The following is a 72,089-nucleotide window of genomic DNA, read 5'->3' as shown; positions in this document are numbered from 1 at the left end:
GTGCAAAAAAATTTATAGTGCTAAATACCAAAAAATAATGAAAAATTACCATTTTTCATAGTATATCAATTTATACCAGAAAAATATTTCATTTTACGGATGAAAATCCAACTGATTTGGAAAGCCTTATGTCTCTCGAACGTGCCAATACCAGATATGTATAGTTTTAGGGAGATTTAGGACTTCTGTACAGCAAAAACTCCCTGCAGTATATTACCGAATTTTGAAAGCACTAAGGCAGAAAATGGCATGCTTTAGATTCCAAGGCAAAAAATCCTGAAACCGTAGGTTTACCCCAGAAAACCATACATTTTTGAAAAGTACACATTCTGCTGATTCCAAAATGGGTAACTATGTCTCTCTACTCCCAACTACCAAACATAAAAGCTTGTCTGAACATAGCGGTTTTTCTAGAAAAATTTCAAAATTCTGAAAAATTACTTCAAAGGTTTTATTTTGCTGCTCCGCATATCCCAAACTATATTAGGTACCAAGAAAAAGCACCTGAAATATGATTGCCAGGGGTCCACTGAACAGTTTGATGCCCATTATGCATAGGTTTACCAGAGTATTTGGCATTTAGAGACACCAATATGAAGTTAGCGCATCCAAATTGTTCAGGACTTTACTTCAGCTACTGAAAAATAAACACATTGACTGCAATTTTTGTGGGGTAAAAACACAGAAATATATGTTTACCCCCCAAAACCCATATATTTTTGGAAAGTACACATTCTACAGAATCTAAAATGGGTACCCATGCCTTTCTGCTCCAAACTACTGAGTCGCAAGGCTTTCCCAAAATTGCCGGTTTTGGTGAAATATCTGAAAATTGCCTCAAAGCTTCAACTTCCCAGCACCATATCACCCATGTATCATTACGCACCAAGAAAAAGCACCCTAAATATGATTGCCAGGGTTCCTCCAAACAGTTTGGTGGCCATTGTTTATAGGTTTACCAAAGTATCTGGCATTTAGGGGCCCCAAAATGAAGTTAGCGCATACAAATAGTCCTGTGGGTAACTTCAGCTAATGAAAAATCAACATACTGACTGCATTTTTGTGGGGTAAAAATACAGAAATATATGTTTACCCCCCAAACCCATATATTTTTGGAAAGTACACATTCTACTGAATCTAAAATGGGTACCCATGCCTTTCTGCTCCAAACTACTGAGTCGCAAGGCTTTCCCAAAATTGTCGGTTTTGGTGAAATATCTGAAAATTGCCTCAAAGCTTCAACTTCCCAGCACCATATCACCCATGTATCATTACGCACCAAGAAAAGCACCCTAAATATAATTGCCAGGGTTCCTCCAAACAGTTTGGTGGCCATTGTTCATAGGTTTACCAAAGTATCTGGCATTTAGAGGCCTCAAAATGAAGTTAGCGCATACAAATAGTCCTGTGGGTAACTTCAGCAAATGAAAAATCAACACATTGACTGCATTTTTGTGGGGTAAAAACACAGAAATATATTTTTACCCCCCAAACCCATATATTTTTGGAAAGTACACATTCTACTGAATCTAAAATGGGTACCCATGCCTTTCTGCTCCAAACTACTGAGTCGCCAGGCTTTCCCAAAACTGTCGGTTTTGGTGAAATATCTGAAAATTGCCTCAAAGCTTCAACTTCCCAGCACCATATCACCCATGTATCATTACGCACCAAGAAAAAGCACCCTAAATATGATTGCCAGGGTTCCTCCAAACAGTTTGGTGGCCATTGTTCATAGGTTTACCAAAGTATCTGGCATTTAGGGGCCCCAAAATGAAGTTAGCGCATACAAATAGTCCTGTGGGTAACTTCAGCTAATGAAAAATCAACATACTGACTGCAATTTTGTGGGGTAAAAATACAGAAATATATGTTTACCCCCCCAAACCCATATATTTTTGGAAAGTACACATTCTACTGAATCTAAAATGGGTACCCATGCCTTTCTGCTCCAAACTACTGAGTCGCAAGGCTTTCCCAAAATTGTCGGTTTTGGTGAAATATCTGAAAATTGCCTCAAAGCTTCAACTTCCCAGCACCATATCACCCATGTATCATTACGCACCAAGAAAAAGCACCCTAAATATGATTGCCAGGGGTCCTCCAAACAGTTTGGTGGCCATTGTTCATAGGTTCACCAAAGTATCTGGCATTTAGAGGCCCCAAAATGAAGTTAGCGCATACAAATAGTCCTGTGGGTAACTTCAGCTAATGAAAAATCAACACATTGACTGCATTTTTGTGGGGTAAAAACACAGAAATATATGTTTACCCCCCAAACCCATATATTTTTGGAAAGTACACATTCTACAGAATCTAAAATGGGTACCCATGCATTTCTGCTCCAAACTACTAAGTCGCGAGGCTTTGCCAAATTTGGCGGTTTTGGTGAAATATCTGAAAATTGCTTCAAAGCTTCAACTTTCCAGCATCGTATTGTCCATGTATCATTACCAGCATAAAACATCCTAAATATGAATGCCAGGGGTCTACTGAACACTTTGATGCCCAATATGCATAGATATACCAAACTATGTGGCGCAGAGACCCCCCAAATGACAATAGTGTATATACATTTTCACAGCTGACGTGCTGGCTGCTGCAATATAAGCACCTGGTGTGTGTATTATGCGACATTAGACCCCCCTAACAGTACAGAGACCCCAGAAAACCATATATTTTCAGAAAGTACACATTCTGACGAATCCAATATGAGTAAATATGTGTTTCTACTGCAAACTGCCAAACTGCAAAGTACTGCTGAACGTAACGGTTTTTATCAAATTTCTGAAAATCGTCACAAAGCTTGAATTTTACCCCATTATATGCCCCACAGTTTGTAACGTATGAGCATAAAACATCCTAAATATGAAGGCCAGGGGTCTACTGAACACTTTGATGCCCAATATGCATAGATATACCAAACTATGTGGCGCAGAGACCCCCCAAATGACAATAGTGTATATACATTTTCACAGCTGACGTGCTGGCTGCTGCAATATAAGCACCTGGTGTGTGTATTATGCGACATTAAACCCCCCTAACAGTACAGAGACCCCAGAAAACCATATATTTTCAGAAAGTACACATTCTGACGAATCCAATATGAGTAAATATGTGTTTCTACTGCAAACTGCAAAGTACTGCTGAACGTAACGGTTTTTATCAAATTTCTGAAAATCGTCACGAAGCTTGAATTTTACCCCATTATATGCCCCACATTTCGTAGTGTATCAGCATAAAACATCCGAAATATGAACGCCAGGGGTCTACTGAACACTTTGATGCCCAATATGTATAGATATACCAAACTATGTGGCGCACAGAGACCCCCAAATGACAATAGTGTATATACATTTTCACAGCCGACGCGCTGGCTGCTGCAATATAAGCACCTGGTGTGTGTATTATGTGACATTAGACCCTCCTAACAGTACAGGGACCCCAGAAAACCACGTATTTTCATAAAGTACACATTCTGATGAATCCAATATGGGAAAATATGTGTTTCTACTGCAAACTGCCAAACTGCAAAGCAATGTTGAACGTAACGGTTTTTAGCAAATTTCTGAAAATCGTCACAAAGCTTGAATTTTACCCCATTATATGCCCCACAGTTTGTAACGTATGAGCATAAAACATCCTAAATATGAAGGCCAGGGGTCTACTGAACACTTTGATGCCCAATATGCATAGATATACCAAACTATGTGGCGCACAGAGAACCCCAAGTGACAATAGTGTATATACATTTTTCACAGCTGACACGCTAGCCGCTGCAATATAAGCACCTGGTGTGTGTATTATGCGACATTAGACCCCCCTAACAGTACAGAGTCACCAGAAAACCATATATTTTCAGAAAGCACACATTCTGAAGAATCCAATATTGGTAAATATGTGTTTCTACTGCAAACTGCCAAACTGCAAAGTACTGCTGAACGTAACGGTTTTTATCAAATTTCTGAAAATCGTCACAAAGCTTGAATTTTACCCCATTATATGCCCCACATTTCGTAGTGTATCAGTATAAAACATCCGAAATATGAACGCCAGGGGTCTACTGAACACTTTGATGCCCAATATGTATAGATATACCAAACTATGTGGCCCACAGAGACCCCCAAATGACAATAGTGTATATAAATTTTCACGGCTGACGCGCTGGCTGCTGCAATATAAGCACCTGCTGTGTGTATTATGCGACATTAGACCCCCCCAACAGTACAGAGACCCCAGAAAACCATATATTTTTAGAAAGTACACATTCTGATAAATCCAATATGGGTAAATATGTGTTTCTACTGCAAACTGCCAAACTGCAAAGCAATGCTGAACGTAACGGTTTTTATCAAATTTCTGAAAATCGTCACAAAGCTTGAATTTTACCCCATTATATGCCCCACATTTCGTAAAGTATCCGCATAAACCATCCTAAATATGAACGACAGGTGTCTACTGAACACTTTCATGCCAAATATTCACAGATTTACCAAACTATGTGGCGCACAGAGACGCCCAATTGGATATATAGTAGATAAAATTTACAAGACATAACAAAATAATACAGAAAGTGTGAAATTCAAATAAATTACTAAAATCCAATAAAACCACAAAAATCTATGCTTTTTTTTTTTCAGACTAGTGTAATCAGACATCAGAATTACAGTTTGAATATTTTAGCTTGGCAAAATAGGTTTTACGGACAGAATAAAGCAAGCAACAGTTATGCAGCGCTGAAAATGCAATAAAATGGCTAACAATGCACCAAAATCCCAAAAATTTCAAAATAATCACCAAAATAACATACAAAAAGGTATTGCACAGTACGGTTAGCGAATACGCTATTCGCAAAGGCAATAAAACATTTTTTTCAGCCAAAAACACAACGATGCAATATGGGAAAAAAAAAGCTACACAACAGTGTATGTGTGTGTGCATGTGTACAATTGGTAAATTGCATGTTATGTGCAAGTGTATGTACCCCCCCAAGTGTGTGTGACCCCCCTTATCCCCCAAAAAATGTATGTGAGTGTGTGTAAGTGTAAATCTAAGCATGTATTAGTGTATAAAGTGTGTGTAAGTGTATTTTGTGTGTGTGTTACACTAACCTGGGGTGTGTAGCTGCAGATCTGTGTCCATGATGGCAGGAGGAGTGGAGAAGCAGGAGGGAGTCGCCAGATCCGTTGATCCGATGCGTGGGCGTCGCTGAAGGGACCCGGAAGTGCAGGCAGCAGCAGCGCGCAGACACGTGCGTCTGTTGCGTTTATGGGGCCCCTGGACGATCGCGCCCCAGGAGCCCCTTTCCCACCAGCTCCGCTCGTTGCCTAGGGGGTTCTGAGCGAGCGGGGAAGGAGCGAGCAGCATTTAAAGCCGCTCCTGAGCTCCCCCGCACGCATATGCTGCAGAACGTAGAATCTACGTTCTGTGGCATTTCAAGATACTTTTCCACAGAACGTAGATTCTACGTTTTGTGGCACTTAAAGGGTTAAACATGGCACAGCATACTGCAGCCAAGCAATGGTATCTAATCATACAATAATAATTAATAAAGATACAGGTTTGGACACCGCACTTCATGACCAAAAGTATTTGGACACATTTCACATTTAAAGAGTTCCAGACCATCATTGCTGAATTTTAAACTGTCTCTGGGACAACTATTTGTAGGCAGCATGCTTTTATTTTTCTAATGGACGCAAGCCTAAAAATACCCTTCACTACTGCACCTGACCAAGACAAGTCTGGGTTTTGGTAAAGGGAGAGTGTAACTTGGTTGAATGTGTGATGAACTTGGTTTCAGTGAAGAATAATAAAGATCTAGTGGTAGCACCCTGGTTCCCTTACTGCTACACTGCACAATAACATTATTGACAATTTAGTGCTTCTTAATTTGCTGCATGAGTTTGGGGAAGTCCCTTTCCTGTGTGGGCACTTTAATTGTCCCCATGCACAAGGAGATTCGTACAAGACTGATTTACTGACATATGAGTGGAAGTGTCATTGTATGTGACAATACAGAACAATGAATTTCCACTAGTGTTCATTATATATTAATGACGCCAGTACGGTGTCTTACCAACAAAACAAAGTACAACTAATAACCACTCTTTGTTCATATTCTATAGCAATTTGCTGCTAACAGCACAAAATGGCTTAGGTTTCTTAATCTATTATTTAAAAACATTTAACTGTATTTTATGTCTTCGTAGAGTGGCAATTCAGGAATCTTTTGCCCCAATGATAAAAAAATCTCTTTATAATTGAGTATAACAAATCGGCTATACACTCCTTCAACACCTACAAAATAAATAATGCATCTTGTGAAATCCCCACTACAACATGGTCAGGTGTCCTAAATTCTAGTATTCTGTAGTGGCAATGCTTAAATACATTGTATAATGTAGTACAATTAGGCATTCTGTTACTGCACTCTGCTTTGGAGAAAAAAAGTCACCCAAGACCAGCTGGGCCTTATCAGACTTGAATTCAAGATCATCTACAAGTTCATTTTTTATAGATCCCAACTAAGATATAATTAATCCTTATTGGAAGCAAAACCAGCCTTTTAGGTTAATTAAATGTTTAAAGTATTTTCTAGTATACTTAAGGTATGAAGAAAACTTCAGGAGAAAATGCTTTTATAGGGGACAGATAGGGTCACTATAACTAAAAACAGTGTGTTATTATAAGCAGCCTGTACTGTTAAAAGGCTGTTAATATCTGAGGATTAAAGAAAATAACTAATGTATATGGCATAAGTGCTTATAATAGCGCACTGAGCAATTTTACATTACATTATTACGCAACGTATATGTCTTCTTTAGGTCACAATCAGTAGACCAAACTAGATGGGGTGTATGCTACAAGTCAAGTTTTCATTTACTCTCTACAAGGACAGTTGGATTAGAGGGCACAAGCCAAGACGGTCTATCTGATTCTCACTAAGCTAGGTTTACATGTTGATACCACAGATGACCATGTCCTACTGTAAAGAAAGCATTTATACTTCTGCAGAATACTTGTGCACTAAAATCATGGTAATGGCTAAAGTTACTTACATATGTGGTAAATTGCACCAAGGCTTCTACACATAGCAATCAGCGTCTAAAGCTGACCAGACAAACAAACGATTTGGCCCCTTCAAAACCGAGTTGGCAGCTTATCTGCCCATATATGGGCCCTCTCGGACTACCACACTGATAGATACCTGAAAAGCGGGCAGATATCTATTGAGCAGGTTTAAATGTCCTGTGGAGCTAGGAACGCATTGGTGCACTAAAGGGGTTGTTCACCTTTAAATTAATTTAAATATGATGTATAGAGTAATATTATGAGGCAATTTGCAGTTTTGTTTTCTAATTTGTGGTTTTTGCATTATGTATCTTTTTATATTAGCAATCTGGTTGCTAGGGTCCAAATGTATTGATTTGAATAAGATACTGCTATATGAATAGGAGAGGGCCTGAATAGAAAAAAAGAGTAATAAAAAGGAGTTATAACCAAAAAGTTGTAGCCTTACAGAACATTTGTTTTTAGATGGGGCAAATAGTCAGAAGAAGAAAAAAAAAATAATGGCAAGTGAAAATTTGCTTAGACTTGGCCATTCCATAACTAATTAAAAGTTAACTTAACAGTGAACCACTTCTTTAATGCAGTCTCCTAACGGGCCTGCATAGGCACCCATAATGATAGTACTTGTTTGCTGTGAACTTTGACTAACAGGAGAATTTATCTGCTGGTCCGTGCTGATAAATCACAATTTGAGCAATAGGAAAATTCCTAGCAAAAAGGCACAGAAAGCACACTCTGGAGTTCATTTTTGAACATTGAGGGCAAATTTGCTTCAGTGTCTCTGTGTAAGATCTGTACTTACCGGTAGTCTGTTTCAGTTTATGTTTAAATTACTGCTGAATTTACAGAAAGACTGTAAATCACAGTGTGTTTTCATCTTACTGTACTGCACTAGAGAACACCAAGCTACAATTTAATCCAACAAGAATAAATTATGATAATGTGATAATGATTCTAGCATTTTATTTTATTATCCAAATCATAATTTGGCAAGGTTTATGAATAATCTGAAGAGGATAAATAAATATATATATATATATATATATATATATATATATATATATATATATATATATATATATATATATATATATATATATCTATCTCAAAAAGGGATTGCGGCATTCACAGGAAAAAAAAACAAAATTTATTGGATTCTTAACGTTTCGATCCCCCATAGGGATCTTTGTCAGGCGTGTACAAAACAAACAAACAGACCCCCCCCCTCGCTACCACCAGTGAGAATCCAATAAATTTTGTTTTTTGATACTCAAATCATGTGAGTGTCATAATCGCTTTTTTATACACCCCTTGCTGGCACCCAGGTATCATCGCTGTTAACGGTGGTCAAGTTTGTGAGTTGCACACACACATATATATATATATATATATATATATATATATATATATATATATATATATATATATATATATATATATATATATATATATATATATATATATATAATATATATATATAGTGAATAAAGTACCCCCTCTTGTAAAATATAAGGATATTATTAGTTACCGAGGAGTTTCATGACCATATAAAAACACGAGGCCGAAGGCCGAGTGTTTTTATACAGGTCATGGAACTCCGAGGTAACTTCTAATATCCTCATATTTTACAACTGGGGGTACTTTATTTATTATAATACACAAATTTTAGTGAGTCATGTGACAGAAATTACATCACTACTCACCGTTTATAACTGATGACATCACTACTCACCGTTTATAAGGATATAATTTACAGGATATTCACGGCTTTTGTGTATTATATATATATATATTTATGTTTCTGTTCAATAGCAATAATCTGCATTAAAGGGTTTCCATATTGTGGTTCCCTGTATCAACTTGCACATAACCTCCAAGGACTTCAAGAAAAAGTAACACCAAAGAATGCTTGGGACTTGGGGTCTCCCGGATAACAGATCTTTCCGTAATTTGGATCTTCATACCTTAAGTCTACTAGAAAATACTTTAAACATTAAATAAACCCAAAAGGCTGGTTTTGCTTCCAATAAGGATTAATTATATCTTAGTTGGGATCAAGTACAAGCTACTGTTTTATTATTACAGTGAAAAAGGAAATCATTCTTTTAAATTTGGATTATTTGGATTAACTGGAGTCTATGGGATACAGCCAATCCGTAATTCGGAGCTTTCTGGATAATGGGTTTCCAGATAACAGTTCCCATACCTGTACCACTATGTCCATCATACACAAAACAGAAATTTATTTTTCTTTATTGTTTCAGGGCAGGAATCGCAGAAAAGCCTGAATGTTTTATCATTATGGAGCCAGGAGTTACAGTTTACAGGTTTTCCCTGACCCAGTCACATGGTTAACTTTGATGGAACAGTTTTTCCAACAACAGGTTAATACTTTTCTTGCGTTGTAGTTATCAGAGTTCTTTTATTGAAAATGCAGCTCTTTTTGTAGAAAACATTCAGTTCTGAAGGTATTACGTGACATTGTCTGTCTTCATTGCTTTGCACATTTATAGCCATTTCTGTTGCCATTGGTTATGAATAAGAAACACTAAAAAAGAGAAATAAAGAAAAGGCCTATTGAAGCAACGCGCTCATACTCTGCCAGACATTACAGGATAGTCTGATGCTTGAGCCAGTTCTTCCTGTTTATGCTCTGGGAAAGGAGGCCACTAACAGAGTCTTAATTCATACAACTGGCCCTGCTGATTAAAGCCTGTTACAATGCGTTCTACACATACTCACATGGATATAATGAATGAATAGGTGGGAATATACAGCAACCCATATAAGAATTGACAAGGAATTCTCACATACCCCAAAAGAAATGTTTCCTTATAATATGCAATGAGCTGGAATACATTATTTACATACACTATAAAAAATATATAGTGACTACGTGTTCTCTGGTTAGGTGGGAACACCATATTTATACAACTTTATTTGTACAGCACTATTGGGAAATGGAGAGCTGTTGTAGAAAAGTACACACAAGGAGAAGCAGCAGTACAGGTATAGGATCTGTTATCCAGAAAGCTACAAATTACAAAAAGGCCATCTCCCATAGACTCTGTTTTATCCAGATAATCCAAATTTTTAAAAACGATTTCCCTTTTTTTGTGTATTAATAAAACTGATATAATTAAAAGGGTTGTTCACCTTCAAACACTTTTTTCAGTCCAGTTGGTTTCCAGATAGTTCACCAAAAATAAAGGCTGCATCCAATTACTTTCTATTTGTGACTATTTTTCTAAAATTGAAGTGTAAAGTTTCATTTTTCATCTCCTAAAGCAGCTCTGAAAGGGGGGGTTTCATTTAATTAATCAACTATATGCAGCAAATTGTAACAGTTCAGAATGCACCTGGATCACTGAGCTGCCACACTGAAACACTAGCGACATTAAATTACATTTTAAACTTAAAGGGGAACTCCGGCTTCCAGACCAAAATCTGATAAAGAGGCCCACATAACACCCAAACTCCTAATATACAGTTACCCATTTCTTCAAAAAGTATGAATAAATGCAATTTTCTATGCTGCAATCAAGCTGGTTAACAGTTCTTCTCTTATTGCATCATTTGAAATCCTGGCAGGGAAGAAGGGACTAAACACGGATGTAACAAATTGTAACAACTTCTCCAAAGCTTACAGACAGCATGCACGAACTATATAACCCACAGCCTGCAGGATGGAGGATGCAGGCTGAGGACAGATGGCTGCTTATACAAAGTAACAGTAGTCAGCCAGCTCAGCAAAGTAGTCAGACTGCTACGCAGGAGAGCAGGGGGCAAAGCTTAGGGAACTGTTCCAAATCATTAAATATCATGAAAAGTCTGCATATTTTAATTGATGTATATTGCAAAGTTGTTTGAAATTATGTTTACTTTTCAAAAAGCTTACGTTATCTTTGTGTGGAGTTCCCCTTTAAATTTTGAAATTGAATTGAAAAAAAGTCTTTGTTTATGGTGAACTATCTACAAACAACTGAACTGAAAAAAGTTTGTAGAAGAACATCCCCTTTAATACTTATTGGAAACAAAAGCAGCCTATTTATTTAATGTTTACATGATTTTCTAGTAGATTTAAGATAGCTTATGGAAAGATCCGATATTTAGAAAACCCCAGGTCTCATACCTGTATATTTCGCAGATTTTCTCTGCGAAAACTCTACTTTTTGGGGATTATTGGATGAAAACCCTGATTTTTTCAGATTATCAGTGAAGATCACAGTGTCAAGTTTAGGGACATCTGCCAGTTACCTTGACAGGTTTGAGATGACAGTGCCACATGGTGGTAACAGACACTGTAGGAAGGAGGCCCCTGCCCTGTAAAGCTTACAATCTATGTTTATCTATTTATTCACTACATAGACCTTTCTGTCAGCAGATGGGTTTGATCAACAATGCACAAGAGTGCAACATAGACTGAGGTGTAAATATATATATATATATATGTGTATATATATATATATATTTATTTATTTATTTATTTTTTTCCCCCAAAAACTATTGCTATTCCAATCTTTGAAGGAACACAACAAACCACTGCTGCATTTCAATGCATTTGGTAACCATAAGCAAACAAGACAAGGAGAAATGCTGCCTATGAACAAAGAGAAAGCATTGCTCCGCTAGGCCTTTGGATTGATGCCAACCACTCTATTCATCTCCTGAAACCACACATTTTTCAAGTGTGGCTCTGCTAGTAAATTACTGGAGTACATGCTAGAACAAGCCCAGAGCTAAGTTAAAGGTTCCTTAAATGGATTGGAGTTTGTCTTTTTTTTTTTTAGATAACAGAAGGGTTCATGAGTCAAACTGTGTTCATATTTTTCAAAACATTGAATTTCCAGGACAAAGGGAATTATTATACCAATATCAATAGCAAAAATGAATGATAAGTATAAAGGCGCAGTGATACTGCATTTACATCCTGACCTTGAGTTGTTAAGTGGCCATTGAGTCAATGATGGTTCAGTGTCAGGCAGCTGCAAGCAATTCTTACAAATGTATAGTGAGACCTGACGAATAATATAGAGAAAGCCTCTCTCAGACATATGCCTGTTTTGTGGAAGTTGGTTATTTTTATAATTTTTTTTTTCCTTCACAGTAAATATATGTACCTGTTCCTCCCATTACAAGAGACATCAAATGTTAAGGTGGCCATACACGGGCCGATAAAAGCTGCCGACAGACCGTGTCAGCAGTTTATTGGCCCGTGTATGGGGCCCCCCGACGGGCTTCACCGATCGAGATCTGGCTGAAAGTTGGCCAGATCTCGATCGGATGGGATGAAAAATCCCGTCGGATCGCGGCCGCATCTGTTCGTTGATGTGGTCCCGCGATTCGACCCCCGTTTCCCATGCGTTAGGATCCGATCGTTGGGCCCTAGGGCCCAGGATCGGATCAGCCCGATATTGCCCACCTCAAGGTGGGCATATCGGGGAGAGATCCGCTCGTTTGGCGACATCGCCAAACGAGTGGATCTCTCAGTGTATGGCCACCAGTCAGTTTCTAGTTTCAGTTTCCAATTGGCCAGCTGGTAGTACACAGTAAAATTTTAACATGCAACATAGCTAAATTGCACCACTGCCATGAAAGCAAAGGTGAGGTGACATCTGTGTCAACTATTCCTAGTGTGCAACAGGAGGCACTGGAAGATGCCAAGACAAATCAATTCTGACAAATTGTGCAAGCATTTTCCATATTCCCTAAAAAACACAATATGTTTAACTTTCCTCAGTAGCTCCTAAATGCCTGTGTGCACATAGTCTTGAGAAGACATGTTGCTACCTGACTGAAATGTTACTCTTGTTCTGTACTTCAGCTCTAAACCCCAACAATGAATTCTTTCTAAAGGGCATTTTCTTCCTGCTGGGTTGGAAAAAAAACTAGGGATGCACCGAATCCAGGATTCGGTTTCGGGATTCGACCTTTTTCAGCAGGATTTGGCCGAATCCTTCTGCCCAGACGAACCAAATCCGAATTTGCATATGCAAATTAGGGGCAGGGAGGGAAATCAGTGACTTTTTGTCACAAAACAAGGAAGTAAAAAATGTTTCCCCTTCCCATCCTCAATTTGCATATGCAAATTAGGATTCGGTTCAGTATTCGGCTGAATCTTTCACAAAGCATTTGGGGTTCTGTAGATTTGGTGCATCCCTTAAAAAAACCCACATGAAATAATATTTCATAAGGACAGAAATAATCAGAAACCACATCTTTCTAAAATAAAAGCACCAAGCAGTAAAATAAGTAAAATAAGTTAAAGAGGTTGTTCACCTTTAAATTAACTTCTAGTATGATGTAGAGAGAGAGAGAGAGATACTCTAAGACCATTTGCAATTGGTTTTCATTATTTATTGTGGGCGATTTTTTATTTATTTAGCTTTTTATTCAGCAACTCTATAGTTTGCAATTTAAGCCATCTGGTTGCTAGGGTCTAAATTACCCTAGCAACCATGCAATGATTTGAATAAGAGATTGAAATATTAATATGAGAGGCCTGCATAGAAAGATGAGTCATAAAAATTAGCAATAACAATACCTTTGTAGCCTAACAGAGCATTTGTTTTTTAGATGGGGTCAGTGCCCCCCATTTGAAAGCTGGAAAGAGTCAGAAGAAGAAGGCAAATAATTTACAAACTTTAAAAATTAAATAATAAAGACCAATTGAAAAGTTTCTTAGAACGGACCATTCTATAACATACTAAAAGTTAACTTAAAGGGCACCTATCACAGCCAAAATCAAACACATATTAACAATCTGACCAGTACAACATAAACAAGTTTAATCAAACTACATATATAGTTTTTTGAAAAAATCCCTTACTTTGTCAAATGGGTTCTTTCACTGAGGGAGGCCATACTGAGACTATAACAGAGACTATGATATGCAAATTTCAGGAGCATGCTCAGATTGTAACACTGCTTGAGTATTCTACCCAGAATGCCTTGTTTTAGTAAACTCCTCCACTAGAAGTATCACGAGATTTCCCCATCTTGTCCCCTGCTGGTGATGTTATTATGCAAATGAAGGGCACACACTAACTTCCAGCGTGTGGCAGCACAGGTTTGGCTGATTTCAAAATAGCTTAGAAGGGTTGATAAGCAACAAGGAATTTCAACTGAGCATGTGCGAGATTTCAGAGCTGCAGTTGGCTGGGAAGAGCCAGTGAAATCCAACATGCCTGCCTCAGCTAGAACTGCAGCGGAGATAGGGGAGATCTTGCAGAAGGTATAGTGAGCTGATGATTTACATTATACAAACAATTCTAACTGTTTTAAAAATTGGATTTCTTGAACTATCACATAGTGTATTAACTTAGGAAATGATTTTAGTTATGATTGGTGCCCTTTAAAGGTGAACCACCCCTTTAAATAGTGTTCACTAGACAGCTCTAATTACTAGTATTTATGGTATAAAGTCAATACAGGTATGGAATTCGTTATCTGGAAAGCGCTGAATTATGGAAAGGCCTTCCCCAATGAATCCATTTTATCCAAAGTATCCAAATTTTAAAAAATGATTTCCTTTTTATTTGTAATAATAAAACAATACCTTGTATTTGATCCAAACTAAGATATAATTAATCCTTATGGAAGCAATACCAGATTATTGTGTTTATTTAATATTTAAATGATTATCTAGTAGACTTCAAGGGGACCAGTCACCCAAAAAAATTGTTCAAAATCCTATTTTATTACATTAGTCAAGCAAAATGAACTTTAATTACACTATATAAATTATTTGAATCTTGCTTCCTTCAGTCTGGGATTTCTAAATTATAGCAAGCAGGCAGGGGCCATTTTGTGGACACTGTTATTAAGACAAGCCTTGTATCATCTCAGAATCTTGTTTGTGCACCAGAATAGGGGACCCGATGTCCATCCCCATGCCCTGGTCACACAATTAAATGGTAAAGAGAATTGTGTGGAGAGCAGTGACATCTAGGAAGTGCTGAATGGAAAGTGAAAGTAATTGTCTGCCCCGCCTCTATACCACTGGCATAGAGGAGTGGCAGACAATATTTGATTGACAGCTGATATTTTTAAATGAGTTTACAACAGCTATGAATGCTTTAATAAAAAATAGAAATTGGATTTCTTGTTTAGTTTGAAAAGGACTTTAATTATACAGATTTTTGTGTCTGGGTGACAGGTCCACTTTAAGGTATGAAGATCTAAATTAAGGAAAGATCCATTATCTGGAAAACCCCAAATTCCGAGCATTCTGGATAACGGGCTCCACATGTGTATTACATTTGGCATTTGCAGAACCATGGTGGTTTCAGAATACACAAATAATGCATGATTGATCAAAACATTACAGAAAGTTTATCTTGAAAGAAAGGAAGATAAAATAGGCAGGTGAATTCTGCAATTGCACATTATTATTTTTAGATGTACAGGTATAGGATCCATTATCCAGAAACCCATTATCCAGAAAGCTCAGAATTACAGAAACAATCTCCCATAGGCTCCATTTTAGCCAAATAATCCAAATTTTTAAAAATGACACTTTTTCTCTTTATAATGAAACAGTACCTTGTACTTGATCCAAACTAAGATATAATTAATCCTTATTGGAAGCAAAATGTTATATGATTTTCTAGAAGACGTACGGCACGAAGATCCAAATTATAGAAAGTTCTGTTATCCAGAAAACCCCAGGTGCATTCTGGATAAAAGGTCCCATAACTGTACTATTTTCTGCACTATAAATGCATAAGGACCAGGTACTGTATATACACCCCTGCTTGACAGTTTCAGTCTACAAAGCCATAATTAAAAAGCAGAGAAACAATCAGTATGCACAGAGCACATCATAGATTATTAATTTGACTGCACTACAGAGAGGTATGTGATAGCTGCAAAATGAAAAGAAACAGTACCTTGCCCAACAAAAGTAAAAAAATAACTTTATTTGCATTTAATTAAAAATCCGTCCTGATAGAAAAACATGTTTTTTTTGGCTTTTTTTTAACTTGAAAACTTCATTGAAATCTAAAATGTTAACTAGCAATATTGTCTTACCGATCTTTGAATATTTAAGAACAGTTAAGTTTTAAGTTTTCAAAGTTGAACTGCATATCAGATGACTGCAAAGCTGTTTTTCATACCAGATACTCTGCTGCCATGAGGTGTTGAAGAGCACCTTCTGAGACAGGTTTAGGCACGAAAAGTCCTGTTTGTATCCCCTCTGGCAACAAGTATTTAATGCTGTAAAACTATTTTGGGGCAATTCAAACTTCTTAAATTAGATTTTTTTTCCCAAATAAATGTTTAACAATTTCGCGTGGTTTTTGTACAAAAATATAAATTGTATGAGTAGAAATTTTTTACTTCTGTCTGCAAAGGTTTTTAGAGTTTACTGATCATATAAAATATAGATATGTTCTACTCTATCCTGCCCAAAATACCAAGAATAGACATGCTTATTGTAGCATACAACAGTGTGAATTTTGAATAGGCTTTGAATGTTTTATAGACTGATTAAATTCAGGGATATACAGATAAGGAAAACCCCATCATCCAGAAAGCTCCAAATTATGGAAAGGCTGTCTCCCATAGACTCCATTTTTAAAAATGTATTTATAAATTTATGTACAGGCAGTGTCGGACTGGCCCACCGGGATACCAGGAAAACTCCTGGTGGGCTCAGGTGTCAGTGGGCCCTCATGCTGCTAAACTTTTGGCCTATTTCAGGGCCATTCCCTATTTCTATGAGAACAAAGAGGCTAAATAGATGGAATAATTGATTACAGTATAAAGAGAACAGAGGTTGATTGAGGAGATGAAGAATATTAGTACTGAAAGTGGGCCCTGGTCTAAGTTTATCTGGTGGGCCCATGGTCTAAGGTTTTTGGGTGAGCCCCTGGTGTCTCAGTCCGACACAGTGTACAGGTATGGGATTGGTTATCCGGAAACCCGTTATCCAGAATGTTCTGAATTACGGAAAGGCCGTATCCTATAGACTCCATTTTATGCAATTAATTCAAATTTTTAAAAATTATTTCATTTTTCTTTGTAATAAAACAGTAGCTTGTGCTTGATCCAAACTAAGATAGTATTAATCCTTATTGGAAGCAAAACAGCCTATTGGTTTTTTTTTAATGTTTAAAGGATTTTCTAGTAGACTCAAGGTATAAAGATCCAAATAACGGAAAGATCTGTTAGCCGGAAAACCCCAGGTCCAGAGCATTCTGGATAATAGGTCTAATACCTATACTTAAAAACAGTGTCTTGTGCTTAATCCAAACTTAGATTTAATGAATCCTTATTGGAAGCAAAACAATCCTACTGGGTTTAATTAATGTTTAAATCTTATTTTAGTAGACTTTAAGGTACGAAGATCCAAATTATAGAAAGATCCGTTATCCAGAAAGATCCAGGTCCCAAGCATTCTGGATAACAGGTCCCATACCTGTACTAAAATGTCATGGAAGCCAGGAAAGAATATTTCCAACTACTGCAAGCCTATTAAGTGATTGTAAATAGGGCATTTAAAGTTTGCCCTTCTTTAGAGAAAAGCTATGTTATTGTCTGAACAGGAAGAACATAACAGCAACTCGCGTTAAATGTGAAGCTCTGGTCATGAGAAGAGAGTATTCCAGGAATCCGTTATATAGAGGATAGGGAAGGGCTTTGTGATTGTATGCAGCTGCACACATTATATGGAGAGACAGTACATTATGAAGAATCCCAACTTGTCATATGGTGGGGAAATAAAAGGAGTGAATTCTGTAGGAAAATTGAACAAATTTACAGAGTGAAATTGTTGTGTACCAGAAAATTACACTACAGATATTGGAATTCTTATGCAGAAACCAGGTATCCAGAAAGCTCCAAATTACAGGAAGGCTATCTCTAATAGACTCCATTTTAAACATATTATTCAAATTGTATAAATGATTTTACTTTTCTCTAGAATAAAAATAGTACAAAGTACTTTATTACAAGAATCCAAAAACCTTGTGCAGCAGTAATCTCCAGACTTTCAGTTTCAAATTCCTCTTATGGTGCAACTTTATCTCCAAACCTTGTGACAAGGCTACAGATAAAAAAATATTCTATCAGCCATTGTAGCATAATTCCAAGAGTATACAGGACAGCAAATACTAAGCATTATATAAAACAACTTCCTCTTCACAAATGGAATATGTGGGAAAGTAAATAAGACTTTTTTTTTCTCAAGTTATTCCTAACTCAAGACTTTTTTTTTCTCAAGTTATACCTAACTCAAAAAAGCATTAAAGTCAAAGGGCATTTTTTCTTGCAGTGACTTCTTTGTCTCGGATACTTTTATGTGGCTGCAATCTGCTGCTGTTTCGTGAAAAAATTTGCAGATGGTGAAATGCAGAAATTCTCTGTGAATCCATGCCTGCTGAAAAAAATCACTCATGACTATTGGCAAGTTTTTCTCTTTTCTTTTCATCAAAAGGTGTTCCTTTTTTTTCTCCAAACAAACGTTTTGTGATTCTGGCCAAAAACTTTAATTTTGACTTTATCACTCCATATCAGTTACAAAAGGCCTCAAGTCTGTCTTAGATCAGTGATCCCCAACCAGTAGCTTGTGAGCAACATATTGCTCCCCAACCCCTTGAATGTTGCTCCCAGTGGCTTCAAAGCAGGTGCTTATTTTTGAATTCTGGGCTTAGAGGAAACTTTTAGTTGCATAAAAACCAGTTGTATTGTCAAATAGAGCTTTCTGTAGGTTGCCAGTCCAGGCATGCTACCAAATAGCCAATCACAGCCCTTAATTGGCATCCTCTGGAACAATTTCCATGCTTATGTTGCTCCCTGACCCTTCTTACATTTGAATGTGGCTCACGGGTAAAAAAAAGTTGGGGATCCCTGTCTTAGATATTGGCGTTGGTGACAAGGTGCAGGTAAGGTTTCTTCCAGAAAACTTAGTGCTGCACTACGGCATGGCGTGACATCACTCCTGTGTCAGCTTCCTGCTACTCATTTACAGTCATATGAGGGTTTGCCTTTGCCCTTCATACAAGCAATAGTCTCTTTAGATTTCCCTGCTCTTCCAGGTCTTGCCTAACTTCCAGGCTTTCCCTTTACTGCCCTTTGTACCTTTGCTTGAGTAGTTTTTTTCTCAGTGTTGTGCGTTTCCTCCTGCTGATTATGACAGAAAGTTCAGGGCATGAATTAAGCCAGCACTGGTGTAAACCTATTACGAGAGACGTTTTCTGGGTTACAAACCAGTTAATGTCCTTACACTGTTTAATTATAGACAAAACCAAGCACACCAATATTTCATATAGGTACTGTACAGTACTCTATTGCTACTAGGCTATATTATAGGTATTTTATCAATATAAGTGTTTCAGCCCAGTTAATGGATTGTAAACTCCGTACATCAGCCAGAAAGATCAGTATCTGAATATACAGTAAATAAGTGAAATAAATGTGTTTATTTATTTAAAATAGCCCTAAATACAGAATGTGTATTACAATTCAGCAGGCAGCTATTCTGTTCTCCATATTTCAGACCAAAAAAACAACCCCATTTCGGCATTTCATTTAACTGAAAAATGATCTGCATTATGTCAGTACAACAGGATCATTTTAGGTAAAAATGCCAGAAACTGCAGCTTGATATGACCCTGTATAATTGGAAGAACCCCCTCATAAATAGATGACAATCATATTATGTTGCAGATAGAAGTCAATTTAAATCAAAGTACTGGCTAATATTCACATAAATGCACTGACAACAATAATTTCCATTTCCACCAGCTGTTTTTCTGGATAATTCAATAAAATATTCTAATAACTATCACAGAAACTTGATACAGAGGGTGGAAATATACATAATAGTACATAAAAGTGGGAACTGATGCACTCCCACAGCCTGTTATCACAATTAGCTACAAGAGCGACTTGCAATATGATGAGCTCAGGACTACCAGAATTTCACGATCAGCAAGATACTCAATAAGTAAAATACGTGTGAGCTAGCTACTAATGTGAGAATCATGAAGAACCCCAGTAGCATCTTCTTTCTTATTGTTTAGATATGGGTAGAGAGGATATTTACAAACCAAGAACCCATGTTTCCTGTCTAATTAAAGTTAAGGAAATAACATTTAATAGCAAAAACTATGCCAGCGAAAAATAAAACATTGTTACTATTGTACAGTACATTACAAGCTGCCACCATGAAAACAATAAATGAGACTGTTTACCTTTGTAGTAACTATATACAGTTATAGAATGGCCAATTACTAGCAACTTTGCAATTGGTCTTCATTATTTCTGGGGGGTTTTCTGTTACAGGTATAGGACCGGTTACGCATAATACTCAGGACCTGGGGTTTTCCGGATAACAGATCTTTCCATAAGTTGGATCTTCATACCTTAGGAGTAAAAAAGGCTATTCGAAAGGTTGCTTAAAATTAGCCAATCTATAACATACTAAAAGTTAACTTAAAGGTGAATTTAAGAAAAAATGTACATGCCCAGGCCACACTCCACCAGTATAGTAATGATCCAATTTGTTGCCAGGCAGCAATGTAGTGACCCTAAAGGGGCCCTGTTCCTCTGTAAAATATATTTACCGCTGCTTATCTTTGCTTTTACAAGGCAGAGAAGATCCCTTTTAATTTTAATGGCCCATTACCCAATTTTAAAATCTTTAAAACTTTGCATATGTCTGATGGAAATACTAAGGTCAGCGCAGGAAGCATCTTGCCTGGAGGCAGTACTCACCCAACAACATGCGCTTACATGAAGTAATTTTTATGATGCAAGTTGTATCCTGAGGGTCACTATTTGCAGTTGTGATAAAAAGAAAATACACTGGTTCTAGGGTAACGTAAGATAGGAATACCTTCACAGATGCTAGGAAAACATCATTGTTTGCTTATAATACTATAAAGCAGGGGAGTTACAGTTGCAGTGTACCGCACTGCACAGCATATGCACACTGCTGGGCTACACGCTGGATTTCCAGAAGCAATACCATGACTACACATTGAGCAAAACAACAAATCAACAAATCATATTAAACCAAGGGACGCACATGCATTATTTCAAAATTCATTTCAAAGCTTTTCTGCTGCAGTTCATAGCACCTGCGGATGAGTGCTAAGCAAGCTTCACAAAACTGCATACTGTACTGCAGGGACAGCAAGAGGGGGCTGGAATGTGGGAGTGAAAATGACAAGTGAAGACACATAACCATATCAGTTTCCCTTTAGGACTTGCTTATTTTCCTTGCTCCATCATGATTTTCCCTGCCATTAACCTTCCCCTTTCTCCTTCTTACTTCTCGGTAACACAACAAAGGCTAAAACCATAGGGTATTGGGTACTGCAACATGTCATATACCATCCATAAAACAAATTGTGCGTGCTTTTCATTTCATTTCTCCCAGTTGCATCCTAATTGTCTGTTGGGAACAAGATGAAAATCATAATCTGCTTTGTATACTCAAAGGCCTTTACACAAAATGATCTCACATAAAGCCATAGAAATCTCATATGTTCTTGTGTGAAACAACGAATAATGGCACTGCCATGAAAATCATATACAGTAAATATTTAAATGAAAGAATAATAACCTAATGTACGTTTTTATTCAAGTAGAATACATTTTCAGCCTAACCAATTATTTCTTAATTGCCATGAAGTAATGTATAAACATACACTTTCATGCAGCTTAATATTTAATAGATTGCAGTTAAAATAATTATACAAATATATTTACAATTTTGTAAACATTTTTGTAAAGAGTTTAAGATTATTTAAGAATTCTTTAATCTCCTCCTTCCTACAGTGTCTTTAGCACATGCCACTTAACCTCTGCATATTTATACTTATTTATTACTATGCTAGCTACTTGTTTATTATTATCATTTTTAAAAGAAATTGCTTTAATTTCAATATACAAATGAGGGCACAATTCGATACTTTGTCAAATATTTTATGAGGGATTCAATATTCACCTGAATCCAAAATTACTGATTCAGTGTATCATTTAAAGGCTGTTTTAAAACATTGGCCCTTTTTTCTGCTGCCTTAACTTTTAGAAAATGATGTTTTTACTAGGTAGAAATAAAGGGACAATGGATAACTAAACAACATTCCCCAATACAGACCCTGAGGAATCCAAACAATGTAAAGTATTGGATGCTGCAGACTTAATCAAAAGAAGCAGCTAGGCATGTATAGTGTTCTTATGTATGGGTATGTTTTCAGGCAACAATTGTGTAAAATTGTTAACGCTACTAATGTATATTTTGCCAGTGCTTCATATAAATAAAGGATTGATAATAATAATAATGAAAATATTTTTCTTGTGATTACCACATGAGGAGTAAGAGGCTGATTTTGGTCATAGATACAAAGAAAAAAGCTCAAGAAAAAGAGCAAAACAACCAAAGCTTCCTAGTCCCCCTCCCCATTGATCATGTCCCTGCAAATGTTAAGTCCAAACACATGCCACATTGCTGCTCAGAAGACATTCCAAACATTTGTATTTACTAAACACAAATGGGAAGGCAGAGCTGCAGTGTGGGCGGCAACCAGAATCCAAACTGCAAAGTGCATACCTGATTCCTGAATTTATCAACAAAACGAGTACATAGTGAATACCATTTCCCAAATAAAAGAGGCATATTTATTATGTATTGAAATTTAGGAGGATTCCCAAATAAAAGAGGCATATTTATTATGCATAGAAATTTAGGAGGATCCCCAGTAGTTGAATACCATTATTTGAATTTTTATGTCAGCCTAATGTGCCATTGTCTTAAGCTTAAATGCTAAGCATATCAACGCGGCGATCGACTTTTTTAAAAAAAAAACACACAGTGAAAATCCGCATGTTTGTCCGGGGCCTTAAACACTTTGTTGGTGTTACTGTTCCTTTAAAGGTGGACATAGAAGGGTGGATAAAAGCTCCTAAAAGCCCCTAAGGCTCAAGGGGCTTTTTTGGGCTGTGTATGAGATTCTGACTGCCTGCCCAACCAGTAACTGGTTAAAGATCAAGTAGGTATCTGCTGGGCTTGTTATAAAATCCTGCAGCAGAAAGAAAATTATACTCTGCGAGTGCACACTCCAAGTCTAGAGAGGGACACCTGGGAGTAATGCAGGTGCTGTTAAGAAAGTACCCAGGGCCAACAATTTAAAAAAAAAAAAAAATACGGTCCCAAAGAAAAAAAAACATAATTGAATTAAAAAATAGGAAATAGGCTTCCCTTGTGCTTTAAATAATACCCCAATGAAAACCCAACAGTAAGCAAAATCCACACACCTGATCCATTCCCAGATTCATAGTCATAGTAAACCTCACCCCACTATTTCAATGTGTCCGTGATATTTACTGGTATTTAAGTAAGTTCTCTGAACCTGCCAAAAGCTATGTTTCTGGCTTACAGTGCCTAGATATATATTTTGCTGCAAGATGTTCACTACTGCATGGCCATAAAATTTCAAAGTAGGAAAACTAAATAATCTTCAGTGTTTGGCGATTCCACTGTGAATTGGTAATTCAATGATGAATCACACCAGATACAGACAGCAAGAAAACTTCTTTATCTTGGTTAACTGCTACAGAACTAGATGTAAGCGGTGGTCCTACAGGCTCTGCACAATACAAGACCCCCACAACAGAAACAATAAATTGAATGCAGTAGGCATCTGACTGGTGAAGCTTCCCATATGCTAACGTTAAACATTAGTTTCCTGAGCTCTGCAGTACAGGAAACAAAGGATATACTGAATAACAGCAACAGTATCTTTAATACATACATGCTCAGATAAACATTCAAAGCAACTTTAAATTATAAAGAGGCTTATGCATCTTAATTCAATACATTTTGTCTGATGGGCCCTAAGATTCTTTTTATATACATATTAATAAAAGCAGCTATTCATATCTATCTGTCATATCTTTCTTTTTGATTATTTTGTCTTTTTCTTTATGACCAATAGCTTTATTAAAACCATAATGTTATACATTCCTCTCTTGTATGAAGGGTTTTAATGGAAGCAGTTTCCTACCCCTCACCTACTCTGCCAGACAAAAACATTTTTATGTAAACAAGTTTGCCACATGTGAAAATACAGGAGTCCAATTCTTTTGTAATTTCAAGTGTACACATTGAAGATAACCCTTATTATTTAGGCAATAATGAATGATATATTGTACCTGATATCAATCTGGGCTAAAAAGCATTGTTAATCATTAAACATGATACTTACTGAAGTTCCCCATAGAACCTCTTTGGCCTGTGTTAACGGAAAATGGTCATCAATGTTCATTATTTCTTTATAGGATCTTCATAAAACATATGCTACAAACAAGTTGGGCCAAATCTTTAATCCCAGAAGGATGTAGATAACCAATCATAGCTCTTCCTTCACACAGGAAAAAATAAAGTATAATTCACTTCTAGGTTCATCCAGCTGCTGTTTAACTGCATCTTACAGAGCCAAGAGCCAAGTGCCACAGGCTCTTCTGTACAGCTTGGAAAAGCAGCCAAATCAGAAGTGGCTGGCAAGTGCCTGCAAGGTTTTTTGGAGAACATTTTTATTAAAGTTGCACAAAAACGTCCTTTTAAAAGGTCTATAATAAAATGGGAAATATTTAACACTATGTCCCATTTATAATGAAAGTTCAACTTTAAATTAAATTTTAGTATGTTATAAATAAAGCTATTTCATTCCTATCAAATTGGCCTTTTACAGTTTTGGAATTATTAGCATCACTATTCTGTCTACTTACATCAAAATGCTACCAGGTTGTCTGGGTCACTGACCCTGGCAAACAAAAAAAACAATGTGAGTCTTCAATTTAATTGTTATTCCTATAATTTACTGGTTATTTTTCAGTTAAGGCCTTTTATTCATTTTCCATTTTTTTCCAGTTCCTATAAAAGCCAATTAATATTCTATTAAGATTATTTTCTTTTGTTACCTTGCAATGGACAAACTGGTTATGCGTATTCTTCAAATAAAGCCCTAAATAATGAAATTATGCCAAAATATTAAAGAAGTCAATTTTTCCCTATTGATTTACAACCACAAACAGAACAATTTTGTAAACACAAGTAACTAATGCACAGCTGAGAAACTGCCAAAAGCAGGGCACACACAGCTGTTAAAGTTTTGCAGTTGGTTGGATATTTTGCAAAAGGTTTCGTTTTCAACGAGAAACTAAAATCAGTGAAATAAAATATAATTTGTGAATTAATTAAGAACACTTACCAGAACTTTATTTTCAACTCTATCTCCCTTGAGCTCAAGTTTCACTTTCTTCCTTACAGCAATCTTTATTTTTCTTCCAATAACATCCCGGATGCTTTCTATACGATGAACAAAAGACATGAGACAACATGAAATTAAATTAAAATAAAAACAGCTGTTTGAACGACATGAGTAAATTAAACAGAGTACACACTTTGGCTCACCTAGCTATTGGACGAACTACAAGGGGTGGGACTGCACCATGGCCTGCCCTCCCACGGGCACACTGAAAGTCTGTTCTACATGTAGACATGGTGGTAAGCAGAATGGGAGCGGCAGTGCAATTTCTCACACGGGCCAACTAGTTACATTACTTCACATAATTTAGATTGAATCCAAAGGCCACTGTGAACCACCCCAATTATAGTAATTGTAACCTGTCTTATGTGTGATACTGTATGCTAGAGTCCTGCAGTGGGTCAGGTCCCTTTTGGTTACCTGCAAAAAAAGCAGGTACCCTGCGGGATGAGGGTAGGATTTTTGGGTGCAGGTCTAGATGCCGGTCTGTGGGTCGCGGGTCTAATTTATATTTCTTATCTTATATATGTTGTCTATATTTCACTCCCTTTAAAACTATACAAAACTTTTTTCAAGCTCCGCCCACTTTTGATGATGTGACTTCCGGTTTGAAGCAACAGCACTTCCTGTTTAATGGTGGAAATCGGGTTGCGGATAATGCAGTTGCAGGCCAAGGACAGGTAGTGGATTAAAGTGGGTAAATATGCAGGTTGCGGTTCAGGTCTCAGGCTGCGGGTCTCAAAATTTGGTTCTGCGCAGGACTAGACTGTATGCTCAAATCTGTTACCGTTCTTACTTTTAAAAACATACTGAATGGGGCCAAGAATTCATAATTAGCATGACACCTTTTCGTTGTTAGCTTACTGTTAATGTTACATTTTGTTATAATAATTACACAAGGCAAATTATGTGTAACACAGCTGGTGAACAACTTTGCTGAAAAGGTTTGCACTCGTTTCTAACCAATCTTAAAAAACAACCTGTTGAATAGTTAATGCAGGTTACTAGAGATAGAGCTTATGTTGCCCTGTTATTACATTGGCCCAAATATATAAAAGAGCAAGATAGAAACACTCATATTGGATGGGTACATATTTTCAGCTCATTTAGAGGCATACTAAAGCTGAACACTGGTTTACAGCTTTCTGTATGATATAAAGTGAGACATGACTTTTTTTCTAGTTATTTACAGACAAACCTTTTGAGTTTACAATATTAACAGACCTGTTCGTTAAAAACTGCTGCACTTACTGACACTGATTGAAGAATAACAAATATCTTCAGGAGTTTACCTTTCCCTGCGGATGGAGTTGTCACTTGAAATGTGTTAATAAACCTTTTCACTTTGAAGTGGTTTATTTGGAACAACTTCCCCGACTCATTTAATCACAATCACTTCTGCGTACCTGGGTTATCAAGGGTTCCAGGATTACTTTAGACACTGGGGTTTAACTTCGCTTTAAGATTGACCCATGCTCAGTGCCTTGCAGAACAAATAATACTTGACCAATCGTCTAATATTGCTGAAAACCAAATTGTATGGATTTTTTTTTTTTAATAGCCTTGGTCATCTGTAATGCTTTTATTATTAAGGCAGAGCAAAAATTATGTTGGCATAAGTATAAATTGTTATATATAGCTACACCTTTTTATTATAGTATAAAGATCTTGGAGGGAAGGAGAAGAGGGCACCTGTGTGTAGACTGCAAAAACAATTACCTCGTCAGACACTCTCAGCTAGAGGAGCAATATTTGATATACCTCTGTGATGTGTGTGTCATTTACATAAATGATGTTGGCATAAGTATAAATTGTTATATATATCTACACATAATACGCACATATTAAAGCAAAGTATATACTGTACCTATATAGGTATGGGACCAGTTATCAAGAATGCTCGGGACCTGGTAAATTCTAAATCTAGCAGCTGTGTAGGTTCCTTTATCTGGAATCCCCTTAACCAGAAAACAGAAAAATGATGGGAAGGCCATCTCCCATAAACTCCATTTAAACCAAATAATACTAATTTTTAAAAAAGATTTCCTTTTTCTCTGTAATCATAAAACAGTGACTAGTACTTGAGGGTACCTAAGCTGCTTCAAAGCCATATCAGTGGCAAAACAATTCTATTTGGTTTAAGGTTTAAATGATTTTTAGCAGATATTGAGATCCAAATTAAAGAAATATTCATTATCCAGAAAACCCCCAGGTTCAAAGTAGGGATGAACCGAATCCAGGATTCGGTTCGGGATTCGGCCGAATCCTTCTGCCTGGCCAAACCGAATCCTATTTTGCATATGCAAATTAGGGGTGGGGAGGGAAATTGCATGACTTTTTGTCAGAAAACAAGGAAGTAAAAAATGTTTTCCACTTCCCACCTCTAATTTGCATATGCAAATTAGGGTTCGGATTCGGTTCGGTATTTGGCCGAATTTTTCGTGAAGGATTCGGGGGTTTGGCCGAATCCAAAAAAGTGGATTCGGTGCATCTCTAGTTCAAAGCATTCTGGATAATAGATCTTATATATATATGAGCTCATTTCTTATACAAGATGGACAGACTTCCTGCTCAAAAAAATCACAGCAAATACCCAAAGGAGCTTGAAGTCATCAGGCACAAAGTATGAGTCAACTCTGACTCATTTCAGTTGCCTTCAACAGAATTACTGCTGGGCTATATAACATTTCTATTCCAGCAAGTTTCAGCCAGCAGTGTCAGAACTAGGGGTAAGCAAGTGAGGCAAAACACCAAAAGAATTGGAAAAAGATGTAATTTTATTAAAATGTCCACACCCTTTTTCTCTGTCCCCACACATGCAGCCAGGAACATCCTCTACTTGCTACTGGACTCAAGAGTACATAGTACAGTTTAGTAGCTGATTTTGTAGAGATTTTGGGGGCTACATACTGAAAGACACTTAGTTTGCCCAGGATCTGTAACCCATAGCAACTGATCAGCAGCAAGTACTGGAAACCAGTTTAAAAGCTAATATCTTATTGGTTGCTATTAGTTTCTGCCCCTGGGCAAATTTAGTGCCTTTTATTACATATGGGGGGGTTCTAGTAGCATTTGACCTTTTTATTATAGTATAAAGATCTTGGAGGGAAGGAGAAGAGGGCACCTGTGTGTAGACTGCAAAATTACCTCGTCAGACACTCTCAGCTAGAGGAGCAATATTTGATATACCTCTGTGATGTGTGTGTCATTTACATAAATTGATTTTTCTTTTTGCCCTGAAAACATGCAAAATTAACATTTTCTGGAATAAACGGTCTGTTATGCTGTGATCACTGGCAGTTTCCTTTGAGGTGAATGAACGGTAGCATTGATGAGTACCTACCATTCCTCTGCAGGCTGAAATATAACCGTGAAAAACAATGCTGCAACGCCACAGTGCAGCAGCCTTACACCGTTCATTCTTCTGCTAAAGGCAGAGCAGGTGTCAGGTTAATGTTGCATTCTGCACCTTGTATGTGTGTGCACTGACAGGCACAGGATCAGCCTGTCAGCTCACACACAGAGTAGATTTTGGCTAGACAATGCATACTTTTTGCCACTGACGTACACAACATGCAAACAACTTTCACACTTCAATAAATTGGAAGCAACAAATGATATACAGGTATGGGACCTGCTCGGGACCTAGGGTTTTCCGGATAAGGGGTCTTTCCAGTAATTTGGATCCACATAACTTAATGCTACTAAAACATTATTTAAACATTAATTAAACCGAACAGAATAGGATTGCCTTCAATAAGGATTCTTTATGTTTTGGTTGGATACAAGGAACTTTTTTATTATTACAGAGAAAAAGGAAAAAAATGTCAAAATGTAAATTATTTGATTAAAATAGAGTCTTTGGCCTTCGGCCTTGAGATTTATATGGTCATGAACGCCTTGGTAACTTATAATATCCTTATATTTTACAATAGGAGGTACTTTATTCACTATATATATATATATATATATATATATATATATATATATATATATATATATATATATATATATATTTGCATTATTTTTTTTATATTTTTTAATTGCATCCTGTATTAAAAGGAAGATCAGGTCACCTTAAATTAAGCATTACTGCCTGGGTGCTTATAGCTGGCCTAGGTTACTACAGAAAATGTGACCTACCAGTCCCTAACCTACACTAATTAAGTACTTGAGGCTTGAGCGCAGGGGATTTTGACCCCCAGAGAGTCTCGTATCTGTCCATTACATCACAAAAATACAACCAAGCATGTAAACAAACAGGGCCTGCTAAAGTGTTTAAATAGTAAAAAAAAACTGAATTAGTAGGATGCCTCTGCCAAATCATTTCAATGAATGGGAACAGGGTTTTTGATAAGGTTTCTATATGGAATTTCCCATTAATAATAACATAGTGTAGAACAGGTCTGATCTGCGTGTGACACTGTCACACTACAATACTCAGTTGTGGAATGATGGGAAGTTTAGGCTGAACAGCTGGAGAAGCCAGAGCTTGGACATCTCCTCTTATTTGCTGAGGGTGCATAACCTATAGTACATTTCTGCCAGTAATTTATGAGCTGCAGAATCTTCCTACACACACACACACCAGATAAAATACACTCACACCATTATCCTCATGGAGCTGCTCAGCACTGCTATTAACTGCCATTAGCAGGAATCCCCATGGGGGGCTGAGACTGTTATGTTTACAGAAATCCATTCTGATACCAACATAAACTCCATGCTCATACTACTGTCGATTTACAGTGCTGTCAATACACTTCATCCATGCAGCTCACTGGCCAGGATTTAGCCCCCAGCATACAACTATAAGGAGTCACTCCCACCTCATTAACCCACTGGCTGCTGAAAGGTGCAACTGCTGGTGCTGCTGTCAGTCACCTTCATTTAAAGGGCTTAAATTAGAGGTGTGCCAGGCAAGCCAGTGAGCACATGCCAGCTACACCTATGGGCATATTAACCACATATTAACCTCTTCTGGGCTGGGGCTTAATTCATACAAGAATGGCACCTCTAGGATATATATATAGATATATATATATAGAGATATATATATATATATATATATATATATATATATATAGAGATATATATATATATATATATATATATATATATATATATATATATATATAAATTAGAACATATTTGTATTATGCAACAGGGGTAAATGAGGAACTTAGTGTGATCCATCCAGGAACAGCAGTCTTACCTAGCAACTCTCGGGGGACCTCTGAGCTGTCTTCTGTCATTTTGTCAGCCCCTCTTGTGTTTGATGGTTGAACAGTACCAGGCAGCCTGCTGCTCCACCACACAGCTCCCTCAGCAACGTCTCACACAGCAGATCCGATGAACAAGGGGCAAATGGTGTTACTGCGTACTGTACATACCCCCGGCAGCAGCCTCCCATGCCCCAGATTACTCGCAGAAAGCAGGAAATACAGTCTATCCCGGTTCAGAAAATCCCTTGCACTGACTAGTGGGAGAGGCTTAAAGAGCCAAAGAGAGGGGGGTGGGGTGTGAAAGACAGATAGGAGGAGGGGAGGCTGATAACAGCAGCTCTCTGTCTCTCTTCCCTAAAGCTGAATTTTCTCAGCAGTCTCTCTTTCTCTGGGCTGCAGCTCGCGCACACGCGCCGTCTCTCTTCCGCAACAGCGCCCCCTTTCTCGCTTGTGTGGGAGCCGCAGCTGCACACCTACAGGCTGAAGGTGCATGTGTGTTCCATTAGGCGCAAACGGCGGGTCGGAGGGGTGGCACCCATAAGCCTGGTCCCTTACCTATACGCACGCCCGTAGCTCGCGAGAGTTAGAAGCGTGGGAAGAAAAACAAACCAAAAAAAGATAACCTCAGGGTGTGAACAACGTAGCTCGATGACCAGGCTGAACACTTGAGTTGTGTATTAAATATATTAAAGCAATCATAGTCTTATGTAAGCGTGTGCTGTAGTTCAACAACAACTGGAGCTCATAGTTTGCACGACTGCTAGTAGAGAATGTACCAGTTTGTTATAAAGGCCACATAAGCAGGATTGTATATAGGTCTGATGCTGTCCTAGGCACTGGCCCACAGCATACCTGTCCCTGTGGTTTTTAACTAGAGGTGTGGCCTGATTGGCATTGGGCAGTAGTAGTAGTAGCAGGGAGGGGGAGTGTGGCGCAAGGGATTTTGATGTAGCCAGTGGTCTAGCTACAGAGAAAACAGACCCTGCGGCTTCAGGGGGGCCTAGGAGGTATAGAAATCACGTTTAATATATAGTGGTAAAACAGGACAACCTCTGGATATGTTGGGGGCTCTTAAATTAATTTGTTGTGGGACCCAGTAACATCTAGTTACTCCACATAATATAGCGGTGGGAGAAGGGCCCTTCACTCTGGTACCTGATGGGTGGATATGCATGCCACATTGGCATTGTGGGCTGCTTAGTGTTGTCTAAGAAAAGGCACACTGGCACACAAGCTGTGAATGCAGGTGAACACCTTGCAAAGTTTTATTACCGGAAGTGCACTTCCGGTAATAAAACTTTGCAAGGTGTTCACCTGCATTCACAGCTTGTGTGCCAGTGTGCCTTTTCTTAGTATCAGATTTGAGGTTGCCGGTTACCTCTATCACTGTGCACCAAGGAAATTGGAATTATCTACACAGACAGGTGTGCGTGAGCAATTACTACTCTGCTTAGTGTTGTCACCTGGCCTGATTTCCAGCCCCGCTTGTCCCTTTGTCATAACTAGGGTTGCCACCTGGCCGGTATTTTATCGGCCTGGCTGGTAAAAAGTAGGGATGCACCGAATTCGGGATTCGGCCAGGATTCAGCCTTTTTCAGCAGGATTCGGCTGAATCCTTCTGCCCAGCCGAACTGAATCCTAATTTGCATATACAAATTAGGGACGGGGAGGGAAATCACGTGACTTTTTGTCACAAAGCAAGGAAGTAAAAAAATTTCCCCCTTCCCATTCCTAATTTGCATATGCATATCCTTTCGCCAAGGATTCGGGGATTCGGCCGAATCCAAAATAGTGGATTCGGTGCATCCCTAGTAAAAATAATGGTTGATCCCAATGTTACTAATAGGGAAAAAAGATTAATATATAGGAAGGCCGGAATTTTTTCCAGGCAACCCTAGTCATAACTCCATCCAAAAAACATCATGACCCTGTCCCTGCAATGTCACAACTCAGCTCCCTTAGGGCAAGGTCACACATGGCGTTTTTACATTGCGTTTTTAAAAACATACAGCCAAGTGTAAATATGCACAAAATGAAGCTCTGTTGAAAATAATGGAATACGCACTATAGCCATTCCCAAGGGGCGCTTGCAAGCCAACCTCCGCCATAAGACTCCAGTATTTGTGTTTTTTTAGCAGAAACGCCAATACGCCAAAGAAATGCCATATTATTGAAATACACTTTGCTGAAATACACATCGTATGTATGCTGGTGACGTAATTAAATTGCGTATTGGCGAGCAGTACAGCTACACTCTGCATGTAAATTGTTTTCCACTAAAATTCTTCTGAGTGGAATTGTGGGGAACGAAATGCATGTTGGGAAAAGAAAACTACAGGCTGAAAAACACATATTATCATGCGTGTGTGGTTTCATTGGCGTATTTACGCTCGAAAAACGCCATGTGTGACCTTGCCCTTACTCCACGAATGATGATGGAGAGCTCAACCCTCTGCATATAACACACTTATGAAGTGTTGGGTGCTTAATCAGAAGACCATTCATCTGCAAAGTGGTCAGTAATTCATTAAATCCAACACACCAATTGTAAGGTGCAAATGGTACTTTATTTAGCCCATGTTTCAGGCCCACCTGGGCCCTTTATGGAGCCTACTGAATCACATACAAAATGCAACATATAAAGGGTAAGTGTAGGAAGTAGGTATTATACAAGCAATAGGTCTCAAAATATGTCCATATAAGAGTCCAAAATTGAGTCTCACCCGCCTGCCTACTCACAAAATCTAACTAGCTTTACCTAGCCCCTCATGTCACAAATCCACCAACAAAATGTCATGGCCCTGTCCCTGCAATAGTCACAACTCTGCCCCCTTATGTCATTGGCTGGTACAGCCAGTAATAAAATATAGCGACCCTAGGGCCACCCCCTAAAGCTGCTCCCCTAGGCATGAGCAAATGGGTGCCTATATGGTAGATGGGACCTTGCATGGAACACTGAGGTAGCTTCTTTTTAATAGCCTTTGATATTTTAGTAGGGGCTGTATTATTCTTTATAATACACAGAGCTCCCTTTACAGGCTGTTGTTACAGCCCACCACTAATCACTCCAGTTCACCTTTGGATCTCCTTAACTTAAATTCCATTTTATTTGAAATATTATTAAAGGGATACTGTCATGGGGAAAAAAATGTTTTCAAAATGAATCAGTTAATAGTGCTGCTCCAGCAGAATTCTGCACTGAAATCCATTTCTCAAAAGAGCAAACTGATTTTTTTATATTCAATTTTGAAATCTGACATGGGGCTAGACATTTTGTCAATTTCCCAGCTGCCCCTGGTCATGTGACTTGTGCCTGCACTTTAGGAGAGAAATGCTTTCTGGCAGGCTGCTGTTTTTCCTTCTCAATGTAACTGAATGTGTCTCAGTGGGACATGGGTTTTTACTATTGAGTGTTGTTCTTAGATCTACCAGGCAGCTGTTATCTTGTGTAAGGGAGCTGTTATCTGGTTACCTTCCCATTGTTCTTTTGTTTGGTTACTGGAGGGAAAAGGGAGGGGGTGATATCACTCTAACTTGCAGTACAATAGTAAAGAGTGATTGAAGTTTATCAGAGCACAAGTCACATGACTTAGGGCAGCTGGGAAATTGACAAAATGTCTAGCCCCATGTCAGATTTCAAAATTGAATATAAAAAAATCTGTTTGTTCTTTTGAGAAATGGATTTCAGTGCAGAATTCTGCTGGAGCAGCACTATTAACTGATTCATTTTGAAAAAATAAAAATTTCCCATGACAGTATCCCTTTAAGCCCTGCCTCTTTTCCCTGTCAGAAACAACATCTATAGAGTGGTTTGCTGGGTGCCTGTGCACTTACTGCTTGATTGCCTTTGCAGTGTGGTGATTGGTGTGACACATTAGTGGTTCACAGACAGTAGATGGCAGCAGGGTAGTGACAGGGTATTCCAAAGCATATACACTACTGTGGGTGTCTCTTTAAATTATAAACTGCACATTCTGATGTCAGAACTATAAGGCATATAATTGCACATTAATAATGTACAATCATATTGTAAACAGTGCTTCATGAGTTATAATCAAAGCTAAGTGATGTTATTTCTGTCACATGATTCACTAAGTATAATAATGTATAATAGTAATATTATAAATAATTTACCCCTTGTGAAATATGAGGATATTAGAAGTCACCGTGGATTTCCATGACCTTTATATAGCACTCACACTTCAGCCACACGCCTTTACATTATAGAGGGTACATTATTCTCCTTAGAAATACAGGTATGGGATCCTTTATCTGAAAACTCAATATCTAAAAGTTCCAAATTAAGGGTCATCACTTATAAAGTCCACTTTAAGTACACAATTTTACCTCATATGTATTTTCTCAATGCGAGTTTTATGATAAATGCATCCCTGGTGCCACAAATGCAACTTGGATTAAAATGTCCCCTCATCTACTGAAAACTGATGTTCCCTATATAGAAAATATGGTATAGGTTTGAGCTATTCTTTAGTGTCATTTACACTTTTTCATGCAATTTGATACAAAATCCTATTTATATTTATAAACATTAATCATATACATTAATATACATTAAATATATATATCACAGACTTGAGAAAGGGCACCACTTGCCCGAAACATGTCGTGTAAAGCAGCATGAATAATAAATAATCACAAGCAGTTAATCTGCGTTTGAGTGCTCTCCTCTCTTTCAGTTATAAGTGGATATATATATATATATATATATATATATATATATATATATATATACTATACACCTTATACACCTCCCCACTTTTATTTAGATCTAAAAGTGTAGTAAAAAAAATAATAATAAAGAAGCAGTGTTTCTCCAATGTGCCATATGCTGCAGCGCATGTGTCAGTTCTGAGCCAGTATTAGCAGCTCTGTGGGCAGGGGCTTGGAGCCATCTGCTGGTGCAGTTAGGATTTATCTCCCACTCTGCTTGCATTTGTTTTTTCATCACTTCTTCTCAGTTATTAAACGTTAAACAGAGAGCAGATGGAGAGTCTGATTCACAGGGCAGACACTAAGTATCAAGCCTACAAGTTCCTATGTTTTCAGCTAAATAGTTTTCTGTTGCTAAATTCCTGTGAAACTGAGTCAAAGCATTTGATTAAAACCTATGAGCCATAATTTATTTTAATATGAAACAAAGGTGGGTGTAAAATATGCTCATATGTGATAATGATGTAGGAGACATGAAATTAATTTACATTCTAACAAAATTCTACTGTGGTTTGGGCCCTTTTACAGAATTCACTGAAGCTTGCTTAACAAATAAAAATGTGGCTTTATTTCTTTAAAGCAGAAAGTAAAAGTGTTACACAGCTCAATAAACACGACATTAAACCAGCAGAACAGAGGTCTTTCCTTGCAGAGAGCCAAAACCAGATGGACCCTTGCTGACTGGGAGTGGACTTTTCCTGTACCTTCGACATGGCAGTGTGCAACCAATGGGTTAATCCCCCATCACGTGACAGGAATTAGCAAGCGATACAATTTGGCTCCAAGCCCCACTAAACCATCCTTGATTTCTTGTCCCGTGAGCTCACCCCAAGACCAGCAGGGTCTCTGGCCTTTACCTGCTGAAGCTTCCGGACCAGATTTGTTTACCTGTGTGAGTTCTGTTAGGATCCAATCTGGACCATAGCCTTTGTTGCCACACATCGCAGTAAACTGCAAAACCCTTTGGGCACGTTTGAGATAAGTCAATGTTTTTCCTCCATGCGGTAAAATTAACACAATGTGGATGAGGGCTCTCCTCACTGTGCACTCTGCATGATAGCACTTCATGGTTCAACTTTGGGGTGTATCTCTGCAGCTTAACTATTCTATACAATTCACAAATACCTTATTATTACATTATGCCACAGACATTAAGGGGCCGATTCACTAAGGGTCGAATATCGAGGGTTAATTAACCCTCGATATTCGACTAGGAATTGAAATCCTTCGACTTCGAATATCGAAGTCGAAGGATTTAGCGCAGATAGTTCGATCGAACGATCAAAGGATAATTCCTTCGATCGAACGATTAAATCCTTCGAATGGAACGATTCGAAGGATTTAAATCCAACGATCGAAGGAATATCCTTCGATCAAAAAAAGTTAGCCAAGCCTATGGGGACCTTCCCCATAGGCTAACATTGACTTCGGTAGCTTTTAGATGGCGAACTAGGGGGTCGAAGTATTTTTAAAGAGATAGTACTTCGACTATCGAATGGTCGAATAGTCGAACGATTTTTACTTTGAATCCTTCGATTCGAAGTCGAAGGTCGAAGTAGCCCATTCGATGGTCGAAGTAGCCCAAAAAATACTTCGAAATTCGAAGTTTTTTAACTTCGAATCCTTCACTCGAAGTTAGTGAATCGGCCTCTAAGTGTATACCCATAGTTCTTTGCTTACTTAGTGGCATAGTAAGTAGTTGAAAGGAGACACATGTTCAGGACAGGGACCAGGGCCGGATTTACATAGCGGGCACCCCTAGGCCCGCTGCCGTTCATCAAGCCCTGTCTTTTCCCCTTCATTCGTGCACATGCACACATTTTCATCCTCAGGTTGGGGACACTGGGATTGGTGCACAGGAAATTTAAAAGAAAACTATAGTATCTCACGAGCAGCAATAGAGCTTCCAAACCAAGGTGGATGTGGTTGGGCAGCATGCCGCCCTAGGACTGGGTGGCCTTTCCATAAATCCGGGCCAGACGGGGACTGCAAGTATAACCTACCTAACTGCTAGTCTATCCAGTAATTCTTGGTGTACTATCTGTGTGTGTCTTTACAGACAATCGTATGCATGAGGACGGTAAGATTTAAATAATCTATCATTTTAAAACTATATGGGACTATAAGAGTTGCTTGGATGAGTAACAAAACATCTTCAATAATTAGACATGGGACTGTACCTTTTAAAAATATTATGAGCCCAATTCTATCTTCATTTCAGTGGATTGATACTCCCATGCTTCAACTTTCCAGGATTTTTTGAACTGTTACATCTACAGTTAGCATTACAGTCACGCAGAAGTGATTGTAACTGATGGTAATCCGCATATTTGCACTGGTATGTTTTCAGTGTTCATTACTAAAAAAATGGTTGCTTCTTTGAATAGTACTGTATGTTAGTTACAGTATATACCAGGAGTGCACATACTTTACTTATGTGAGATCTATTTATAGTAATGTCCCATTATGATCCACATCCATAATATCATTGTTAGCATTCTGTTGCATGGAAAATATTACTTAAATATTGACTTATGAGAAAATGAATATTGCTATATTCAACAAACAATTATTTCTTATGTAACCTTAACATAATAAATATCTGAAAAAAAGCATGAAACAGGAGGGTGATTTAGACAAGCTGTTTGTTGAAGTGTCTTGAGATCTACTGATCACAAGCTAAAGGTCTACTGGTAGATCCTGATCTACTTTTTGGGCACACCCTGGTAGATACAGTTGCACTCATTTTATAATCAGGTGATATAAACAGCACAGATTACAATGGTACACTTATCATGGGCTACCAGATTTCTAGTTTTACTATGAGTTCATGAGTTGTTAGGCTGTTGCAGTTAAAGGCCTGGAAGTTTAGTACCCCTGCATAGGATAATCCTAGTGGTATAGTGTATTCATGTGCACTTTTCAGCTGGTTATTAAATAGTAGAACTATCACGGATTCTGTTTATCCTTAATTAAGACCCATCTTCTTTAAACACAGTGCCTGTGTTGTTCCATTTTCTTAAATGAGATGTTAGTTACAGAAGGAGGCAGGTTGCAGGGATATAGTCAATAGGGTTGCCACCTGGCCAGTATTTTATGGCCTGGCTGGTAAAAATGATGGTGGATCCCAATGTTATTAATATGGAAAATATATAAATCTATAGGAAGGCTGGTATTTTTTTCCAGACAAGGTGGCAACCCTAATAGTCAATTTCAGCACTATCTGAACCTTGAGTGAGCACAAGCTTATATTTTGCCTGTTTGTAGAACACATTTTGTACATCCAAAATTCCCATAGGTAGATGCATATATACACCTTAATTTTATATTGGCTTTCAAATGCCATTTATTACTCACCAAATTTTCTGCCATTAATTATTTGAATAAAGTGATGTCAGATTAATGCAATGTGGGAAAATGTATAAGATTTAAAGGAGAAGAAAAGTCACAATCACCTGGGTGTGCCAAAAGTTAGGTTACTTACCTTATACTCTGGGCCAATGCTCCTGAAAACCATACCAGTCTGGGGTTCTTCTCATTGAGCACCAAGGACGATGGCGTAACTAGAAGTCACAGGGCCCCATTGCAAAATATTCCCCCCCTTCCCCTTGGGTGCAACTCAAATGATGTATGTGAGTTCCATCCTAACATCAGGTGACTGCTATTTTAGACTTAATATAATATAATTTCTAAACAAAGTCACAAAAGATGTAAACCTGAATAAAATATGCAGGCAACTGCAAGTTCCACAAAAAACATACTACTGCATGGGATTCCTGTGGTGTTTATACAAATGGCCTGTAGATGTCACTGTGCCCAGACTTCTACTGTGTATACTTCATGACAGCTTAAAGGGATACTGTCATGGGAAAAAAAAAATTTCAAAATGAATCAGTTAATAGTGCTGCTCCAGCAGAAGTCTGCACTGAAATCCATTTCTCAAAAGAGCAAACAGATTTTTTTTATATTCAATTTTGAAATCTGACATGGGGCTAGACATATTGTCAATTTTCCAGCTGCCCCAAGTCATGTGACTTGTGCTCTGATAAACTTCAATCACTCTTTACTGCTGTACTGCAAGTTGGAGAGATATCACCCCCTCCCTTTTCCCCCCCAGCAGCCAAACAAAAGAACAATGGGAAGGTAACCAGATACCAGCTCCCTAACACAAGATAACAGCACTCAATAGTAAAAACCCATGTCTCACTGAGACACATTCAGTTACATTGAGAAGGAAGAACATCAGCCTGCCAGAAAGCATTTCTCTCCTAAAGTGCAGGCACAAGTCACATGACCAGGGGCAGCTGGGAAATTGACAAAATGTCTAGCCCCATGTCAGATTTCAAAATTTAATATAAAAAAATCTGTTTGCTCTTTTCAAAAATGGATTCAGTGCAGCATTCTGCTGGAATAGCACTATTAACTGATGCATTTTGAAAAAAATGACAGGATCCCTTTAAAAGTGAAAGTTACTGTTGTGTAATGGCTGCATGAATCTGCTAATAAAGCACTGTTATACTCTATTCATCCTCGGCTACCCAAAACATAACAAATTGAAGACGAGATGGATTGAAAATTTCGTTATTTCTGCTTGGTGGGTCAGCAGTAGCGCGGCAACCGAGGGGTTAAATGCTGGCTTCGCAGCGGGCTTACCCCTTTTTCCAGAGTGAGTAGTGCTGCATGATTGTCCTCCTTCTTAGCTGTGTCAGCATGGCAAGAGGAAAACTCTCACTGAGAGAAGCGAGCGAATGGCTGCAGAGGGAGGCCGGTCAGGAAGAGTTTAAACAGCTATCACAGCTAATGGCTCCAATTTCGGACACGCCTTCTGAGGAGGCGGCTGGCCCAGCACCTAGCAGGGGGAGGAAAGTGATGAAAGTGACGGTGGCTAAGTGTTCAGTTACTTCAGTTAAAGCAAAGCAAGCAGTGAAAAAGGCAAAGAAAAGGAAGATAGCGTCTGAGAGACCAGTGAATACACTTCAATGGCAGCAATGTCACCACCAGCTTCCCTGGCTGCTTCAAATACAGAATCCATTGAGATAGCGGGTCCAAGCACATCCACTGCGGGTAATGATTTATTTTATTCATCTGTTACTAATCCTAGTCACAATGTTTAGGAGGACATTCATGCTGACCTAGGCAATTACATACAGAATGTAATAAAGGCTATGTTAGGTGCAACCCCTGGCACATAAAAATGTCATTTAAGTGCAGGAATACCAGAAGCATGCCATAAGGACATAATTACTTGTCAATGAACAGCACTAGGTCTTCACTTACCAGTGGCTGTAAAAGAAAAAATGTATAGGGGTGAATATGTGGCTATATCATCCCTCCTGCCAGCAGCTAAAGAATGTACTAAGCAAAAAGGTGACTCAGAGGAAGAGAGGAGAAGACCAGTAGCCAGAACATTTTCAAACTGGCTACAGGCAGGGCCGGATTTACATAGCGGGCACCCCTAGGCCCATGCTGTTCCTCGCCCCTGTACCCTCCCCTTTATTCATGCAAATTTTCATCACCAGGACTGAAGCAATGGGCATTGGCACACGGGAAACGATTGTATGTCCTGCACATCCCCAGTGTTTTTGAACCAATGTGGATGTGGTTGGGCAGCTTGCCACCTCCTAAAATCCTGACGCCCCAGGCCCGGGCCTTGGTGGCCTTTCCACAAATCCAGGCCTGGCTACAAGCCTTCTGAATTTTTGGTAACTTGTTATTATCAAAACAGCCTGATCTAGCCCCGCAATTATTTAAACATATTGATATAGTGCTTGAAGCATATAAAAGCTTTGGCGGAATAGGATGGTTTATTTATGAGGAAAAATTCAGGCAAAAGATGTCAGTGCACAGGGATTTAGAGTGGGGTACAAAAGACATCGATTTGTGGCTAGGAATGATGGCATACAGAGTGCAAAATCCTAGTCTTGTTAATACGCAAAAGCAACTGCCTACAAAGCCCAATACATGTTGGGCATTTAATGGGTCAGTCTGTAAGTGCCAAGCAAATTGCCATTCCAAGCATGAGTGCTCTGGTTGCGGAGGCAACCACCCTGCTTTTTGTTGCCTCAAAAAATTTATGCCTAATTCCCAAGCTAGAGGACTTGGAAAAGAGCAAATGGCAAAGGGCGAGGACCCCAGTGAACCTGCAAAACATGCAGCCCTATTTAAAGCTGTACCCAAACCAGAAGATGGCAGCATTAATTAATTTTGGTTTTTCAGAGGGATTTTGGATCCCACATTCACCCAATGTAAATACTCAGCCTATTTTTGATAATCTTAAATCAGTCAATTCTGATCCCAATATGGTGAGGGAAAAAATACAAAAGGAAATTTGCCTAGGGAGAGTAGAAGGTCCATTTGAAACCTTACCCATGGAGGGCTTTAGGGTGTCACCTTTGGGGCTAGTCCCTAAAAAAGAAATAGGGCAGTTTAGACTAATCCACCATCTTTCCTTTCCAAAGATTCTATAAATGATGGAATTGACCCAGACTTATGTTCAGTGAAAATGAACCAATGTGGAAGAGGGGCTTTGTTTCCAAAAAGCACATACAGTCAGCATTCAGATTATTACTCATTCATCCAAACTGCTTCAAATTATTAGGTTTTCATTTTGATGGCCAATTTTACTTTGATAAATGCCTCCCTATAACTTGTGCCCTCTCCTGTTTCTATTTTGAATTGTTTTCAACCTTTTTAGAGTGGGTAGTCATGGTTGAATCGGGCTCTAAGCTATTTCTCCACTACCTAGATGATTTCTTATTTGTAGGTCTGGCCAATTCAAAAATTTGTGCTTCTAACCTGCAACATTTCATTTGGATTTGTAAAAAAATTGACATTCCATTAGCAGAGGGAAAAACTTTTCCTCCTTGTAATATAATTGAATTTTTAGGCATCAAAATTGACACCTTTAAGATGGAATTCAGATTACCGGAAGAAAAACTCAAGGAGCTGGTTCAGTTTGGATTACACTGCAAGAAAATCAATTTTGCCACAAAAGTGATCCCAGCAGGTAGGGTTTTTAATCGAAGGTTAGCCGCCTTAACTTCGGGAGTTAAAGACCCTGAGTGGCATTTAAGAATTCCTAAGTCAATAAAGCAGGACATAGCTATTTGGTATGATTTCTTACTTTATGAAGACGATCGGCAAGCACTCCGGAGAACTCTCTTTAGGTAAAATTCAACTTTTATTTACTTATAATGGGAGGTCCATTTGGCAATCAGAATTTGCAGATTACGAAATCATTCAGTTATTTACTGATGCAGCCGCTTTATGCGGTTATGGTGCTTTTCTCCAGGGTCATTGGAGTGCAGAGAGGTGGCCTCAACAATGGCAAGGAACAAACTTACTAAAAAATTTAGTCTATTTGGAATTTTTCCTTATATTGGTTTCGTTAGAATTATGGGGGAATAAATTAGCGAACAAAAGAATCATCTTTAATTGCGACAATGAAGGTGTAGTCTATATAATTTATAATCTCACTACTAATTCTCCTCCCGTATGAATGCTGTTAAAACATTTTGTTGAAGGACATTTTCCTACTCCTGATTTCAACTGCAATAGGCCTGAAGAAAGTGAACCTATAAGGCGTACTGAGAGAATCAGAAAACTACCTACATGGACCCAGGACTATGTGATGTGAAGAATGTATATTATTGCTTTAAAATGCATTGTTGTTGTTTATTACATTTGGCCAAATGCTTTCCTAACATAGGGGGAATATGTGGTGTTTATACAAATGGCCTGTAGATGTCATTGTGCCCAGACTTACACTGTGCATACTTCATGACAGCTTAAAAGTGAAAGTTACTGTTGTGTAATGGCTGCATGAATCTGCTAATAAAGCACTGTTATACTCTACTCATCCTCGGCTACCCAAAACATAACAATTCCCATTAACATAAAGCAGGGCAGGACTGCTGCTAACAATGGGGCTTATACAGATAGCTAGAATATCAGCCATAAAGCAGGACAGGACTGCTGCTTACAATGGGGATCAGATAGGATCTGTGCAGCCACTGGGACAGAATGCTCTGTTAAACAGATCTGAGCCATAAAACAGGGCAGGGCATCAGATAGGATGGGTCCATTACTTGTTAACAATGTCTCACCTTTCTGCACTGATATGAATGGCATCTGTCCATCACTGCACTGCATCACTGTGACTGCTTCCTAACTGAAGTCCTCCTTGTGTAAAATGACAGACTGGTCCCATTTAAGTCAGTTCTTCCACCCACACATGTTGGTAGTGACCAGGGTCGGACTGGGAAAAAACACGGTGGGCCCCAGGTCTTGTAGGCCCTGCCGGCCCAGACCCACTCCCTGGATAATCTTCCTGCTGTCCTGCCTGTGACCTCCCTTCTGGGCCGCAGCAAAAAAAAAAAGTGCACGTGTGTCAAAAATTTGCATGTGCATCAAAAAATCATGTATGCACGTCAAAAACTGCACATGCACAGCGGGGGGCAGGGGTCCGGAGGGGTGCCCTGGGATAGCAACGCTGATGGGCCCGGGCCCCCAATCCACCCTTGTAGTGACCTATATCTGTGTGTTCTTCACTTGTGATGAAAAAGCCCATGTGACCTGGGCCTTATTCTTGATTGAAGCTGTACAGTCCATTTTTTTTACCACAGTTAACTCAAGGAGCATTTATAAAATGCATATTTAATATAGAACCAGCACTCCCATTTAATTGCTGTGGATTCTTTATTATTGCATCACTATACATCACCCATGGTGATATGATAAATCTTTTACAGCAATTCAGTTGGAGTACCCAAATTTGACAATATTCCCCTCAAACGTAAAACATCAGAGTACAGACAATGCATAAACATTAGATACAGTATATATATCCAGCAGAAGAAGTGTGTATGCCAACTAGATGCGTCTTCCATATCCCTAGATAGACACTTTTTCTGTCACTTTTACTGCATCGACCTCTTCACTTTCCTCCTGTGCCACACCTGTAGCATTTTCTATTGTCCTCTTTTTTTTATTTTTGTACTCATTATTATATTATTACCATTCCTTTACATTCAGTTTCTCTGTCTTGCTACTCTTCTGCTGGTATACTCTCCTTGATCTGTCCCAGGTACAGATAACACTTAGGAGAGGGCTGAAGGCAGGCACAGTCGCACAGGCAACTAGTTCTGATCCCTGCTCCTGACCCGATCCTGATAATTCATGTGAAACAGGGTCAGGCACCAAGTCAGAGGAAATCAGTGATAAGAGGGGGCATTTTACATTTCTTCCAAAATATGTATGTCTCAATCAAGGATAGAGGAAGGCCAGAGAAATGTAAAGGGGATGCAAAAAAAACAAATTCTGGTAGTTTATTAATCACAGACTTATCTGATTTGGCAGGGTCGGTCCTGTAAAGATCAAAAGCGACACCTTGCTTGAGCTGGCTCTGGGGTCTGGGCTTTTAGTAAGAAACTAATTGTGCGGGGAGAGCTCAGTGTAGCAATATATTCCATGAATGTTCCCACCTTTGACTACCTTGCCCATTACATCCAGATCCCAGCAACTTCAGGTCAGAATCAGTAACAAGTCCATTAAGAGACAAGTAAAGCAGTGCTTGTAGTATTTTTTTTCTTTTCCGGGCCCCCTGTATTCCTGCTCCCCCTCCCAGCAGTTGAAGGGTCTGCTTCCCCAGTAGTTACACCACTGACCATGGAGGAATCCTCTTCTTTTGAATCTTCTTTCTTCAAAGTCCAGAGGCCGGTGCAGGCACAGTAGTGTGATCAGAGACAGAGAGCAATTAATATGCCCATCTCCAAGTCTTTGTTGTCAGCTTATGTTAAATGCAGCTTCTACAACAAGTTTAGTGCAATTTCTAAATGCACATCTTACTTTTTATATAATGTACAAAGAAATAAAAGGTGTAACTTATGTAGACCATGAGCAGAGGTACAACTGCACAGCATGAGCAAGGACACAACCGCCAGACAGACATATGTGGTGCAAGATGCAAAGTGCACCATCAACTGGAGCAGGACAGACTTGTCCTTACCCACTGCCATACATGCAGGCCTCGTAACAGACTGCATTATTCCCTGCTCCCTAACATTTGTGTGGCTTGCAAGTTATGGGACATGTAGGGGCAGGGTGCTACACATTTGTGTCATGGGGATCACCACAGGTCTCTGTAGAGAACAGAGACATGGAGTAAAGCATGCAGAGAAGAAGGCAGAATGCAAAGTGCAAAAAATTGCATGTTGCACCAGGTTTTTTGTACTTTGCACACTGCCTTCTCAGTCATAAATGACCTTACATTGGTGGTTTGATGCTGCATTCCAATGTACAAAACTCTTAAGATGTGGGTATGATGTCTGATCTGAAGTCTACCTTCCTAGTAGCTCTTGTATGTGTAATCATTTATTAATTCTGGATTTTCTAGTTGATTGACTCTTTGCCTGTTCATGACTATTCTTTTTCACTGCCTGGATTATGATTCTGCCTGACCCAATTGGACTTTGTTCAATAATCTCATGCATTCATTTTCCTCTAGAGGCCTTACATCCTGGTCCTGACAACTTTGTAACCATAAAAGATTTAAAATTACCACAATTTATAGAATGTATTCTTGTTTTGTATATTTTTTAGTTAAATGTAATAAATATGCATGATTACACCAAGCATTGTGTGGTATCTATTGCTCTATCTATTGCTCTCATATAACATCAGAAGATCATCAGACAAGCCCTCTTTCTTTCTCCTTCATTGAAACTTTATAGACTACTTGGTAGCCAGAATGGTCAGAAACTGATCAACGGGTGGCACTATTGTAACAAAATTCATTCATATAAATAGTACATGTATCCCTTAATATCTTGGAATTAAAAAAAATACATAATCAATGTAAGTTGCAAAAGTGCTTAGAATATCACTCTCATCAATTTTACATTCAATTATTTTAAAGGTTTACTTATCCTTTAAAGGCAAAAATTATCTTTGTCACAAATGACAAAGCTAAATGCAATCCATTACAAGTAACCCAACATTTACTCCAGGTTTGTCACAAAAAGAGTTTTCAGGATGGACTGAGAAGTACACTTACATTGAGATTAGAACTACTGGTAAAGTTTCATTACTATATTCACAGTTTATGGAGGTACCCAACAAAGCTTTATGTCCATATTGGACAGCATGAACCTCAGACTTACTGATACAAAATATGGACCATGAATTATTATTATAGGAGACAAAAGGGTTGTCCCAGTGGGAATTATTTCTATGATGGCAGATGTATAGAGCCCAGGCTGAGGTACTGGCTCTTTTAAATTTCAAGGATAATATTGGCTAGGGCCCTGAGCATGGTCAGGGCCAGATTTACATAACAGGTGCCCCTAGGACCGCTGTCATTAGTCACCTCGTCCCCTCCCATTTATTCAATCAAATTTTCATCACCAGAGCAATGGGGATTGACGTACAGGAATTTTTAAAAACTATTGTATCTCCTGTGCCTCCCCAGTGTTTCTCCACAAATCCAAGCCTGAGCATGGTTGGAGAGTACTCTGGCCAATTAGTCAGCAGGAGGTGCACTTAGGGCGAGCCTGGTGATGAGGAGTTCGGTGAGCTTGGGAGAAATTTTGCTGCCAACTTGTTTCATCTGTGGAACTGTTTTTCCTGACCCCTATTCACTGCTACAAGCAATTCCCCAACAAATAGTGGAGTATGCTGGCAACAGAGAGACAGTGTTAAAAGGACAAACAGCTGTTAAAGGGTCAGTACTTGTTTGTTGCAGCCTGTGAGAAGACAAGCTGTAGTTCAGCAACATGGATGAACTTGTAGCTGGCCCGAGTCAATGCTAGTCAGCAGGAGACAAATGCTGCCCAGCAAGAAAACGGTTCCATCCAGCAGCAGAGCATAGTGATCCTGCAGCAAATTAAGGCCACTCAGTATGAGACTAATGTTTTTTTCACAGTTCCGCTGTAAACCCTGACAAAGGCTTTGCATACCCAACTGGCAGCGCTAGCCAAGGTTGGTGAGGCTGATTGACAAATCCTGACAGAGGTGGTAGAGCAGCTGGTTACACGGGGCCCGAGGTATCGAGTGTGGCCCTCAGCGTGGATGGCCCTATTGAGGCCAGACGTTTTTTGCAAAAGATGACTCCACATTATGAAGTTAAGGCATCAATTTTTGTTCACCCATTGGAGTCTATGGGCATCATTTTCTCAGCTAAACTTGATGAAATATTTTGCTCATCACTACTCACTAGCAGTAACCCCATAGACATGGAAGATGTGCCCTAAGCTCTTTTTTACATTTAAATGACTGCATTCGAATAAAAATGTGTTTTATGCAATTCAGTGTTAGAACCGGTGCTCCATAAGAAAGTACAGACGGAAAATTACTCTGAATTTCTACGCTGAAAAATATGATTACTTTGAGAACCTCAGAAACCCTCAGTTTTTCAGAAAATTCCTAGCGAAATTTTTTTTCTCAAAAACCGAATACCGAATTCATTTAGAGCAGTCCAAAAAGATCAGTGCAGATCCCGTTGATTTCTATAGGACCTTGACAACTTTTACCTGGCAAAGTTTTGTATTAGGGTTTTTTGTGGTTTTTACACTTAATACAGTAAATCTCGAATTTTCAGAACATTTTAAAACAATGAGAAAACCACAAAATGTAAAATGGGGCTTCTACTGTAATACATTAGATTGATTTTTTTTCCTCTTTTTTTCTTTTTCTTCACTTTCTTATTTTTTCTCTTTCTTGGCTATGTCCCTTTTATTCTCTTTCTTTCATTGAGACCTATTCTGAAAGTCTAACCAGTAGGGGGCACTTTCAGTCCTCTGATCTGTTTGGTATTTCATAAGTATAAAAATCAATATGGAGCAGGCACTCAAAAGGCAAAACTTCCACCAGGCAAATGTTCAAATGTGAAGAAGTTTATTGTGTCAAACAGCCTGACCTTATGACCTGATCTGACCTGAGCCTATGATTAAGTGTTTGGAACACGAAACGCGTCAGGCTGTTTGACACAATAAACTTCTTCACATTTGAACATTTGCCTGGTGGAAGTTTTGCCTTTTGAGTACCTGCTCCATATTGATTTTTCGGCGTGTCCGCCCCCTGTGCTGAGGGCTCTGGGTGGTGCACCTGGGCCACTTCATTGATGTGGTGAGTAACCATTGTACTAACATGAGACCCTACAATACAGAAGCTTTTTTCATTTCATAAGTATAGAGTGTGTGAAATAAAACTACTTTATATTGATTGGTACAACTGGATTGTGTTTAACTTGCCAGTTAAACACAATCCAATGTTCCATCTAAGCTTTGTGCTTGCGCACACACATAAATTTTGATATGAAACCCTGAGTTTATAGTAAATTCTCAATCGTTGTTGTGGTTTATTGTAGTTGTTATTAAAATATTGTGAACCTTTTATAAACCTGAATGTAAAATGAAAGCCACTTTTGGTCAATAGTGTTTATATTGCCTTCCCCTGCTTTATTACACACAGATCAAAATTGTAGAAAGAAGGCGCACATCCTATTAATAAACTACAGGGTGCTAATCCAAAGGTGACTCCCCATAAGGGTCTCCATAATATTTAACAGCACAAAGAGATGGATAGCACACCTAATTTTGAAAAAACCTAATTAATTTATTAGACAAAAGAAAAAAATTATACAAAAATTACAAAACAAAAATCAAAATCATAATGAGCCCAGGCCTTTTTGATTTCTTTAATTTTTTGTGCCCCTGATGAAGACCCTTAAGGTCGAAACGCGTTGGGCTCATTATGATTTTGATTTTTGTTTTGTAATTTTTGTATAATTTTTTTCTTTTGTCTAATAAATTAATTAGGTTTTTTCAAAATTAGGTGTGCTATCCATCTCTTTGTGTTATTACACACAGAAACTGTGAGAGTTGAAAAGTGCCACAAAAATGTGACAATTAAAAGATTTTCTATTTAAGCACAAGGTGACACTGTTTAATGATATAGAAAATGGTTTTATGGCTTTGAACATGTAAGAAATTTGTCCTGTTGGATAGGAGTGCCATTGGCAAAACTAAAATGTGTCTCTTTTGCAGAGGAAAAGCTGGTCTATGCAAAACAATTATATACAAAATATTTTTACAAAGCTGCTAAGATAAATTTACATCATAAAGCATACCATATTTATAAACTACAATTTTAGAAAATAATTGAAGGAGTACTTTCAGCTTTTAAGACATTGGTATACACTGTGTGAAAACCTACTGTTCAGTGATTGGGATATATGGAAGGTGTTTAACTTGGTAAACACCTTCTTAATAGAAAACAATAAATATAACCCAATTGTTTTCATTTTTGTCTTTTGTTAAATCTTATCTTTCAGTTTAAGAAATGTTTGTGGCTTCTATAATGAAATAAAAAGCCACAATGACACAGGTTTAGTTATAGATTTAGACCAAAACTTGAACAGTATCCTCATTCATGTTGACAGTGACATGCTTGGATGGCTTGGACATGCAAATATGTCACAATAAACATCCATTAGATCCATATTCGCCAAATAGGCCTAACAATTAATGTGTCAAAAATCCCCAGTTAAGCAGCGTATCTATATCCATACATTCGACAAAAAAATATAAGTTAAAAACAAGACCTATGGTATCTCAATTATAACAATCTTATAGCTTTTTCACAAGCACCTTTAATGAATGGGATTTTTTTGTGCAATTGATGACAATGAATTATGTCATTATTGTGTTTTCTTCTTCTTCCTTAGTTGATGTATATACTATTTACAGTTCCAGGTTTATAAATACCTAACTTCCATATGATTTCCATTTGTTCTGGATTTCCTTGATTCATTGGATAGAACTTTTCAGTTTTCATGTATTTGACTATTAACTGTCCATTTCTCCAATATTTTATTTCACTTGATCACAAATGCATTATCAAAATATCCAAAAGTGGCTATGTTAAAATTCACAAAGCTTTTGTCTTAATTGTTACACTTCTGTGCTGGGTCTTCATAAATGAACCCTTGTGTTTTGTACTGTAGTTTTTGGGTGGCATCATAATAATGTTGTAGTTGGTCAGTTCTTTCAACACCACCCATGTACTTACTGTACTCCTTGCGACAGAGAGGCTTAGATTTTGGGGGACTACCACCATGTGGTTCATATTTTCAGGAACATAGGGGAATTAATCCTCTGTATCCCTACAATAAGATAAACAAAACTGTGAGGCTCTGCTGGGATTCAAGCCAAGGACCTTTGGGATTCTGGCTCTGTGCCTTAGCCATTGGGGCCAAGTGAACCTGTGGGGTTGCTCACTATGTATTACCTGGCCTTTGCAGCCCTAGCCCAACAGCAGCCTGATTGGTGGTTTTGGTCAGCCAATCAGGGCTGACCCTGCCCTATTGCTAGCCAGTTCTCATCACACTCTTTGCCTGAGCATTAACCTATACTAGCACCAGGGCCACCATCAGAAATCACAAGGCCCCGTACGACAAAATTTCCTGGGCCACCTGGGCTGCGCCCACCATAAGCCCCACCCACGAGCCCGCCCTCCCCACCCCACAGGTCCACCCCCTACCACACAGTAAAAAACCATTGGTGGCTAGGGTCTCCACATTAATAAAAAATAAAAAACATTTGTGGTCAGGGCCCTCCATAAAAAAAAAACATTTGTGGTCAGTGCCCCCCATATTGGTGGCTAGGACTCCACACAGTAAACAAAAATTGGTGTCCAGGGCCCCCCCCACGTTATAAAAACATTCGTGGCCAGGGCCCCCCTTAAACATCCATGTAAAAAAAATTGCCCCCCAGAAGTTTTAAAAAATTGGTGCCCAGAAAGGGTTACCTTTAGGGGGGCCCTGCCATGTTGCACTTACTTCATTAGTGTGGCCCACCTGCTGTAAGTGAGCTGCCAACTTCAGAAGGATGGAGGGGAGCACAGGTGGCTGCACCTTCTTCCAGTGACAGCATTTTCTTCCCTTATTGGTCACAGAATTTCAAGTCCTGGTAAAGCTGCATGGTGATTGGATGAGCTGGAGGGGAAGTTCAAACCTTAACTATCCAATCCCTGAGCAGCTCAACCGGGACTTAAACTCTGTGACCAATAAGGGAAAGGAATGGACAAAAGATACCTCCCCCTGTGCTCCCATCCTGCCTTCCTGAAGTCGGCAGCTCTCAAAAAGTAGGGGGGCCAAGCTAATCAAGTAAGTGCAGCGTGGCCAGGCCCCCCTTACCCCAAAATCGTAGTAGACAGCACCAGTCTTGAAAATTGTTTAAAAAAGCCTTTATTGTTACTTCATGGCTTTATCATCTGAGCAATTGCAACAATGTTTCAAGCCACATGGCCCTTTATCAAGTTAATGTTTCACACATGGTTACACATTTTATATTACCTTGTATAGCACCATCTTGTGGCTCAATCCTTAAATACATCATAAACTACAGATCAAAAGGATTAATTATATCTACATTTTGTCGGTGGAGCCTCCTTCTCCACATCTATGCTGCTATTTCCTTGTTCAAATATCTGTAATATTAAAAACATAAATAAAAATCCAGTTAAAAACATACTTAGCGGAATATAGAATGTAGATCATATTCTCGGTTAAGGCCATGGGGCTCCATAGTTTCTAAGCAGCGTATCCACCAGGCTTCTTTCTTTAGCAGTTCCTTATTTCTATCCCCTCCCCGTCGAAGTTTGGGCACATTATCTATAACTTGGAACCTTAATTGTTGGACCCCATGGCCTTTTTCACAAAGTGGCTTGCAACCGCCTGATCTGTTTTCTTTAATCTTATCGCGGACTTATGTTCCCGTATCCTATCTCTGATCATGCGGGTAGTCTGCCCCACATAAAAATACCCGCAAGGGCATTTAACAATATACACTACAAAAGTAGATATACAAGTGTAATATCCCCTGATCTTAATGGGGTTACCCTTGCGTGGGTGGTACACAATATCTCCCTTTTGACAGTTGGAGCAACAATTACAGGAAAGACACGGGAAAGTCCCATTATTTTTAGGGCATAATACACCTTGCCTAATTTGTTTACTCCCCAGGTCCGATCTTACCAGCATAGAGCCAAGGGTTCTGTTCTTTTTGTATGACATGAGGGGTAAAGCCTGAAAAGCTTCCGCAGTGGGTACCCCCTCCTTAAGTAAACTCCAGTGTCTATTAATGATCTTAGCCACATCTTTACTTAAGGATGTAAATTTAGAAATAAATGGAATTCTCTTTGTTTTATTTTTATATTTACTCTGGTGTTTATTCTCCTTTCGACCACCCTCAATTTCTTTACGTTGCTGTTTTAATAAAGACATGGGGTACCCTCTCTGAAGGAATTTATGTTGCATCTCCGCTAAACATTCACTCTGTCTATCTTCGTTTGATACAATCCTCTTTACCCGTAAAAATTTTGATTTTGGTAGTGATCTTTTAGTTGAGACTGGATGGAATGACTCAAAGTGTAAAAGGGTATTTTTGTCAGTCGGTTTCACAAAATGTCTATTTCCAATTTCCCATCACGGTTTAATACCATGGTGTCTAAAAAAGCTATTTTTAGTTCATCGGTATGTAATGTGAATTTGATGTGAGGTAGCGTCAAATTGATTTGTTGGTGAAAATCTTTGAGGGCACACAGTGGCCTCGTCCATATTGCGAACACGTCGTCGATAAATCTTAACCATATCTTGCAATGTTGTAAAAACAACTCATTTACATATACATACTTGGTTTCAAAATTATTCATAAATATGTTCGCATAGGACGGGGCCACATTAGATCCCATGGCTGTTCCTTTGATCTGTACATAAAACTCATCTTGGAATAAGAAATAATTATTATTTAATATTAACTCAAGACATTGAATCAAAAAATTTTTTGAGATGCATCCAGACCCTCATCATATTCTAATTCGATGCGGACCGCCTCCATACCCCCATCATGTGGGATGGAGGTGTAGAGGCTTTCCACATCAAAAGTTACCAACAAGAAGTTGTTGTTCGGTAAATCTGACAACGTTTGCAATTTCAATAAAAAATAATTTGTGTCCTTTAAAAAGGACCTATGGTTGGGTACATACATCTTAATCACTTGGTCTACAAAGATAGAGAAAGAAGACAATATGGAGTTTATACAGGAAACAATTGGGCGGCCTGGTGGATTGTCTACATTTTTGTGAATTTTAGGGAGAATGTAAAAAATAAAATATAATATTACAGATATTTGAACAAGGAAATAGCAGCATAGATGTGGAGAAGGAGGCTCCACCGACAAAATGTAGATATGATTAAACCTTTTGATCTGTAGTTTATGATGTATTTAAGGATTGAGCCACAAGATGGTGCTATACAAGGTAATGTAAAAATGTGGAACCATGTGTGAAACATTAACTTGATAAAGGGCCATGTGGCTTGAAACGTTGCAATTGTTCAGATGATAAAGCCATAAAGTAACAATAAAGGCTTTTTTAAACAATTTTCAAGACTGGTGCCATCTACTACGATTTTGGGATACTGAAGCTGGTGGAAGTGAACACCATTTGACGTGCACCTGGTCGCTACATATAAGAATTTAAGTGGTGAGTGCTGGCTGACTATTTGTATATGAACAGGCCCCCCTTACCCTCAGGGCCCCCTACAACTCTCCCCCTGTCCCCCCCTGATGGAGGCCCTGTATATATATATATATATATATATATATATATATATATACCGTATATATATCATCCCTTCAATGGCGGCACGCCAAAATCAGTCAAGCTTAAGACAGTCAATTCAAATCATATAGGTTTATTTAGGTGGACCTTACATATATATATATTACGAATGGAGCGCACACCTTACAAAAAATATAGCCTGGGTGCTAGTCAGAACAGGGTAAAATAAATAAATATCCAAAACCCTGATGAAAGTTCAAATTAGGAACTGAAACGTTGGATATTAATAAACCTTTTTATTTCACCACTATTATCTGGTTGAAATCCCTTGGAGTGCTGTCGCTGCTGTATTTCAATCATATATATATATATATATTTCCAATCACTTTTTATTTGTGACCATTTTTCTAATACTGAAGTGTATTGTTTAATTTTTCACCTTCTAAAGCAGCTCTGAGGAGGGGGGTTGCCGACTCTGCAACTCTTCTAAATTGATACATTTAGTCACTATATAATTCACAGGATATATATATCCCATCCAAATACTTGGGACCAGGGATTTTCCAAATAAGGAATCTTTCTGTAATTTAAATGACCACACTAAAATCATAAATCAAAAAATCATTCAAACATACCCAAACAAACCCAATAGGATTATTTGGCCACCAAGGTACTGTTTTATTATTATAGAGAAAAAAGAAATATTTAAAAAAATTGATTCATTTGCTTAAAATATATTTTATGGGTGATGGCCTTCCTGTTATTCAGGGCTTTCTGGGTAATTGCTTTCCGGTTAAGGAATTGGAATTTTCCCCCTACATAATGAAGGCAAGAAGGCGTTTCTTAGTTGCAAATATGAAATGCAGAAATTCATTTTGGTATTTTTAACTTTATTTAAATGCTGAATACACAAGTAGCACAGAAAAAAAACATAAATTACATAAGAACTATAAAGATAGGTATAATTTACAGTGATAATATGAACAGGACGTTTTCGGCAGATATAATGTCATTTTCAAGAAAGGGTTGAATGCATTTTTAGCATTTCAGAAGGTACAAAGTTACTGGGATTCATACCCATACTGAAATGAGAAATTGGTCAGATTAGAGTCAGCAAGGATTTTTCTTCCCACTTAGTTAAAATGTGGTGGTTTTGTTTTCCTACTACTGGACGTGCTAGTGAAATCTAAACATGGGACTATAGGAATTAAGGTTTGAAAAAAATAGACAAGGCTCTTTTCGTGACCTTAAATGGATACAGACACTAAAAAAATATATATATAATATTAAAGTATTACTCTGCATTTGAAAATTACCTACTGATCATGTTGATAATTAATTGATGATAAGTGTACATTTGTAAGGTGCATAAATTCCTAACCCGGTTTTGCCAGTTAGAATTGTTAACACTAACAGACTTATGGCAGCCTCCTCATAGAGGAACATGGGAGAGACGAGTTTAAAATATAAAAGCTACAGACAAATTTGTTTATGGCAAAAATATATGGTCCCAATCATTAAAAATCTCATAATGAAAGAAAATATATTCTAAGCAATCTTCCAATATACTGTACATTCGTTAAACACTTTCAAACATTAGATGTGAAAGTTATTTTACTATTGAAAGCAATGTTTCGCTGTTCCTTCTATTCTCTGCACTGATTGCCCTGGCTATACTGTAAAAAGACATTCAAAAAATATCTTCTTCTCCAGCGATGACTTTGATTCCCACAATACCTTGCAGACCCCTGTGATTTACCTTCTTTACAGGTCTGTTGATCAATGAACATGCAGAGCATTATGGGAATTGGAAACTTGGCTGTAGAAGATGACTGTTACATGATTTCAGTGGTACATTTAGAGATGATGAGCAGGGCAGAGAACAGAAAGAGAAAGCTTTCTGCAGTAATTACATTTACTGAAAACCAAAAAAAAAAATTGACATTTTTAACGTATAGTGAAAAGTTGTTTAGAATTACATTTTCTTTTATTACGCAGAATTTCTTTTTTTTAATAATGTGGGTTGAGTTTCGCTTTGAGTAGCAATGTTATTTTCTATTCGGTTTGCCATTTTCATTTTCTGTATTCTCAGGGGAAGCTGTGCTGACCTTTGCAAATCAACTGAACTGTGAACATCTTCTAAGCTGTTTGCAGTAACTCTTTGCATTTACTAAAATTACGTAAGAATCGACATTGAGCATAAATATCTTTTTAGGTAAGCTTTTAACATAGAGAGCTTGCTACAATTATATGTCACAAAATAAGGGTGCTGCTTGTACTTGCAGTTTCAAATCAGCCTGGTGGCTGAAATATGTGTAGCCAGCATATACTGTAATTATTCCCACATGTTCAGGATCAGAACAGGAGACCCATGAACCATGGCTGCTTGTGCAAATCATTCTTTATACACAAAGACTAGTTCTGCCATCACCATCAGTTACTTTATCCTACACTTCTAGCACACATTTCTCAGCAGGGGCACCAAATGCCATATCACCTGGGTCCCCTGTGTGGAGGGTTTAGATGGTCAAAGTCCTGGGACTGGATTAGGGGTATTATTTTGTAGTATGAAAGACAGCTCATAGTGATCTCCATCAGAAGAAAGATCAGAAGCTTGCCAGACAAAGGCCAAGCCTGTACAAGTCAGCAAAGTAATGGGCTGTGTATATGGCCAATTAACAGGATCTTTGACAAATGTATGATTGGGGCTAGTATATTCCATTGAGTGAGGACCCCATAGGGCCATGGATTCAGTCGGCTAAGTCTGCCCAGGGCCCCCAGAGGTGCTGTGCCAATGAGGAGAGTTTAGAAACTCAACTCAGATGTTAAAGCCCCACCAGTGACCATGGGTGGCAAACGCTGCTTTGGGCAAATTTAGGAGACGAATTACTGGTTCTGTTTATAAAACTAACAGCATTACAAGTACAAAGAAATAATATGGAGTTTATTGCAATTCTCTTAAGAGCTTTAGGCTTTTAAAGGAGAACTAAACCAAAAAACGAAGCCCGTGGGAGCATTCGTAGGTGGGCCAAGTCAGGAATCGGCTTCAAATCGGCATTGAGACCCGAAAGAATACGAATCGGCGGAAGATGGTGTCTGGGAGCTCCACTGCGCTGCTCTGCATTTTAGGGGTTATTATTTGATGATTGCACAGTGTAGGGAGGGGGGCAATTGCAGGCGGTTTAGGGAGCTTTAGGTAAAGGGGAACTTAGTTCTCCTTTTAGCACATACAGTACAGGATTTTCTTTTAAAATACTCCATGTACTGTATTTACTGAGTTACAAATAATATTTTCTTAAAGGAGTAAACCCTGCTGCACTGCTCAACTAAACTTTACTCAGAATAATGTATATAATACAGGTTGAGTCATGCTGAAAGCTGTTGTCTAGCAACATCAGGGTTGTATTCTTAACACAATAATGCACAAAAACAACACTTTTCCCCAATTCTCCACAGCCAGCAGCTACACTAAAATGCAAAAAATGCTCCACTGAGAATCCAGGCTGATCTATGTAAATCTGTCTCCGTGTTCTTTGTTCCTGCAACAAGAGATGGAAACTATAAAGGAGAATTCAACCTGTGGGTAAACAACCCCCTACCCCCACCCCAGGTAGACCCCCCCAGGGGAAATGCCCCATACTCCATACTTACCCCTTGGTGCAGATTCTTCCAGCGAAGTGGGGGGTAGGGTTTTTCCCCCCACAGGTTGACTTCTCCTTCTCCTAAGCACAGTTTCCCAGCATTAAACAAGTCTGTCCTTTATTCCCATGTTTGATTCTAGTGTAATACAAGTATGGGATCCATTATCCAGAAACCTGTTATCCAAAAAGCTCCGAAATTACTATAAGGCCCATAGACTCCATTTTATCCAAATCATGCAATTTTTAAAAAAATTCATTTTTTTCTGTAATAATAAGAGTACATTATAATTAATCCAAACTAAGGTATAATTAATCCTTTTTGGAAGCAAAACCAGCCTACTGGGTTTATTTAATGTTTACATGAATTTCTAGTAGACGTAAGGTATGAAGATCCAAATTACGGAAGATCTGTTATCCAGAAAACCCCAGTTCCCGAGCATTCTGGATAACAATTCCCATTCCTGTATAATGAAGACAAAAATGGAATAATTATCTCTATATGTAAGGTAACAGCAAGATGTCTCAAATAATGCTGGGAATGAGCATTCCCTTTGGTCATTAATTTTGCATTTACAATGAAGTTGTTGAGCAGCAGAAATCTTATTAGAGATTTTTCTTCCATCTACAATTATGGTTTTCTGCAATGTCTATAGAAATCTAGGGGGACGATATGGGGCAGCATACGACCCCGATAAAGCATTATTTAAGATTCCTGGATGTTTGCAACGTGTGTAGGAGAGCTAGCAGAGAATGTTGGGCTGATTAAAGGAAAACTATACCCCCAAAATGAATACTTAAGCAACAGATAGTTTATATCAAATTGAATGACATATTAAAGAATCTTACCAAACTGGAATATATATTTACATAAATATTGCCCTTTTACATCTCTTGCCTTGAACCACCATTTCGTGACTCTATCTGTGCTGCCTCAGAGATCACCTGACCAGAAATACTACAACACTAACTGTAACAGGAAGAAGTGTTGAAGCAAAAGGCAGAACTATGTCTGTTAATTGGCTCATGTGACCTTACATGTGGTTTGTATGTGTACTCAGTGAATCTTACGATCTCAGGGGGCGGCCCTTATTTTTTAAAATGGCAATTTTCTATTTATGATTACCCAATGGCACATACTACTAAAAAAGTATATTATTATGATAATGGTTCATTTACATGAAGCAGGGTTTTACACATGAGCTGTTTTACTCAGTATCTTTCAATAGAGACCTACATTGTTTGGGGGGTATAGTTTTCCTTTAATCTGGAGTTCTTTCCATGCCATTTTGGTGTGTGTAAGGCTGGCAGGAAAAGTAGGTACATTCATTAAATTTTTTTAGATCCATGTTAGTGACCAAGCCTGAAGGACACAAACCAAATAATATACGAGTTCTGCTTGCAAAAAGTGTGCTAATTGGAAGAGAAAAAAAAGCTGATTGCTGACAGTGATCAATAACCCAGACAAGATAGGTTTACATACAAAGACACACACAAGGCAGTACATGTTATGGGTATACCCTGTTATGTCAGTACTGCCTGTGAATTTCAATTCTGAAGAGGTTTCCTTCCAGACAGGCTGCAGGGCTGCTTGTTAAGTGTGGAATACATTGAAGTGCTGCTGGTGCTGCTGTCAGGGCAGGAATCAGACTCCGGCTTCTTCCGTCACGCACAGCAGCCCCAACCCATGGCATCCAACAGCTGAGCACAAATCTCTGGGAAAAGTTACTCCCATTTTATCTCTCTGAGCTCACAGTCGGCCAAATGTCATACTCTGCTCTGTCACATTTGTTTGTGTCCAGGGACATGGCTCGGCAAGAAGGAAACTTAAAAATATCTGCAAATAACTGACTCTCCAGGGGATGGACCGTGTATCTTACCAGCTCCAGCAAGGTACCAGATTTCCCTTTTATTAACATCATGCCAGTGCAGTGCTCATTAATTATGGCTGCCTTTAAAACTTTATACTACCATTAACTACAGGAGTTTCACAGAACATCAGTTTAAAGATAAATACATTTAATGGCTATGCCTGCTAGGTATATATACAGCTATAAATCTGCAATAGACATCAGTTGGAGGAAGGCAATTGAGATGTAACTAATAGAAGATAGATAATACCTGTTACAGTTTATATTGGTAAGCCTTGCTGACTAGCATGAATACATAAAGCACATGACTATGATTTTGTCTTTCTTTTCAATTCAATGCAGAGGGTGATATGAATCTATTAGCGTGTGCTAATTGTGTTATTCCATTTTGGCTGCAGTGTACTGTTGGCTGCGTGTGTCCGATTCCTTTCCCATATCCTTGAAATAGGTTTATTATTGGATAATCTTATTACTCTCTGCTTGCCAGGACTGGGGACAATCTACTAATGTCTGTCAGGTTTTGTTTTACCTTTGCAAAAATAAATGCAAAATGAAATCTCTGCAGCCCCATTGCTAGATGTATTTCATGAACCTTTATGAGGAAGGGTATTTATATACAGACTTGGGTCATGAAGCCTTATTTTCATGTGCCTTTACACAGAGAAGAGATGGGCAATACACTCTGGGCTATACATATTATCCTGTGTTTGGAACAGCAAAATGTCCTTGTGTGGATAACCCGTGTCCAACTGTGTGCCTCTAAATAGGGCTTGATGTGTTTAGCAGACACTACGCAGTATATTTCAAAAAATCCCTGCCCCAGAAGGCATTTTGGAGGACATGTTTTCAGACCAACTTATTTATGGCTTTGAGCAGTCTCGGGCAGTTTCAGCTGTCAGCATTTCTCTAAAGATGCAAACAGACATTTGTATCAATGGTTACACTGAAATCACACAAACTTCTTCTGTCATCCCACCTTCTTCTTTTACTTATAAATCTTTCCAAACTAATTATTAGGGATGCACCGAATCCAGGATTCGGTTCGGGATTTGGCCAAGATTCAGACTTTTTCAGCAGGGTTCGGATTCGGCCGAATCCTTGTGCCTGGCCGGACAAAATCGGAATACTAATTTGCATATGTAAATTGTGGGGAGGGCGGGATTTCACATGACTTTTTGTTACAAAACAAGGAACTAAACCAATTTTCTTCCACTTTTTCCTTTCCCACCCCTAATTTGCATATGCAAATTAGGATTCAGTTCGGTATTCGGCTGAATCTTCCAAGATGGATTCGGAGATTCGGCCGAATCCAAAATAGTGGATTCGGTGCATCCCTACTAATTATAGATGGAAATCCCTAATCAGAACTATTGCATGTTCACTAACTTTCCCACAGTATGCTCCAAATTGGTTCATAATTAAAGGAACAGTATGCCCCCTTGTTCAACATGAGTGCAGTGAATAGGGCTTTTGCTGAACATATATTTTATCTATTGTTTTAATCTTGAAAAAAAATCTATGGTTTTTGTTATTTCTTCAGCTAAACAGAGCGAACAATGAAAGTGAAGCTACTCCATGTTTAGTCCTGGTGTGGTAGATAATTACATATAGTCAATCTGCATAATTGGCTGTTGCTAGCAAAACAGTCACAGTTGAGGATGAAGGGAGAAAGTTCGAGATTTCTTTGTGATTAAACTATAGTCAAAAAGTATGTCCAGCGCAAAACATAAAAATTCATTAATTTCACAAAACCCAAACATAGATAAACACAATGCAGACTTTTTAATGCATTCAACATATGTTTAACACATTGTAGATGCATATTATACCATTACTGTGTAAGGGGCCTACGACAGTTCTTGTACAGGGTGGGTATTATTACAACATTCTAGTTGTAGAGAGAGTCTGTTGATCTGTTTCCAAGTGAAGTCAACTAACCCCTTGTCATTAGGGAGGTAATGATCCAGTTTGGGCATTTTGAGACTCAAGGGCAGAGCAGTGAACACATTGAAAAAAGGGGGACAAAACTCCATGTTTTTTGCACACGTGCACCCTGCACTTTGCTGAATGGTTGTAGATCTCTGCACTCCAAATGTATTTCATGGTTGCATTTGGTTGTGTGGTATGCATCTTGCTGTGGTGCATTCATGTGTCAATTTATAAAGGGATGTGTTGTCAATATTGCCACATTATCCCTTAAAAAGAGTGCAAATAAAAGACTATATGTGCTGAAAGGTGAATTAGTAATTCTGAAGCATTCTGCACAGCTGTTCAAAACCATGTGCAGATGTGTGCCTGGTTCTAAAAGGCTGAGGTACCAGCTCAAATTAGTGACAAATTAGTGGGCATAATGGCATTTAGGTTTGCTAAAAAGTGTGTATGTGAATGTGGAATTAGATTGTAAGCTCCACTGGGTTAGGAAATGTGTAATTTCTGTAAATCATTGAGGAATATGATAGATCTACTTTAATAAATAATATTAGTATAGGGATGCAGAGAACTTAGTAGAAGATGTTCAGTTCTTTTTTCTAAAAATGTAGCACTTTGGTGGGCATCTTTTTTCTGCACCTCTCTGGGCCACAACCCATATATACTGTTAATGGGCAAATGCAGAGGATTTCTTGTCTTTGAGGCAATTAAGATTGGACAATTCAGGCTGTAAAACAGAAATGCAAATCAAGGGCAATCAATCTATGTGCCATTTTACCTACCTAATAATAAACGTTCAGATGAACAATACTCTCATTTCAGCACGCCACTTTACTTGCAATCTTCCATACTGTGGCATTTCTGGACCTTATTTCAAAGTAGGATGTGACACTGCCATTATCTTTTACCATTTTTTACCCCATTGTGCCTATTTTATGTACAGTACTTTATGTTATGGAGAATAGTCTAATGTCACACTGTGGTGTATAATTGCTGTAGCGTACATCTTGCACTCCATATTCCAGTAAAAAAACAGTCTTTCAAGAATATTTGTCACAATTATCAGCAAAAAGAATGCCCCAGATATATGCAGCTAGCCCTTAATTATGTAAATGGTCTTCCTAAATGAAGTAGGCTCAAAAATACTTGTCAGATATAAAAATCATGAAAACATTTGGGTGCCACCAAAATTCTAATATTTAGCAACAGATATAAGATGCTATAACTCAACATGGTGCACTTTCTGAAAGTGAATTTCCCTGCAAAAGAATAGGCATCTATACATCATATTGATTTTCAAGGTTAACTCTCTATCTCTACCAATTCATCTCCATTAAACTGAAAGCTCTGAAGCAGAGACGTCTGACCTGCAGCCATCCAGCTGTTATTGAGCTACGGCTCCTGCCAATCTGCTGTTTAGGGATGCATATAAACATGCAAGGGATCAATGTCTGCATAGTTGTCCATGACAGTTTTATGAAAATGTATGTAAACATTCCATAATGTCTCCTTTTAAATAGATGCAATTCTTTTTTTTTAGTTAATTGTTTTTTTTTCTAGTTAATGCCAGGCAGTTATCTGTTGCTAAATATACACAAATAGCATGTTTAAGAATTGCAATATTATTGTTTCCTTTGCCTCACTCACTCAGCTATTTTATGCATATTGCTGCTTATGCTAAAGGCAATGTCCGATTTTGATCTCTTTGCTGCTCAAGGGCCCTGCTCGCTTTATTTACTTGAATGGCCATTGTGTAGACCCAAGCAGTGCACTCACAGGTCATGTGTTTGTCACTCATTTCTGACAACCCAGGTGATTGTTATTCCAATAAATGGTGGGGCAATTCAATATGTTTTTTCCCAGCTCCAAAACAATTAAATAACAAAAAAACTCCATCTATTTTTTCCCATGAGTTTAATCTTCCATAGTCTTGTAAACATTGGGATTCAGACAGGATATGTGACCACCATGGCCAGAATGGTCTAATATAAAAATAGCTAGAATATCATTTTTTGCTACTGGCAGACAGATCAATTGCTCTACTGGTGTTTATAACGCTAAACTTCTGCCTTCCACTTGCTGAATGTTGCCACAGCATCAGTCAGTCAGTGCACACACAGATGATTTTAGCACAAAAATGCATACTAAAGCGTTTTTGTGCCGAAAGCCGCTCTGTGTGTGCCGGCCTGCTAATCCAGTGTCTGTAAGTGCACAAGTTCAAAAAGTGGGTGCCAGTGGATCAGCTATTCTCCTCCAGGCCTATAAACAACCTGTCTGATGTAAGCCTGAAAGAAGAAATAAAGCTTAACAAAAAAAGTAGGTTAGAAATGCTATACCTTATGTTTTGGCTTTTGGGGTTCTGTACCATCCCAAGGCAACCATAGCCCTATATCATTGAAGATATGTGCCTCCAAACGTCTGTTTCTGTTTGATGGTTTACGACAACCCCTAAGCTTCACTCCTCAACTGATGGTCAGAGCTCACTGAACATGTGCAGGGTAGCTGACACTCCTTACAAAATCCAAGGTGGTGAGCTCCTATTCACAGTTTTGTAAGCCTACATCATTATTGTTATAGAGATAGTCATCTTGCTGTTACATAATAATTAAAAATGCATCCTATTTTTGTCCTTGTACCACTGTAACCTCTGATATATACATGTTTCTGGCCTCATTATTTCTGTCTACTTTGTATTATTCACTGCCTTACATATATTTCCCCCTTATCATGTTTTTCTCTTTTCCTAATCACATGAGGGAGACGTAGTTGTGGCTTGTACATTTTCATTACTGTCAAAGAGCAATCCCTTGTAGACTTAACATGTTTAGTCACAAGGGATATTATCAGCTCAGCCACCAGTATTCACCTGTAGCTTTACAGTCTGGGCCTAAGTAACAAGTCACATAACAAGCTTAATTAGCCTCTACTATCTTTGTTGTGGTAAGTGCAAAGTTTTTTGTTTTTTAAATAACCCTACCATCTATTAGTAATTATCAATTCATGAGATCCCATATTTATAAAATATTAAATAACTATATACTGTATTTTAATATATTAAATAATCCCAACATTATGGGAAGCCCAGTTATTTAAATTTTGACAGTTACTAAAAATGTTATTGATTTTTCCAATAAGTATAAATGGAAAATGTTGCCTACGACCCCTTGGAAGCTACAGTCGGAGAGGCTACAGAGTGTACTCACAAGCTATAAGAGGAGTGTAGATCTTATTATGTTTTTAAATTAACTGAACCAGAGCATAAGAAATCATTCTACCGCTATAGAGGCTACTTCATCTTGGATCTCAGTTTGTTTGAGGCCTTAGTGGAACTACATTTGTGTCTTAATTCCCCTTTCAGGTGTTCAGGGATATATTATTACCATATTGTGGTACTGAGCAACCATGAATCACAACTAATTAACTAATTAACCTGAAGGTTCAAATGTGACCTGTGTGCACTTCATTCATTGGGGTGGAAAATCCTTCCATTTTTTCAAATCAAAAAAAAAATGTTAATGCAAATATTTCTATATTTATTATTTATCATCATGGCCATCCGCTACTTCCTCATTAGTATAGACCATAGTAATGTAAACAAATTAAAAGAGAACAACTATGCTGCAATACATCCTGTTTATTTCAGTTGCAAGGGGCCTGTAGATGAGACAATTCTGTTTGCCTTAATTCAGCACATACAATGAAATAATTGTATACCATTTCACATACAATACTAAACTAACCAGACTACATTTACTCATATACACACAGACCAGCAAATGTATATCTCTTGGAGCATAAAGTTTTATCCAGAGGCACCTGTGATTGGTTCCAGTCAATTAATAGGCTAATCGACATTTTAATCTCTTGACAAGTAAAAAGCAGACAGGGTATTGGCTGTGAGAGGAAGTCAATTCATGACTATGCTAATGGTCTTTATAACACTCTGCAGTTTGAAGGCAAATTAACTTTCTAGTAGGCACATGGTTAATTGAACATTATACTACAGACAAAAATACATACTACTTGACCCAAAAATTTTTTTAAATACCATCCTTGATCAGTCACTACCATTTTTGTTTAAAGGAGAAGGAAAGGTTAAAGCTAAGTAAGCTTTATCAGAAAGGTCTATATAAATACACCAGTAAACCTTCAAAGTAGTGCTGCTCTGAGTCCTCTGTCAAAAGAATCACCAGATTTCTTTCCTTCTATTGTGTACACATGGGCTTCTGTATCAGACTTCCTGTTTTCAGCTTAAACCTCCAGGGCTATGGCTTTAGCATGCTCAGTTTGCTCATCTCACCCTCACCTCCCTGCTGTAATCTGAGCTCAGAGCTATGAGCCTGCAGGGAGAGACTCAGACAGGAAGTGATGTCACAGCAAGCTTATATGGTAGTTGCTATCCTAAACAAACAGAGACAGTGTCTACAGCTCTTTCCTCAGTTATGGAAAAGCATTCTAAAGAATAAAAATGGTGTTCTAGCTTGGACTGTTGTGGCTATTACCGCAATAAACTGCCTTGGTAGCTTTCCTTTACCTTTACTACACATACGTACATGTGCCACTTCTTTATAAAAATCATCAAGTTCACTTTTATTTAATCTTAAGGATGAATCACTGGGCATCAAACCTATCAGTAGCTATTTACTTATTTTATGAAGTCAGTTCCCCTAGTTTGGGTTATGGAATAACTTCGCTGGAACTGTTTAGAAGTTGCTTTTCTGTTTAAAAATACATTAACATTCATTTTCTTTTCTTCTGCAGATATAAAAGTTATAGATTTCTACCATGTACATGGAGACGTTATGAGGGGAAAAAGGATATTTGGGAAGGATTTTTTTCCATTTGCTTGGCTAATGGATGGAGAGACTTTAACATTGACATTTTTACCAACACTAAATGCATCTCTGGGTTCTGCTATGACATTGGAGCAGAAGACAACCTTTGTGGTTCTGTTGTTCATCATTTTGGGAGTCCTTATCATCAGATGCTTTAGGATTCTTCTGGATCCTTACAGAAGCATGCCAACATCAACTTGGGCATGGGATGGACGGACTGGAGAAAGGGCAGTTTGATTATGCCCTGGCTTAGATGACTGAACAGAAATAACATGGCACGAGACATTCAATGACATCTTAATAAATAATTATTTTCAGTCACAGATATAGGATCTATTATCAGGAAAACCATTCTATGGAATATAGCAATGCAAATTATTGCAAATGTTTGGCTGGTTTGTTCCGTAATAAGACATTACCTCGAGACCTAGTAACTAAACTAGCATAAATCCATATTCATGGAAAAACATTTTTTTAAAAATATGTTTTGTAGTAGATTTTGAGCTCCAGATTACAGAAAGACCCCTTATCTGAGAAGCTCTAGGTCCCAAGCTTTCTTTATAATAGATCTCATGCCTGTCCAATGGTGTAATGAAGAAAACACCGTATTAAAGTAATTTTATATTTAGCATTGACTAAAAATTTCTCAGTGTAATATCAATTATTACAAATATATATATTTTATATTATAAAAAAAAGAGGCTTTCTTTTGTTGTAGGGTAAAGGGACATACAGAACCAATGAAAGTATATACAAAACTGCTGTGTGTGTATGTGGTGTCCACTGAAATTCTAGGAATTTACTGGGCATCATGAGAAATATAACATTATTATTTTCCAAAGCAGAGCTGTGGATGAGAGATGATTGTTATTAGACCTTTCTTAGCTAAAAAGGATATTTTATGATGGTCAATACAGATTGTAAGAAGATGACCAGAGTATGAGTGAACAGTCTAGCATATTGTTTCCAGATTTTCAGTTTTCATTGTGAAGCCCCTGTCTCATATGTGAGTTCGTTTGATGTAAAAACAAAAAAAGTTCTTTGAAGCATGAAAGATGAGAAAAGCTTTCCATGTCATGCTGCTGTAATGAATTCAATAAGATTTACAGTATAATACTGACCCAAGAGGCACTGTCTTATCTGTCAGTTTTGTGGCTCCCCAAGAAAAATTGAAGCTGCTCCATATAGTCAGCACAGTGTCACCATAATATGTACATACCTATTTACATTTTAGAATTTTGGTAAACACTCTATGGAGGCATGGTGACATCTTAAGCAGATTGCCATACCCAGTGATACTCTTCTTTACATATAGACTTGCTACTGGAAGGGGGCATTAATGAAAGTACAGGCAATTGTTAGGCATGCACATGCTGCCTTTAGAATACAGAGTAGGCCACCAAATCTCTGCTTTTGAGGCACACCTTTGTAACTAACTGTACAAAGTAGGGAAAGCTGCCATCATTAAATTCTTCAAATAACTGGTAAGCACAGATTTGCATCTATGGGGCAAATTTACTTACCTTTGAAGTTGTGCCAGCGTTGGCTTTGCTGCATTTAGTCGCACTTCGCCAGGGCACCCCTAATTCACTAAAAGTTGCGCTCAGGGAGGCGAAAGGTAGCGAAGTTGCTCTAGCGTTAATTCGTCAAGCAAAGCGAAGTTACTTCACATTTGATATGCACGGGCAGTTGGTGACTTGTGAGATAAATCACACAGATACATAGGGGCAGATTTATCAAAGGTCGAGGTGAATTTTTTAATATTGAAATTTATCATGTATTTTCTTTTTAAAAATTCAACATCAACTATTCGCCATCTAAAAACCGGCTGAATTGCTGTTTTAGCATATGGGGGACCTCCTAGAACCTATTTGGCGTCAATTGGTGGACTTTGACAAATCAAAAGTTTTTTTTTGGGAAAAACTTCAAATCGAATTGGATCGAATGCGTTATTCCTTCGATTTGTATGATTCTGCAGAATATGCACCTATTCAATCGAAAATGGACCTATTCGACCAAAAAAAAAACTTTGACTTAATTTCGATTGGTCTTTTAGAATTAGAATTTGAAGTTTTTTAAAATCGAAAGTTGACCCTTGATAAATATGCCCCTTAGAGTATGGTTTTGTGGATATTAAGAACAGCAAATAATCTATTCTAGATGAAAGGGGGGACCCCTAAGCAAATCTCAGTTCAAATACATATGTTTTTTTTTTTTATTAAGCTAATGGAGTTGAAACTCAAGCCCCTGTTCCTTGTAGGCATCAAATATACAGACCTAGATCCAATGTTTTCTTGTAGTCTTTTCCTGGAGCCTCCGGGAATATTAAATAGACATCATCCAGATATGCTTGTTTCTTTTCAGAAATATATGACTGAATCAATTATCCTCACGTCAGTGATCTTATCCTGAAAGGAAGGTTTAAAAACCTCTTGTTTCACATAAAAATATTAACATATTAAAAAAAAAAAAACACAATACTTGTCAAGTGTGAGGAACAAATTGAGGGTGCATCTATCAAATAAAGCTTACTTTAAACCCAAAGGCATCTATTACTACACTGTGCAATATGTTGGCGCTCTATAAAAACATGTTAATAACAGTATGTATAGCAAGTTAACCAGCTCTCCTCTTGCATAAGTCAATGACTTGCTCCCGGCAAGTTATTTTAATTATTATTCAGCATTCAGTTGCCTTTGATAGAGTCTGCAATCTTTCACTGCTAAGAAAAATATCAAATTGTATATAGATTTTTTTCATTGTTATTTTTTTATTATCTGCACAATCTGCATCCTAATTCCATCCTCCTCTAGACCTGCCTGTCAGCAACCACTCCTGTTCCTTGTTTTTTGGAGCTGTACACAGCATGTCCTTACTTCTACTTCAAAGGTTTGATGCTTATGTGTCATTTATGAACGCTCTTTAATTCTGTTCATGTCCCCTCTCTCCTATTGCTTACACCTAGCAGTTCAAGAATATCCATTTACCTCTTTCCACGGACAACTAAATCTGTTGTTTATGCCCTTGTCATTTCATATTTTGGCTTTAGCAACAACTTATTGTCTGGCTCACAACCAATTATCTCAGCCACGGCCAGAAATGAATGCTGCATCCAGACCCTCACCATAAATCCACTGCCTTAACACTAGTAACATTCATTCACAATCTTACTGTTCCATATACTGTAACTTTGGTTACGAGTCTCCATATCACCTATTCCTCAAACTCTTCTAACTCACACCTCTCCAAATTATCAAAAGCATCACTCCTCATTATGTGGAACAGATAGCCTGCACTCACTCAGATTCACTAAAGGGTGAATTGTCGCCAGCGACCGCTTTGCACGCTTCACACCACTTCGCCAGATGCAAATTTGTTACCACTACGCTAATTCACATAAATATGAGGTTGCCGAATGCTGGTGACTTTTCGCTAGTGATACTCCTTCACTGCAAGCATAGCAAAAATTTGCTAGCATTCGTTTGTGCCTAGTGAACATTCACTAGCAATCTTGCGCTTAAGTCAATTTGAATAGAGGAGGCGCATAAAAGTTATATATACGTTTTTTTAAGAGATGTTGGTGTAAATGCTTGAAGTGGCCACTTTTTATTATAAATGTCCAAGGGAGCTTAATAAAGACATAAAAACCCCTCTAATGCCCTAGACATGAGCCCACCCTAAAATATATGTGGCATGCCCCTCAAATGTGTTAAAAAAATCTTTAATAGTTCGGACTGTTTACGGTAAGTCAATCCCACTTTAAAAATAGAAAAGTCGCCTGAGTTTTTTTTACACTTTTTATGACTTTCCGGGGTACAGGATATGATGTCAGTGACAACAAATTGAGAAAGATGTAGCTTAGTTTCAGAAGTTAGCCTTGTCTGAGGTGGTGAAGGAAACTCCAATTTCGCAATTTTCGCAATTTAGTGATTTGCGGAGCAACGACTATTTGCCAGAGCAAAAAGTTGCCGGGTGATAGAGTATGTACGAATGCTAGCGACGGTCTTTTTCACTAGCAAATTGTCGCCTGCGCCTGTTAGTGAATTGGCAATGTCCCTGCGGATGGGATTTCTGGCGAAAAGTCGCTAGCGTTAGCCACTTCGCCCTTTAGTAAATCTGCCTCATTGTTCATTATTGCCAGAACTTTCTGTTATCCAGTTTGTTCAGTTTTGCCTGTGTCATGTCACTGGTGCTCAGCGACCAGATCTTTGCATAACTGGCTAATTTTAGGACACCAAAAGGAGGACGGTTTTAACAGAAATACAAAAATGATAACATAGGGTTCTCTATTCCCATTTATTCATATTACATTAATATAAGACAAATATACAGTACACAAGAGTGGCTGGCCACTTATTAATATTCAATATACACAGTACAGTTGATTCATATTCAACACTAATAATAATAATGAATATATAAAAATAAACCTATTTTCCCCTTATATCGATGAATAGCTTAAAGGGCATGTAAAGCCAAAAAAATAAAATCCCATTTTTACTTTCTTAAATGAAAAAGAAACCTATCTCCAATGTACTTTAATTAAAAAATGTGTACCATTTTTATAAGAAACCTGACTGTATGCAGTGAAATTCTCCCTTCATTTACTGCTGTGGATAGGAATTGTCAGACGATCACTAACTGCTAAGCAGGGAAACAATCATACTTATGAACAGCAGGGGGAGCCCCCACCTTACTTCCCAGCCATGCAGAACTCAAGCAGCTTTGTTTATGACGATCCCTAAGCAGCCCAGACCACATTGAGTATGTGCACAGTCTTAGTCTTGCAAAGATGTTTAACAAAGTTATAAGATGGTGACCCCCTGTAGCCAACCTTGAAAGCAAAAATTATTTGTTTGATTAAGCTTGTGGTTCATGTTTATATTTAGTATACAAAATACATCATTTCTAGCCTTATTCTATTTTAGACTTTACATGCCCTTTAGGCAGTAAATTTTAAATTAGTTAGTGTGTTAGTGTTTTCATGCCACTAATCTAATCTTAGTGGCATGCAGCAGTCATCCCAACTGAGGTAATAATGTAAAAGTTTAAATTGATTCTGTCATGATTTTTACAGTGTAGTTTTTATTTCTAAATTACACTGTTTACACTTCAAACAATTAACTCTACCATGTAACATTTAATTTCTAACCCAACAACTCTATTTTCAGGTCATTTTGCCTGGTTATGTGATTTAAGAATACCATTGCTGCACTATGGAACTGCTTTCAGGCAGGCTGTTGTTTCTCCTACTCAATGTAACTGAAGGAGTCACATTGGTACATGGATTTTTACTGTTATGTGCTGTTCTACCGGGAGCTGCTATCTGGTTACATTCCCATTATTCTGCTGATGGGCTGCTGGAAGTAGGGCAGGGGGGTGATATCACTCCACCTTGCAGTGCAGCAGTTAGTATCGGACTGAGACACCAGGGGCCCACCCAAAAGACTTAGATTAGGGGTCTACCAAAAAAACCTTAGACCAGGGGCCCACTCTCAGTACTATTATTCTTCCTCTTCTCACTCAACCTCTTTTCTCCTAGTCTCTTTACTTTACATACTATAATCTATTATTCCATCTATTTAGCCTCTTTGTTTTCATTGAAATAGGTAATGACCATGAAATAGACCAAATGTTTAGCAGTATGAGGGCCCACTTGCACCTGGGCCCACCGGGAGTTTTACTGGTATCCCGGTGGGCCGGTCTGACACTGGCAGCAGTAAAGAGTGACTTAAGTTTATCTCAGCACAAGTCACATGACTGGGGGCACCTGGGAAACTGACAATGTGTCTGGCCCCATGTCAAAATTAAATATGAAAATAAATCCATTTACTCTTTTGAAAAACGGATTTCAGTGCAGAAGTCTGCTGGAGCAGGATTAGTTACT

At 38.2% G+C, this 72,089-nt stretch overlaps 1 protein-coding gene and 1 pseudogene across 7 annotated transcripts in view; one reads left to right on the top strand and one right to left on the bottom strand.

Annotated features, from left to right (window-relative positions):
• Nucleotides 1-31,121, bottom strand: part of carmil1.L (capping protein regulator and myosin 1 linker 1 L homeolog) — a 165,402-nt gene extending 134,281 nt beyond the window's left edge. For 5 of the 7 annotated variants that reach the window (XM_041566338.1, XM_041566340.1, XM_041566339.1 and 2 more), the window contains exons 1-2: nt 30,571-31,121; nt 25,299-25,396 (exon numbers count right to left, since the gene is read on the bottom strand). In XM_041566338.1, the coding sequence (XP_041422272.1) occupies nt 25,299-25,396; nt 30,571-30,610 (138 nt within the window). In that variant the 5' untranslated portion in view covers nt 30,611-31,121. The remainder of the gene's footprint in view (nt 1-25,298; nt 25,397-30,570) is intronic. The other 2 variants (XM_041566342.1, XM_018267832.2) reach the window with 1 other exon arrangement.
• Nucleotides 31,122-39,866: 8,745 nt separating this feature from the next.
• Nucleotides 39,867-67,929, top strand: LOC108719158 (annotated as a pseudogene).
• Nucleotides 67,930-72,089: the final 4,160 nt, after the last annotated feature.

This window comes from Xenopus laevis, chromosome 6L (assembly GCF_017654675.1).
Source record: "Xenopus laevis strain J_2021 chromosome 6L, Xenopus_laevis_v10.1, whole genome shotgun sequence".
NCBI lineage: Eukaryota > Metazoa > Chordata > Amphibia > Anura > Pipidae > Xenopus > Xenopus laevis.
This window is presented reverse-complemented; position numbering and strand designations above follow the sequence as displayed.